At 37.7% G+C, this 72,089-nt stretch overlaps 1 protein-coding gene and 1 long non-coding RNA gene across 5 annotated transcripts; both read left to right on the top strand.

The window, feature by feature from the left end:
* The first annotated feature begins 18,318 nt into the window (after nt 1-18,318).
* Nucleotides 18,319-55,916, top strand: RIMKLB (ribosomal modification protein rimK like family member B). Of its 4 annotated transcripts, XM_054591452.1 has the most exons (9): nt 18,319-18,716; nt 20,206-20,350; nt 20,558-20,778; nt 20,936-21,037; nt 33,820-34,047; nt 45,834-46,064; nt 47,943-48,029; nt 49,489-49,692; nt 52,738-55,916. In XM_054591452.1, the coding sequence occupies exons 5-9, from the start codon at nt 33,873-33,875 to the stop codon at nt 53,199-53,201; spliced, it is 1,161 nt and encodes a 386-aa protein (XP_054447427.1). In that variant the 5' UTR covers nt 18,319-18,716; nt 20,206-20,350; nt 20,558-20,778; nt 20,936-21,037; nt 33,820-33,872; the 3' UTR covers nt 53,202-55,916. The 4 variants fall into 4 exon arrangements, with proteins under 4 accessions (XP_054447427.1, XP_054447429.1, XP_054447425.1 ...); XM_054591454.1 differs by lacking the exon at nt 20,936-21,037; XM_054591450.1 differs by lacking the exons at nt 20,206-20,350; nt 20,558-20,778; nt 20,936-21,037.
* Nucleotides 55,917-59,265: 3,349 nt separating this feature from the next.
* LOC129085035 (uncharacterized) lies at nt 59,266-60,574 on the top strand. Its single transcript, XR_008530641.1, has 3 exons — nt 59,266-59,538; nt 59,992-60,148; nt 60,390-60,574. It is a non-coding gene; the product is annotated as an uncharacterized LOC129085035 (long non-coding RNA).
* The last annotated feature ends 11,515 nt before the right edge of the window (nt 60,575-72,089 follow it).

Below are 72,089 nucleotides of genomic sequence, written 5' to 3'. Positions count from 1 at the left end.
GGTAGGTTTATGGGGCTATAGCCCCCATCATAACTTGAGGAGCATCTGCGCTCAAGTAAGTTTCTGAATTCTGGAGGGATGAGGTGGCAAAAAAAGTAAATGTTTCAATTTTGCTTACAAAAATATACATTAAAAACTTAGTGTATGTCACAGAGAGGTTAAGAGGGAAAAAAGAGTTTCCTTAAATTTGGAAGATGAATATTAAGGAACTAGGAATATTTCCAAGAAAAAATTATAAAAATAATAATCTTCTCCATTAGTTCATTCAACCCTATGTTATTAATTCAGGTTCCTCTTGAACTCATTTTTTTCATTTGTTCTAGAAATTCTTACCCAGTTTAGTGGTATGGACCCAGTGGTATGATCTTAAAGTTATCAGAAATTTGTATTCTAGAGTACTTGTCAGAGTCCTTTCCATGAATCTCTGAATATAAAGCTCTATTTGCAAAAACATCAGAGTAAAAAATAACTGTAAGTGACAAAAAGACAGACAACAACAAAAGGCCATGGTTAAAGATCTGTGGAAAGCTCATTTGATAAGGAAAGGTAGTTATTTCTGTGGCATATAACAATTTAAGATAATATAATTGGACAGTGATCATTGACAAATTTTTATGAATTTCAAACAATTTCTGGAATACCTATATTAGTAATGTATACCCATACACATATAAACTAAGAAGGTTCACCATCACATATTTGATAATACTTTCCACTTAATTTATATACCAAATAAACCTAGTTAGTTTAACATCTCTCTTGTACAAAGTAAGAAACAAATCCTTTGAGATATTCCAGGTGGACTTTGTATTATTTCTAGAACTGCATCTCTGTTCATGTAAAATTTTGATTTATAAGGCAAGCACAATTGTTTTTGATCCCTGCAAGAATTGGCTGCAACCTAAATGATATAGAGAGTCTGACTCACCCATCCAACTACATTATTTTCAATTTGCTTCTCTATATCAGGGACATTTCCAACTAAGATAGAAGTCAAGAGTTTTATGTCCTAGATTTAGAGCTGTGTGTTTTTGGAATGTTTTTTTATAAATACTTCCACAGTGGCTTCAGAATGTTTTTCTTTCCCTCTGGGTACATAGTTTCATTTTAGCTTAGGCAGGGGAGAGGTCCTAAAAAAAGTTTCTATCAGGCTCTGAATAGCAGCTTCCATTGGGGACAACTTCTGATGGAGCTACCTTAAAAATTTATTTAAAAAAATATCTTGTTACTTTTAAACTAGTACCAACAGTTAATATTCATTGGCAATATTGAACAACCCCATGGACACAAGAAGAGTCTCCCAGAGGGTGGAAAAGGTACTGTGGTACACAGTTAGACAGGCAGGAGCAGAGAAAGGCCTTGGACCAGGTACAGAAGGTCACCAGGGCGGAGAGCCTAGCAACAAGCAAAACTGGGAAAACAAAGATCTTGCCCCCAAGTGACCTTTCCTCCCCTAGCACATGGCTGGTTGTGCAGCTTAAACCCCCTAACCTTTTATATTGCTGGTTGTGCAGTTCGGATCCTCTCTCAACCTTTCAAATTGCTGGTCATGTGGCTTTGACCCTCTCCTGACCTTTCTTCCCCTGGCATGTCACTAGTCATGCGGTAGGTCCCCTTGGAGGGGAATAAAGGGGCCAAAGAGGGCCTCATGTGACTCCATGTGTGCCCCTGCATTTCCACCCCCTTAAGCATTAATCCCTAGGGATGATATCGAGGCCTCAGGGTGTATCCGCCCCAGGTCAAGGTAAAAAAGCAAAACCAGAGAAGCAATGCCATGGTTGACATCAGGACCAGTTGCATTGGGGCCAACCAATAGATGGAGACCACAACCCTGAAAGGGTGCACTTGGGAAGTTGATGAATATTCTATTGAGATCCTCCCCTGGGACGGCCCCTAAAATCCCCACACTTAAAAGCCCTTAGGACAGAGGACCCAGCGCAGCTTTCTCCCTCTAGAACGCTTGCACCTTTCCCCTCCCCCTTCCTCCAGGCATGTTTTCTTGCCTTTCTTTTTGCGAAGCTCCAAGGACCCTACTTTTGCTTCTTTAGCTTGTTTCCTAAGCCCATTTCTTCTGCAGCTCACTTCCACCTCTGTGACTTTCTTAATAAATTTTCTGTTATAGTTCAAGTCTTAGCTCTGAGTTTTTTTCTTAGCCAGAACTCAAATACCAAGGTTGCTGATCCAAGGTCCTGTCTGACACCACCAGCCTAACACCTGGTGCCTTTTCACTGTCACTAATACTACTCTCCCAAGGTCCAGAGCCCCACTCCCAAAGACAGACAAAAGAGAGACAGACAATTCCCTCAAGAGCTGGCAAGTGGAGTGCACCTCACATTTTGTCCAGCCACATCTAGTTGCAAATGTGGCACAACTCACACCTCTGTCCAATTCAGACTCTTGTGAATTTGGTTTTGGAGTACCCACTGATTACCGATTCTTTCTCTCTCAGGGACAGCTATTGTCTTCTTATTTTTCTTATTTTGTGTCCTGAGAACTTGACTTGGCTTTCTGCACCTGCTTGGGGCATGCAAGTTATCAATTCTTGTGTGTACAAGCGACTCAACTGTCAGGTTGGTTGCTCCCAAAATATGACCAGAGATTTGGATGGAGGAAACTTTCCTCTATCATTCCAGGTTCTTTTAGCTGACCTAATAATTAAATCTTCATGTGACAAATGAAAAGGAACATAACCGTCTATGGCCATACCCCCCTGAATGTGCCTGATCTCGTCTGACATCAGGAACTAAGGAGGGTTGGGCCTGGTTAGTACTCGGACAGGAATAACAAAATTTAATTACATACGTATGTGTGGAAACCCCACAGAGAGACTCACAGAATCCCCCTTCCCCATACATGAGAGGTTCAGGGACAGAAAGTTAAAATGAGGAATAAATGGCACTTTGAGTAAAGGATGAAGTGAGATGCCTTGGGGCTTCAGAGGGCTTGGGGTTTCTGCAGAAGGTCACTGCAGAAAGAGTAGATGTTCATTTTCCCTGCCCTGGAGGTGTCAAAAAGGTTATCTCTTATCATCTCTTCTGTATTAGGCCTCTTATTTAAATTTTTTTTAGGTAGTTAGGGGCAGGTAGGGGGTGGATGACAGAAGTTTCTCTTCAGCCTACATACCACAGAGACACATCTTGTAGCTTGTTATGAACACCTACAGAAGGGGCAACATGCAATTTTACCTTTCTCTCTCAACCAGGCACCACAGGTAAAGATCAGAGAGAGATGACTTTTCTCACTCTTTGTTGGCTTCTCACTCTTTGTTGGCTTCTGCCAATTTCCTCAGGGTCCCATCTGCAGGATCTGGAAAAAATGGGGTGACCCAGTGGATCCCATTCTGGTCACGAAACTGTAGAGAAGAAAAATAATTTCCCCTTTACTTTTCATAGTGAGTGCTTAGCCGAGACCCCATTTTCTTTAGGGCACCTCAAAAATGGATCCAGGTTAAAAGCTTCCTTTGAGGCAACTGTAATTCAAGATTATCTTTTGTAAGGTTAACCTAGTTGTTCAGCCTTAAAACAAAATTTTATTCACCTGAGGCCTCACACTGGACCCAATCTAGTTTAAGTCAGATCCAGCCTGACGCCCACCCTAGTTGGGGTTCTAAGATGGATGCTGTCCCAACTCTGGCTGGTTTCTGGACCCAGTCTTGAAAAAAATACTCAGATAAAGTCAGAGAGCTTGTAACACAAAAGCTAGGGAGCTAGAACCTGAGGGGAACTTACGACGGCCAAACAGCAAGAAAGCGGGGAGCTCAGTGGACTCAATGGGTGTCTACATCTGGTTGCTCATTGCTCCTGGGGGTCATTGGGGGTCTCCTTTCCTTACTTCTTCTGATACCAGAACTGTTGAAAAGTAAACTTTTCAAACATTTCAAAAAAGTAAACATTTTTAAGAATTTGAACAAAAATAGATTCGAATAGAGCAACACCAAACCGGAAGTGGTTAGGAGCACTCCGCATACAGGAGCTCTGAGAGTCTTGAGAAAAGGTGAAAGCAAGAAAATTATTGATTGGCCATAGCTTAAGCCAAGTTGGCTGATTGTGACTGGTTGTCCTTAGTTTTTGATTTCCTAAACTTGAGGCAATTATATGTTTCGATTTTGACTTGCTACAAAAATTACCATGGCATTAGAACCACCTCAGTCTAAGGCTCCCTGTTTAATTAATTTAACATTTTTTAAAATGCAGATTAAGGGAGGGTTTCATGGAAGAATTGTGAGGAAGTCAGAGAACCTCATGTTACCAGAGGGAGGCCAGGCCCAAAGCATGTTTCCCTCAGGCTGGCCTATAGTGTGTATATTCTTGACTTAGTGTAGGAAAGATGCCACAACACTAATCCAGGTGATTTTGAAAGCATGTTTATTAAAGCTGGGCATGGCGAAACAAAGGAAGGGCTTCGGGTAGAAGAAGAAACAGGAGAGAGCCTAGGTGGTGCTCTGCTTTGTCGCCCTAGAAACACTGTAGGAAAGAAGTGAGCCAAGGTGAGGCTGCTGTCAGCTCACTGGAAAGTCAGAGAAAAGGGGGCCTTGGGGACAGGTTTAGAGGGTAAGCCCAGGACGAGCTGCTGCGCTGCCCACTGCTCCCCTTGTTGCAAGTCTTGATGAGGACCCTCAGAGTTTAGGAGAAAGGAAATAAAAAATTCATGCCCAAGAAGGGACATGGGCAGGCTCCCAAGACACCTCACTGCTGGGTCTTTGTTTTGAGGGTATTTATCTTTCTTCTGCCTGCAAGAATTTTAGGGGAGGGTTTCAGTAGAATATCTATCAGCTTTTAAGGGGCATTTTAAATATGCTGATGTATCAAAATGAGTGTATAGGGGAGTTTGGGATTATTCTCTGGTCAGCTTTACTGCTTTACATTTATCTTGGGTCTGGCTGTCTCTAAGCGGGTTTTTGTTATTTGTTCCCTTGACTTCATCTGTCCTTGGGTTTGGCTGACACAAATGCATTAACTGGGTCTCTGACCAGGGTGATTTAAACTATGTGTTCTCTGGTGTAAATTGTTTGCTCTCAAATGTCCTTGGTTAAGGAAGAAAAGGTCCTGAGATTCACTAGCTGGTGGCTCTAAGTCATTCAAATTGTTTGGCCTTGTTTAATTATCTTGTCTCTTTTCCCATTCCACTTGCCTAGGAATTTTCCTAGCTTCTTGCTATGCTGCCTCAATCAAAATCATCCAATGTACATCAGATGATGACTCTTGAGCTCCTTCTTTGGGGATTTCAATTTGGTATGTCTATGGGGGGATTAAGAATCTCTACTTTGCAACCACCTCCAAGTAGTCTTACTGAATGTGGACTTTCTTAATTTATACCAATATTTCTCAAACTTAAGCTTGTGTCAGAATCCCCTGAGGACATGTTTGGCCAGATAAAATACAGAATGGTCAAATAACTTTAAATTTTAGGTAAATAACAGATAAATTTTTAGTATAGGTATATTTCAAATACTGCAATATTTGAGACAAATCATCTGTCACTCTAACTAAAAGTCAGATATATGATCTCTCCAAGCATCATGAAATACAAATTAGTAGTATAAATCTTCCTTGTGGCAAAAAAACAAACAAACAAACAAGCAAACAAAATAACAAAAAACCTTCCCTTTGGCAGATATTTGATATAGTTGTCTATTTTATCTTTTTAGGAAATTTCAAAATATGCAATCTATCAGAAGAATATTCTCTTCATCACTGAATCTCCTATTAACCTTCTCTAAGATTCTGTCCTACATCTAGGATCACCTCAATAACTTATTGGATAACAAAAGGTCAAGACACTGTTTTAACTGACTTTTCGTACTTTTGTTTCTTTGTTTCTCCTTTTACTTTAACACATACTGCTTTATTTTCTCTCTCTGTTCTCCACTATTTCCTTCTAAAGTTTGTTTCTCTGCTTTTGATCAAATTGTCATCTTTGAAATTTCTAGCAGGGTTTTGTCTCTTCCCCTTTCTTTCTTTTGTTTTTCTCTTCCTTTCTCCTTCATCCCTGCCTTCTCCCCAAGCCTTACATGTCAAAATTATAATCTGTAGAATTAAGTTAGGGTACTAGGGAACAGCCTACTAAAGAATGTCCTTGTGTTCCAGAAGGAGATTCTGTTCTGACAGTCCTTTGGCTAGAGCAAGTTCCCAGTCGCTGGGGCGGGGCGGCGGGGGGGAGGGGGCGGGGGGGGGCGGATGGCGGGGAGAGCTTCAAGAAACAATTGCTTTGCCTGAGGATCTGTTGGGAGGGTGATGGATGGCACTGCAGTTCCTTCAAGAATTGCAGGAAAAGGAGGGGAGTCACTGAGGGGCGGAGGTCGCTGGGAGAAAGAGCCAGTCAGGAAGAGTTTATGAAATGGGTGGAGAGTACAGTCTGTGTATGCTGCTTGCAAGAGCTTTCTGCAGATACTGTGTTTTTGTGAGCTGACTGCAGGGGCCATGTGCATGCAGAATGTACACGAATGTGTGTGTTGCTGACTTCAGATCATGGATCTGTGTGAACTGCTGACTGCAAGAAACGGGAATGTATTGTTGAAATGATTTTGCAGTCAGAGTACTTGTTTGTGGTTGTGTGGTATGTGTGATTGACTTTTTGCCAAATGCACTGTTCTGATTCCAGCTCTGAAAGTTTAGTAGAAGTCTGGCTGACTAAGTCAAGACACAACAAAGTCAGGGGGAAAAAAAGAGAAGCCATTGCAGCAAGAGAGAAGAAAAAGGAAGCTTGGAGAGGGGGTTACAGAAAACAGAAGATAAACAATAGAAATTCCTTCCTTAGAAAATGAACAAATTTGAGAGAAGAGAAAAAACAACCCTCTTCCAGAGATACTCACTATATGACCTAATTCTTCTGATATCTTGAGATGAGATAGTTCTTAGCTTTCCTGTCTTATTTCCTTATAGACATGGTTTATCTTGACACATATATTACAGGTATATTTTGGTTACACCAGAGATATTTAAAAACTTAACAATTATCCAAAAAGGAGCATTAGCAGTACTTATATGAGAAAAAAACTTTTTTGTTGTTGCCATTGTTAAACAGGAGAGCTATTGGACATCATGGGAAGACATTCAGTTTTTTTGGTTGTTTTTTAAATATTTTATTTATTTATTTTTAGACAAAAGGGAAGGGAGGGAGAAAGAAAGGGAGAGAAACATCAATGTGTGGTGAAAGACATTCAGTTTTGATCAGAGATTAACTGAACAGAATTTCAGAATTCTTTTTTGGTGATTAAAATAACATGTGAGGTACATGGTGTATTTCAAAAGCAGGGGTGTTGAAATACACTCTATCTTCATCCATACTGCAAGGATGGTTATTTTTATTACAATGATTATTAACAAAATTTTACAGGGACCATCTATACCTGGAATAAACATTTAACTTAGTGGGACTTCTAGTCAAGATGGCAGTGTAGGTGAATGGAGCACTTGCCTCCTCCCACAAGCACATCAAAATTACAACTAACCTGCAGAACAACCATTAATCAGAACCACCTGAAATCTGGCTGAATGGAAGTCCTATGGCTAAGGAATTAAAGAAGCCACATGAAGACTGGTAGGAGGGGCAGAGATGCAGAATGGACTGGTTCGACACGCACGTATGACAGATTAAAGTTGGGAGGGATATTTTGGCTGCCAAAGTACCTCCTGAGAAGTGAGAGGTCCCAGCCCCACACCAGGCCCCCCCAGCCCAGGATTCCAGGGTGCCAGAAAGAGAAGCCCCATAATGTCTGGCGGTAAAAGTCAGCAGGGATTGAGGCTGAGGGAGACAGAAAGCTGTTGAAGTCCCAAGCAGTTCTCCTTAACGGGCCCATGAGCAGGCATACTTAGACTCAGTCTCTCTGAGCTCTTGCACTGGGGCAGCAGCTTGACAGGCACCGGAGACATATGGAGAAGAACTGAATTGTCTGATATTAGGGCAAGAGCTGAGGGGGCAACTTTCTCCTAGACAGAGAGCTAGTAGAGGCCATTGTTCCTTTTCTGAGCCCTTCCCACAAAGGGCCTGCAAATGGTCAGCATATCTGAGACTCCATCAGCATGACTCACACTATTTGCACCACCTTGGTGTTTCCCTGAGGCCCTACTTCACCCAGATTGTGGACCAGTCTTGACTTATGCTTTCAATTTTCCTAAAACTGGCCTCAGCATGGCCTCAGTGTTCCCCATACCTCTTGCTAAGTGGCAACAGGCCTGGCACAAGCAGTGGCCAGCCTTGATTTGCAGCTTGGCCTTGCCTGGGTACCTCTAAGCCCAGCGCAAGTAGCAGCTATCTACAGATCACCCCGTAGCTCATGCCAGGTGGCCTATGAGAGAACACAGGTGGTGACTGATCTTGGCCTACACCTCCTGGGAGGCCCCAGAGTCAGCAAACCCAGTTGACAGCTTCAGACGACATTGTTGAACTCATTTGAAGAACTACCACCCAATCACCTCCACAAGTGACACACTCAAAGGGTGGACTCAAGTGGGCACCAGAGCCTCACTGGAGCAAGTCCTGCTCTGTGGAGTGGGCTCCTGCACAGCTGACCCTCCACAGTGGTCAGAGGTGAGTGGTTGCAGCCAGTCCTAGAAGTTGATCAGCCTGGGGGTAAATCTCTCCCAGTAATGTGCCAACAGCAATCAAGGTTCAACCACAAGAGGAAAGTATACATAGCACACTCAGGGTGCACACCTTGAGTGCCCAGCTTGTGTGATTGGGAAAGCTGCATCACTGGACCCTACAGAATACCCACTACATTAGGTAACTTTACCAAGCCTGGGAGACATGGCAGCTCTACCTAATACATAGGAAAAAACACAGGGAGGCTGCCAAAATGAGGAGACAAAGAATCATGTCCCAAATGAAAGAACAGACCAAAACTCCAGAAAAAAGAACTAAGCAAAATGGAGACAAGTAATCTACTAGATGGCAGAGTTCAAAACACTAGTTATAAGGCTGCTCAATGAAATTAGTGAGAACTTCAACAGCATTTTAAAAAATGGCAGAAAACAAGTACACATTAACTGAAATGGAGAATAATTTACAGGGAATCAAAAGTAGAGTAGATGAAGTCAAAAATCAAATCAGTGATTTGGAATATAAGGAAGCAAAAAACACACAATCAGAACAGCAAAAAGAAAAAGAATCCAAAAAAAAAAAAGCCAAAGATGGTATAAGGAGCCTCTGGTACAACTTCAAGTGTACTAACATTTGCATCATGAGGGTGCCAAAAGGAGATGAGAGAAAGCAATAAATCGAAAACCTATTTGAGAAAAACAAGTGAACAAACAAAAACGACAGACAAGATCCCTAACTTGGTGAAGGAAATAGACATGCAAGTCTAGGAAGTGCAGAGAATCCCACACAAGATGAATCCAATGAGGCCCACACCAAGATACATTGTAATTAAAATGCCAGAGGTTAAACACAAACAGAGAATCTTAAAAACAGCAAGAGAAAAGCAGTTAGTTACCTGCAAGGGAGTTCCCATACGATTATCAGATGATTTCTGAACTTAATATTTGTAGGCCAGAAGAGATTGACAAGAAACATTCAAAGTAATGAAATGCAAAAACCTACAACCAAGATTTCTCTACCTGGCAAAGCTCTCATTTAGAACTGAAGAACAGATAAAGAGCTCCCCAGACAAGAAAAACCTAAAGGAGTTCATTACCACCAAACCAGTATTGTATAAAATGTTAAAAGGTCTTCTTTAAGAAGAAGTGAAAAAAAGATTAAAAATATGAACAATAAAATGGCAATAAATACATATCTATCAAGAACTTAATCTAAAAGACAAAGTAAACTAACAAGCAGAATAGAAACAAACTCATAGATACAGAGAACATTTTGTTGTTTGCCAGATGAGAGGAGGGTTTGAGGGATGGGTAAAAAAGATGAAGTGATTAAGAAGTACAAATTGGGTGTTACAGAATAGTCATGGAGTTGTAAAGTACAGCATAGGGATTATAGTCAATAATATTTTAATAACTGTATGGTGTTACATGAGTGGGAGATTTATTGAGATCATCACTTAGTAAGTCTTGTAATGTCTAATCACTGGGGTGTACACCTGAAACTAATATAATAATGCATGTCAACTGTAATTGAAAAATAAAAAATGATTAAAAAGAAAAAAGAAAAGAAAGAGTTGCAGTGTTTCTATTCCAAATTCCACTGCCAGCCCACTTCCCATTTGAAGGCCATACAGCTCTGAAGAGCCTCACCTCACCCAGCTCTAGAATTCCATTATCCCCTGATACTACCTTGAATACTTGATATCTTTGTTAGGATGAGCCCCTCAGGCTGCTGGCTATTATGGGCAGTTCAAACACACTTTGTTATAGATCTTGGAACACATTTCATATTTAGCGCAAGAAAATCCACATGAGAACTATGTTCATATTGACATAGGTTCATTTAGTATTTTTTTGGTTTATTAAGTACTTTAGTCTCATTTTGATCCTCATTTTAGGTACCTCAGGGGCATAGGCAAGGCAGTATTTTTAAGCACTTTTTTAAAAATTGTATTTTTTTCCATTACCATTTATCCCCTTTATACCTCCTTTCCCACCACAATCACCACACTGTTGTCCATGTCCAAGGCAGAGAGGAAAGTGAGGCTCAGAGGGATAGAGTTTCCATAATAAAGATGAAGTCACATCTGGAATGCAGGTCTCCTGATTCCAGGGCTCAATTCTTTGCCCCACAACCACTTTGTAGAGAAAGAGGAATATTTTGTAAACCCCTGGGAAGAGCTGTCTCTGAATTTACCTCCTTGCACTACTCGCTCATTCTTTAGAAAAGGTAGGATAGAACAGAGGGAGGAAATGGTCTCCTGACCAAAGACTCCCACCAACAAACTACTCAACATTTCAAGATGATGCAAAATGCTTCAGAAAAAGTGAACATCCTGCCTCCTTCCAGCTACCAGCTGAAAAGTATAATGAAAGAGTGAGAAGCGCTGACATTATTAGTGCCATGGACTTACCCTGGTTCCCTAAATATTGTAACATGAAAGGATTTGGACTTTGACAAGTATAATATTATCAACAGCTCTTTTGGGAAATGATACTAATCACTGCTCCCTTAAAGTAAGCCCAGAATGACAGGCATGGAGCTAAAATCTCTTTAATCTCTGTGTGAGTAAAACAGAATTTTAAAGCTAAAAAGAGACTGAAAGAGAGAGAGAGAGAAAGAGATTCAACTTAATTATGGGAACTTCTTCTAGAGCTAGATAGATAAACACAGAGACAGCATAACTTTGACCTTGGTTGTGGGCTGGGATGGGAAGCCTTAGCTGGGCACATCCTAGTTTTGCCTTGTTGCCATAACATTACGTATTTTTTATTATTTCAAATTGCAACCCCTAAGATGTCTTTCTTAACTCTGCTCACTTCATTTTTTCAAACCCAAGTAATTGGAAATTACTAAAATGATGTTTCCAATACTCCTTTGGCTCCATTCATGAATATCTTTTGTTTTATTTAGCCATCTTTGCCTCCCTTTCTTCCTATAGGTTTTTTAAGAGAATTTATTGGAGTGACACTGTTTAATAAAATTATAGGTTTCAGGTGTAAAATTCTATAATACATCATCTGTGTAATGTATTGTGTGTTCACCATCCCAGTGTTTTTGTTTTTTTTTTATTGATTTTAGAGAGAGGAAGGGGCAAGAGGGAAGAGGGGGAAGTGGGGGAAGAGAGAGAGACAGAGAGAGAGAGAGAGAGAGAGAGACATATGTTTGTTGTTCCACTTATTTATGCATTCGTTGGTTGATTCTCGTATGTACTCTGACCTGACCAGGATCAAACCCGCAACCTTAGTATGTCCAGAGGACTGTCTAACCAACAGAGCTACCCGGCCAGGACTAAGTTCTTTCTCCCATTTTTTGTTTGTTTGTTTTGTTTTTGTTTTTGTGGTCTACCTTCCTTGTTTGTTATTTCTTCCCTGTCATGATTCCCGGATTTGATTAAAATTCTCTCTTCAATTCTTTCTTCACAACTCTCTCTGTTATTGAAATAATTATTTTTCAGGCTTGTTTTTCTCATCCCTTCTAGGGTGTCTTTGTCTCCAGCAGAGGGGATCTGATGGTGATACAGAAGTAGGGAAGGAGGCCTGGAAGAAAGCAGGCCAGGAGTAGGGAAGAGAAAGTGGTGCTTCAGCTGTTTCTGTAATCAACCTATAAAAGGCTGACTTAAGTCTGCCTCTGTAAATTCCTGCTCTTTTTGTCTTTAATTCCCCACCTTAAATTCCACTTCCCCTGCTCCCCACCCCATTTCTCAATGACATCACTCTCTACCAGCTGTGACTGCCAGGGGACACTGACCTATTTTTGCCCTCTCTATTAGGTGCCCAATCTTGTTTTCTCTGCCAAACCTTTTTGTCCAACATGTCAGTAGATCCTTTTTTAAATCTCATTACTTTTCACAGTCTCCCACAAGGTAGTAGTTGTATTGCTAGTACCTGAACTATGAGAAAAAGCAAAATGATTTTTAAAAAAGTTTCTTTGACTTTAGCAAATTCCTTTATGATTTAACTGGATTTGTTCTTTGTTAATCAAAATAGAATTTGTATATATTTGAAGAACACATATATTAGTAATAATTTTTTGTTAAATCTTTATAGGTATGCTTGGTTAATGAGCTCTGAGATCCTTTGTGACAAATTCTAACATGTATGTACCATTATTTTTCAAATGTTTTTATACGATACTGGAGACATAAGCAAAAATAGTAGGCATTGATATCTAAAGAAAACATACTAAGTAGGGGAAAACTGCAGATAAGATAAAATTTATAGTCTTTAGAGGAATTGTAAGAAGTTGATAGGAGCATGTACTTTGATGCTCGGATTCAGATCATGGTTTTGCACTTGCTAGCCTGAGTTTGGATAAATTACTCAGCCTCTAAATGCCTCAGTTTGTTCATTTGTAAATAGAAGATACTAAACCCAGTAGGGTTATTAGGAGTATTAAACTATTTAATATATGCAAAAACTCTGAGAACATTCCCTGTTCTAAGACATATTAGTTCTAAGACTGGAGATAGATACATAATTATGTGGTTTTCAAATATTTCTGTGGCAATTTCTTCTTTTCACCATTTATTTATTAAGTATGCCAGGATTACAGATCCTCTATCTTGGTCTAAGTTGTCCAGAAAAGTTCTAGGAAACAGCCAAGATGGATTGAAACAAATGTATTAGAGATTTGCCTAGTAATTCTATTATGTCAATCAACATAGATTTATTTTGTCATCTTTTTCTTTCTTTCTCTTTACTGCCTTCTTTGATTTTATGTCATGCTGTTAGGATGAAACCCAAACTGAAAGGCACCGAGGGAGAGAAGAAAAACCAAGGAAAGAATTTGGTGATTCAGGTGGAGCTGATGGAAGAAAGGTTAAATAGGAAAAGCAAGGAAGATTATAAAAACAATTCTAGCTCAATGACCAATATGAGTTTGAAAACCCACAGAGCAAAAATGATTTGAAAACAAAGTAAAACAGGAGGGAATATAATTGGACAGCATAGATATACATTGCACTGTTTTTGTTTTTTTTTGCACTGAAGATAACTAAATGAACTTGAACTAATGGACAGGGCTCCCCAGTCTAACTTCTCAACATGCAAAAGACAGCAAATACAACTAGGATAGTCATAGTGGTGCAGGTCATTAGGATGCTTCCAGAATTCTCATTAATTCAGTCTGTAAATGTTGTTAATCATTCAGCATGCTACTGATGACACAGATGTGTGACAGATCTGCACAGCTCTTGTGTGGTTTAAATATCATTTCTGTGGTTGACATGTCTACTGATTCAGTTATATTTCCCTGCACTGAGTAGGGTTTTTTCCCCCCCCTTATTACTTGATAATTCCTCTAATCTTTAGAGAGAACACACTACTTTTCCACATTTACTTATTCCATTCTCTCTTCTTCCAATCTCCCCAGATTGATATACTTTTAAGGTATTACAGTGGACTGGGAATCAGGACTAGGAAATCACCATCAATGATTTTACTTCATAGCCTTAATTTTCTCTTCTATTAGAGGGGACTAACAATATTTGCTCAACCTTACAAGGTTGCTTAAGGCTAAAATGAGTTTATAAATTATGAGTTAAGTCAAGAACATTTTACAAATGGTTGTCTCTTTAAGACAATATTTTTACAGCATACGGGATATAGTCAATAACATTGTCATAATTATGTATGGTGCCAGGTGGGTACTAGGCTTATTGGTGGATCACTGCAAGTTATATAAATGTCTAACCTCTATGCTGTACACCTGAAACTAACATAGCAACTGTAATTAAGAATCAAAAAATTTAAAAAGACACTATAAACTTTCATGTATTAAGAATCACTTGGTATGTTTATTAAAAATGCAGACTTATAGCTTGTTCCGTAGGCTTTGAGTTTGACTCAAAAATGCAATACACAGGCTAATTCAGAAGATCAGGAAGGAGGGCCAAGGAATCCACGATTTTCAAGTAGCATCCCAGGTTATTTGTATGTAGTAGAGAAAAAGAGGTATTACTAACAACTAAGTACAATTAAAGAAGGGGAAGGTAAACCTACATCACTCCTCTTTCTTATTCTTTTGTTTCTTTCACATCCTTTCCTTCTCTGATTCAGCCAACATACGGTCTTTCCTCCCTTTCCTCACTTCATCCTCCTTTGTGTCTGACATTGGCATTTTCTTAGCACAATTAGACAGGCGGTCGGTTTAATGTGCAGAAATGGAGTGGAGGAAAAGGAGGAGGGATGTGGGTGGAGAAAGGCTAGATCAGTGTTTAGCTATTCTGTGAAGACTGTTGTTGTCGGGCTGGTTCTAGCCGGCTGGCTCCGGGAGAGGAAGCAGTGGGGTGAGCTAGATCTACTGCAGCTGCCCATACTGTCTCTTATTAGCTAGTGTAGTATCTGATGTAAGACACCCTCTACCTTTTCTCTAACCACTTTATTTTTTACAGTAATCACATATGAACATTATTTTAGGTACTGATAACAATCCTGGATTCCTTCTTGTTTCCTACTTCTCTTCTTCTCTTTACTACTTCTTCTCTTTACTACTTTTAGTTTTGATCAATTCCCAGCTTGTTTTCTTGTCTTTAAACTCAGGAGAAAAAGATTTGTGCCAGGTGGTGTCTATGGGGTACTTAGAGATTTTTGCTTGACATGCAATCTAGATAATAGGTAAGTTATGCTTTTCTGGGTGATGTAGATATACACCGATGCAGCACAAATAGAATCAGAGACACAGGGTTGGTTGGAACTGGGCAGTTTACTAGGGGAGATTTTGTTTTCATCAAACCTTTGTTTTTCCCTTAGTATGTTCATATTGTCTACCATTAAATTTTAAAAATGCTTCTTGCTGCAAGTCTAGCTATCATAGTCTTACAAGGTGATCTGATTGGTTAAGTAAAATGTCTAGATCACAGTACATTTCAATACAGTCATATATAGTTAATTCTAATAGCTTTTGTCTAAACCTTCATCTTCATTAGAATTCTTTGGAGTGCTTTAAACAATATTGGTGCCTAGATCCCAATTCCAGATATTCTGCTTTAATCAGTTTTAAAAGCTCTCCCTTGACTCTAATGTGTCTAGGCATAAGAGCAAAAATCTGGATGTGTTCTGGTTTAGGCAAAGGATGCACTTCAATTTCATCTCAGATATTACTCACCAGAGGATTGGTCTAACACTCACAGGGACATGCAATAAGTATTTATAACTGTTTGTAAATTTTACCACATACATCTAAACATTGATGTTCGACTAGTTTGGTATCAAGTCTTATATTATAATAGCCAATGCTTATTGAGGGCTTATTATGTAGTGAATTATATATGAGTTACCTCATTAATCCTTATAACTTAATAAAATAATCTCCATTTTGTTGATGAGAACACTGAGGCTTATAGAGGTTAAGCAACAATCCCAAGGTACTAGAAATTAAAGCGGTGATTTCAAATAAGATTCATCTGACTCCAGAGATGCTAGGTTACTTATGCCTTCTCAGGATATTCAACTGATCCCAAAGCCTCCTGAAAATTTTTAATTTACTGGGTAAAAATGAGTGGTGCATGATTAAAACAAAACAAGCTCCTTAAAATACTTTTGAGTACACATTGCTATCCAAAGGCAATGTGTGCCCATACCTGTCTAAACATATGAAAGCACAAAGATTATGATTAAATTTAAGAAACTACCTTTTGAAGCTTGCTTTCCCATTATGGAAATGCTAAAAATAATTTCTGCTTCCTCACTACTTCATACAAAAATATAAAGTATAAATTTGATCATTATTCATGCATTATCTTATATAATCTGTTTAAGCTATATCATTGGCTTTGTTTTTTAAAATATAATTTTTTTTCTGAAAAGCTGTGTTGTTTATAAATTATGAATTTTTTTAGGATATGTCTGGCACATAGTGCCAAAACATTGAACTGAATGATAGCATTTTTTAAAAGGCAAGTGGCCAGTGAGTTAATAGTTTAACATTTTCTATCCACAGTTTCACCAGTATAACCTGCTTTTTCTGATGCATGGTTACCATGAATTGGGATCCAATTCATGTGAGTGGAATTGAAGGATAGATTAGGAGGTATTATCGATCCTCTGCTGGCTGGGGCCATATAACCTCTCCCTGTGTCAATTGCCTTATGTATCTTTTGTCAGATTATAGTAGAGTTAGTATCTTTGTGAGCAAGCTTCCCTTGATCATAAAATGCTTTTCTTTTGGTCTTTAGTCTGGATATATTGTACTTTATGTTCCAGGAGACTGAACATCAGAGTGTAAGTAAATAGCAACATTTTAGTTCTATATACTTTCCCCCCTTTCCTCTGAAGATAGTATATCCTATACTACCTTTATTTGTTCCTCTAAATGTGTCCTTTGTGAAAATAATTCATTATTTTAGGTTGCTCATAGTGGAATAACGTAACAGCAGTGAACACATAATAGTACTTACTTTGTGCCAGGTGTGAAATCTTATATACTCTAACTCATTCACCCCTTATAACTACTCAATGAAGTAGGTAATCATTTTTATAGTTTTTATAAAATATTTTTATAGTTAACTTTTATGGTTGAGCAGATAAAGATACAGAGAAGTTACTTCAGAAGGTCACATAGGTTAAGTGAAACTTGACATCTGATCCAGTCCAGAAGTTTTGCTTTAGGTTCCCGGAAGGAAATCAGTAGCAAAAGCAGACCCAAAAGACTACGAAAGGAGCGCTGAGAATTCATTGGCTGAGGTGACTGAGAAGGGAGATGTGGCCTGCAAGAGGGCAAACTGGTTAGGGAATTATTTTATCTCATATCCAGGATCTCTGGCGGTAACAAATGACAGGTTATTTGGAAATGAATCTTCCATATGAAGTAGTACGGTCCCCCGTTGCCTTTGGTTTTATTCTTTATGATCTAGAAAAATTTAACAGAGTAGTAACGTATTTGAACATACTCATATTCTTTGCCTCCTTTTGTTTTTATGTAGAGAATTTACAAAATGCTCTTAAATATATAATTTCATTTTATTCTCACAGCAACCTTGGAATATACTCATATCTTGTCCAGGCTCTGAGGAAGTTAACTGATTTGCCCAAGGCTTCTACTGGTTTTTAAGCTGGCTGTACCACACTACCCTGCCTTTATCTTTAAAACGTGTATCGTGAAAGCTCCAAGGATATATAATATAGTTTAGAAATTTGCCTCACAATATACCAAGGCATTGTTTTTACTCCGTACAAGCAAAAGGACCGTAGGGATATTAATGATCTTTGTCACCAACCAAATCGTTGTTGCCTCCCGGATTCCAAGCGGAGGCCGTCAGAAAGGCGCGCGGGAGGCAGAAGCGTGGACACTGCGTCCAAGAGGCTTGGTGAGCCCGTTCAGAGTGCGGATGAATGCGGTCGAAAAGGGAATGTGAAAGCCCGGAGGGTGTACAACGGACAGGATTAATCTCGCGGTTTCGAGTCGGGAGCAAACCTCGCTCCCCAAGCCGTTTTCCCTTCCTTAGTGAGGACGGTTTGGAGGCGGGTGGGGAGAGCGCGTCCTCGACACGCTCTCGCGCTCCCGTTTCCCTCGCAGCGCGCGCGCTCCATCGTCACTCCGCCGCCCGAGAGGCCTGCAATGGCCGCCGGGGGGGGACCGGGGGCCTGGAGGGCAAGTCTCAGCACAGGTGTTAGACCCGCCGGCCGGATTCAGCCTGCTGGTCCAGCCCCTCGCCCTGCCGGCCACCGCCCCCTGCCTGTCGCCGCGCCGCCGCGCCGCCGCGCCGCCGCGCCGGGAGGGCGGAGCCGGGGAGCGCGCGCGGGGTCTGCACGCGGCTCTTCGGTCTAGGGCAGCGCAGGGCAGCCGCCGCCGGCGTCGTGCGAGCTGTGTAAGAGGGGTCGCGCGCGCGCGCGCGCGCGCACGCCAGGCGAGCGAGGGAGCGAGGAGTGGCTGGGTGTGAGGGTGTGAGTGTGTGAGTGTGTGTGTGGGAACGAGTGTGTGTGGGAACGAGTGTGTGTGGGAGTTGGGGTGAGGGCGACCCAGAGCGACCGCGACGCAGTGAGAAAGTGGGCGAGGGTGTGAGGGCCCCGGCCTGGCTCCGGGAGTTGCGGTGGCGGAGAAAAGAGGCGGCTCCCGGCATCCCGACCCCATCCCCCTTCTCCTCGGACCTTCAGCCCGCCCAGCAGCCCGCGCTTCCCTCGGAGGCCCCAACCCGGCTCCCTTGCCGAGATCGAGGGAGTAACCGTCCGAGCCAGGTGAGCGGTCCCAGCGCTTCCCTCCGCTGGTGCCGGGGATGAGGCGGAGGCGCGCCCCCCCCTCGGCCCCCCGCCCCGCGTCCTTTCCTCTGTGGGCAAGTTCTGCCGAATGGATTCGGTGACGAGCGAGGGGCGGGGGGCTCAGCGCGGGGAGGGAGCAGAGCTGTGCGCGCCCTCCCGGGGCTGGGGGCTGGTGAAGGCCGGGGGTCGCTTCAGAGTCTGGGGTGGTGGGGAGCGAGGCAGAACCTGGGCTTGGGTGTGCTGGGAGGGGGTCCGTGAGGCTGTGTGCGTGTGACTGGGAGGACAGCGTTGGAGGACAGCGACCTCGGGCGTGAAGTATGGTTTCCCTGTCGTGAGGGGGTGTGGTAACCCTGGGAATGCGCTGTGCTAACCTGTCCCCCAGTGTGGTATTCTCTGCTGCCCCTACTTCCATCAGACAAATTCCTGTGGTGTGACCGAAGGAGGAGGATGTGGTGTTCCTCCTGCAGTCCTGATGTTTTTAATTCCATGTTTTCTTCGTTACGTGTAAATTTTAGAGAGTGTGACTGTCATTCCTCTTTTTCTTTGATGGCCCTCTGAATAAGAATGGGGTCACGAAATAAGTGTTTGTTTTAGCTGATTTTCTTTTTTAAGCATTTGACCATCATGCGATCCTTATCTCCCCATGCTCCCCTTTAAAAAAATCCAAACTAGTTAGGGGATCATTTCAGATTTACATTCCTATGCCTGACAGCAGATTTGTAATCCAAGTATGTTATCCCATTTGTGTTTATGAATAGGAATGGGGCATTAATCATATTCTGTGAGTGGGGTTATTATATTAACCATGTTGAAAGTAACTTCGATGTAAATTCATTCAGTGTGCTGTTATTTTCCCATTCATTACGAAATTGTTTCCATATCTTTGTGGAGTTGGGTTAAACTCTAAATCTGTATGAAAAGTATATGGGCATCTTAGTATGGAAGACATTCCTTTTTTTGTGGGCGTGACATGAGGGTTATATTTATGGGTATTTGTTTTAATGGATGTAATCATTAAAATTTAAATGTTATTTAATCTCATTTTAATTCTTTCACAACATTGAGTAGTTGAAAGGTCATTTTTTTCTTTTCTTTCTTTTTTTTTTTTAAAGAACAGTTCATTGTCAAAATAAAGATATGCTAAGATATTTACTTGGAATAAAACACTCTCTGAAATTCCAGCCATGGAGATTTAAGATTTATTTCCTAACTTGCAGAATGAAAACCTCTAATTAAAAAAATGAACAGTCATGGTTACTGTGTGTTACTTGGTTAGTGTATCAAAGGGGAGGAAGCCTATTTTGTGTTGAGATAATCTTTTGTTTATTGCTTCCTATCTTGGTTAGTCCTCTTAATTTTCTTTTTTCATGTAATAGATTTAGTTGTTAGTTTGGCAACATGGCTGTTGATGTTTTTATCTTTTTCTGTCTCCCTTTTTTTCTCTCTTGTTTTCTCTTACCCCCACCAGGTGCTGGAGTCTGCTTGTCAGGGAGGGGGGCAGTCTGTGATTCTGAGAACAGAGAGCCAAGAAGGGGAACAGCAAATTCAGTCACATACCATCCTCCACTCAGTCAAGAGCCACTTTTTTCTTCCCGCCTTTCCCCCTGCAGGGGGTAAGGAGCTGCATCTCTATCTAACTTGTAGACTTGACGACCAGCTAAAATTCCACTTATCATAGTTTCTATGGGGATAGCTTTAAAAAATTTTCTCATGTTTCATAGAGTCCCGATTGATAGCATCTAGGGGTGTAGGGGAGAGTGAAATCTGGACTATCCTTTTTTTCCTTTTCCCTTCTCATTCAGTTCCTTTTTCCTCTCCAGAGGGAAATTATCAGCAACATCTTACGGTAAATCCTCTTATCCCTTCTCAGCAAAATTGTGAAGAAACACACTAAAGTGGACATTCTTTTTTCCTCTGACCAATGAACACCAACCAAGCTTCAGGCATTAGTTTGTTGGGGCACAGGATGAATCAAATCGTTTAAAATACCTCCCAATTCTTCCTTTGCCCAATTTGTATCCACCTGGGATTTGCTACTGGGGTAAGTCACTAGACTGATTTTTCAAAACTTCTCCCCTCCCTGTGAGCTGAAAGACTGAGCATCATGAACCCTGGAAGGGATTGGGGAAGGGGACCCACCAGAGTGAGTTGTTCCACACTTTGGGAAGTAGCTTTTATTATCTTCCCTTGGGGAGCAGGTATTAGAGACCTAAACTGAGTGAAAATGGGTGGAGGAAGAACTTCTATACCCACGAACAACATGTGAAGAGTGAGAGAAAACCAAACATAAAGTAAGGAGGGTGAGTTTTATTGTATGTTGCTTGCTGGCAAATGTTTTGCGGGGGGTACTTCAGTGGTAAGGATTTGTGGAGAACTTACAGCAGGTTAGTTTAAAAAGTATTCTCTGCAAGTGGGATGAAGTTATAAGCATATGGGAAAAGGGCCTTTAGAAACTGTGATACTGACTTTAAAATTTGAGGTAGTAGACTGTGATAGGAACAATGAAAGAAGTATTTTTAAATGTTAACTTTACTGACATGTGCAGTTGTTTTAAGAGGTTGAATAGGGGAGATTAGGTACAGATGTTGGGGAAATTGTCTTTCATTACTTAGGAACTGTCCTGCTTGTCATATTAAGGGTTGTTAAATAATATAGTACCTCCAAAAATATCTGTACATAATGTATTTTAGATTCATGTGCCATATGTATCTGTGTACATGTTAAGTTTGCAAAAAAGGATTGGCTTTGGCTTCATAGTAACTAATGCCATGGTGTTATTTTCAGTGTTTTCTTTTCCTTTTAAAATTGGCTTGGAGGACAAAAGCCACAGAGCTCTCCAGCTTTACTCCCTTAGATTCTGGATCTGCATGGAACCCATCTGCTTATATCATTTTTTCCTCCTCTTACTGAAACTGGTCTCCTCCCTCCCCAACTTTAATTGTTAACAAAGCCAATTATTTCAGAATCAGTCGTATAATAATGATGGAAAGTAGCATTAGGCTTGGGTTGTTTTGTTTTGAGAAATACCAATTTTTGACAGCTATGTTTAGATGGTATGGGGTATACACTTTGCCTGGTATTTAATATTGTAAACACCTATGGTTTTTTGATACCCTTTATGATTCAGTATAGCAAACTCCTTTCAAGTAACTCCTGACCTTTTACTTTTGCCTATCATATGAGATTCTCTGCTGCCCACTGGGGATAACAGCAGAGAATAAAACAGGGATTCTTTCTTTATGGAGCTTACAGTCCAGTTTCATTGATCTCTGTCATTCAGTTCCTCCAGCAATGTCTGGAGGAGCCTACTGCATTCTTATATAAAATGTGTACCAATTTGTGAATTGATGACTTAGCAAAACAAATTTGTATAAACATTGATAAGCCCCATTCATTTTTACTACCTTTCTTTCGAAAGTGGCAGCACATTACCAAGTTGTGACAAAAAAAAAAAAAACTCAAACCTACACCTTACTTAAATGGTTTAATCTATTCAGTCCCTTATGTATTCCATTCTTCTCCTTCTTTTCCCTTCCGATATTAGTTCTTGACTTCATGTTCTTCGTAATAAGGTCTCCAAAATAGAATGTGAATTTGCTATATAAGATGAAACCAGTTCTGTCAGTGTTCTGCTGTTCCATGCTTGATAGCATTTTAAACTTCGATACAATACATCTTGAAAACTACATCTTGAAAATTCATGCACGTTTGCCCAACTAATGATTTTGGAATTTCCTGATGCTTTGGAGTAATGTTAAGCATATTTATAAAACCTTCAGTTTGAGTACATTAATAGCTTTCAACTCATTTTTGAAAGTAATGTCCGAATGATCAAAGAAAATTTGGCCCAACATCTAACATGTCAAATGTAATGAACTTGGAGCTATACTGTGCATTGTGTCTCAGGGACAATTTTCAAATCTCATGCTATGTTCCAGAGATATTTTGATATAACATTCCTTTGTTAAGTGAAATCATTAGAAAGTTTATTTGCATTCCAGAGAAAACTATTTTTTTAAATTTGATAGGTTTTATATACCACAGACTTATCTTGGGAATTTTAGTAACTAAGCTACAGGTAATTTAAGCAACATTTTCCTCTATAGTTGAAAATGTGTAAAAATTTGCTTGTTAATTTGCTTATGACATTTTTATTCCCTTTTCCAATTTTTCCTATATTATGGTAAAATACACATAAGATAAAATTTACCATCTTAATCATTTTTAAGTACACAGGTTAGTGGTTAAGTACATTTGTATTGTGTAACCATAACCAGCTCTATCTCTGGAACTCTTTCATCTTGCAAAACTGAAACTCCATACCCAAAAAACATAACTTCCCATTCCCTCAATCCCCCAGCCCCTGGCAACCATCATTCTACTTTTTGTTTCTGAACTTGACTACTTTAGATACCAGAGCATAATGTCCTCAGGGTTCATCATGTTGTAGCATGTATCAGAATTTAATTTCTTTTTAAGGCATATTATGTGCATACTTCATTTAGCTTATTTATTTGTCTGACGATGGACACTTGGGCTGATTCCCACTTTTAGCTGTTGTGAATAATGCTGCTATGAACATGTGTGTACACATACCTCTTTGAGACTCTGTCTTCAGTTCTTTTGGGTATATATCTAAAACTGGTCTTGTTGGATCATACGGTAATTCCATTTTTAATATTTTGAGAAACAGCAATACTGTTCTCTGTAGCAGCTGCACCATTTTATTACATCCCCACCAACAGTTTGCAAGGCTTCCAGTTTCTCCACACCCTTCCCAACACTTATTTTCTGTTTTTTGTTTCTGTTTTTGTTTTTTTGGTAATATCCATCCTACTCTTGTGAAGTAGTTTCATGGTTTTGATTTGCGTTTTCCTCATGTTTAGTGACATTGAGCATCTTTTCTTACTCATGACATTTTTAAAATTTTTTTATTTTTAATTTCTTCTAATTTTTTTATTTTTAATTTCTTCTAATTTTTTTATTTTTAAGTCATGTTTATTCTATTACAGTTGTCTTAGTTTTTCCCCTTTTGCCCTCCCCACCCATCCCCTCACAGTCAATTCCCACTCTGTTGTCCATGATGTTCATGGGTCATTCATACATGTTCTTTGTTTAGTCCCTTCTCCTTTTTTCCACCAACATCCTCCTTACCCTTCCCGTCTGGTCACTTTCTATCTGATCCATGTTTCCATGCCACTGGTTTCTTTTGTTTGTTAGTTCGTTTTGTTGAATAGATTCCACTTATAGGTGAGATCATATGGTATTTGTCTTTCACAGACTGGTTATTTCACTTAACATAATATTCTCTAGTTCCAACCATGTTGTTACAAAAGTTAGGAGTTCGTTCTTTCTTCTTCTTTTATTTTTTAATGCAGATTGATTTTATATATTTATTTTTTTAATGTCAAGATCCATTATAAAATATTAATTTAAATCTGTTATAAAGTCTCAGCAATTAAAACAACATGACACCAGCACAGAAATAATCAGGTAGATCAGTGAACTAAAATGAGCATTGTAGAAACAAATGTATATATCTAACAATGTAATGTATGATTAAATTGATATTTCAAATCAATGGGGAAAATAAGGCTTATTCAACACAAAAGATGCATGGACCACTATTACTTGAAATAAAACAAATACAGAGCCCCATTTCACACATTATACAAAAAATATTCAGGTAAGTTAAAAATCAGTATGTAAAACCTAAGGAGTTTTAGGAGGAAATATAAAATGATATTTTCCTTACCCTGAAGTAACATATTCAAACTCTGAAGCTATATAGATATTGACAGTATGGCCATATTAAACATTTAAGGCTATACATTAATATACCTATAAAAGTTAAAGGACAAATAATAGAATAGGAAAGTATTTGCAACACATCTAAAAAAGGCTTAATAGGTTTTTTGGGGGGGGTTGTTTTGTTTTTTGGTTTAGGGAAAAAAATTCTTCAAACCTTTAATCAAAAAATGGATAAAGAATACCAAAAAGTCATTTAAAGCTTTTAAAAAACAATAGAAATAGGCAAGAAATCTATAAAAACAGGTCTAGTTTCAACAAATGATAAAGTAACAAAATAACACATCATTGTCACAATCAGATTAATAAGTATTAAAAATATTGGTAATATCAAGTATTGGTGACTGTGAAAGGAACTGGGTATTCATAGACACTTCCTTCATCTTCTTAAAGCAGTCCCTTTAGTATATTTTGCAATGCTGGTTTGGGGGAAGTGTATTCTTTTAGCCTTCTTTTGTCTGGGAAACTCCTTATTTTGCCTTCCATTTTAATTGAGAGCTTTTCTGGGAGAGCAGTCTTGGTTGAGTCCTTTGCTTTTCATTACTTGAAATATTTGTTGCCATTCTCTTCTGGCTTGTAGTGTTTCTGTTGAAAAGTCAGCTGCTAGCCCTATGGGGGCTCCCTTATACGTTACTATCTCTTTCTCCCTTGCTTCCTTTAGGATTCTCTGTTTGTCTTTGATATTTGCCATTTTAATGATGATGTGTCTTGGAGTGGGCCTCATTGGGTTCCTCTTGAATGGGACCCTCTGTGCTTCCTGGACTTGTGTGACTTTTTCCCTTCAATTAGGGAAGTTTTCCATCATGACTTTTTCAAAAAGGTTCTCTCCCTTCTTCCTCTTCTTCTCCTTCTGGTATCCCCTTATATGGCTATTACTATGTTTCAGGTTGTCCTGCATTTCCTTAAACACCTCTTCATTCTTTCTGAGTCTTTTTTCATTTTCTTGCTCTTTCTGGGAGCTTTTTTCTACCTTATCATCCAGCTCACTGATTTGATCCTCTGCTTCATATAGCCTGCTTTTGATTCCTTCTGCTGTGTTCTTCAATTCAGAAATTGTATTCTTCATTTCCTCTTGTCTCTTGTTGATAGTTTCTATGTCCTTTTTCATGCTGATATAGTTTGCAGTAATTTCCTTGTGGTTTCCCTGAAGTTTTTGGTAATTATTTATGAGCTCACTGAGCTCATTGAGCTTCCTTAGAACCATTGTTCTGAACTCAATATCTGATAGTTTACTTGCCTTTATTTCATTTAGTTCTCTTTCTGGGGAGTCCTCCTTTCCCTTCAACTGGAGGGTGTTTCTTTGTCTTCCCATTATTTGTGAGACTCTTTTTTGCTTCTGCTTTTTCAATTGATCTTTCTTGATTTCCTGACTTTGTGGTGTGAACTTCTGTTGGAGGAGACTGCTGTTTTTTCTTTCTGGATCTGCCTCTGATGATGTCAGATGTTGACCCTGTCTGACCTTAGGCAGTCTGTTCTTATTCATGACATTTTAACATCAGATTATTTTTAGCTCTTTGAGGGCTGGGACTGTGTCTTTTGTTTACCATGGTATTTTTAGGTAGAGTACATTGCAGGCACTCACATATTAATTGATTGCCTAGTTTTGTGTGTTTACAGCTGCTTTTTGACTTTGAACATTTTCGGTTTTTTGGGGGGGTAGTATACAGAAATACTTCTCAGGGATCTTGTGACAAGGAATATAAAAGTAAAACTATCAAATGTAAAATGATTTTATTATTGTAAAAAGGAAGTTCCACTTAAAAACAGTACCGTTGATTGCTGATACATGCAAACCTTGATGGCAAGGGAATAATATTCTTTTACCTTTTGAGCAAGGTATGATAGACTGTATTTGTGAAGGTAAGGTTCATTGGCTTATAATAAAGAATCCCGAAATATCACTGACACAAACAGGATAGCAGTTAATTTCTTTCTTATATAAAAGAGGAAGTAGGCAGTCCAAGGCCATGACACTGCAGAATTGTTAGGGATTCAGGTTCTAACACATGGTTGTGCTTTTCCTAAAGTTGATTCCTGTCCTCATATTCCAGATGGTTGTTAGAGCTGTAGCCATAACATCCACATTCCAGGTTCTGGTTGTTTTGTGTTTTTAAATTGGTTGTTTCCTTGTCTTGGATATGCGATGAGGTGACACGTATCTACCTACACCTCCATCTTGGCCAGAACTCTAAACATTGACATTATTTTATAATAAGTGGCATCTTAGTTAAAGGATATGATTATATAGGAAATACTTAGTTTCAGAGGGACATTCTTTGATGATCATGTATTGATAAACGTTACCAGTGGGTAATGGGATAACTGGACTAACACTATTGGGTGTTTCTGAGGCTCTTCTGAGCTTTTCATCTTATCATTTACTTATATCCTGTACCTTTAATATCTACAAAAATCAGCCCTGGCCAACGTAGCTCAGCTGGTTGGAGCATCATCTTATAGTCTGAAAGGTCATGGGCTCAATTCCTGGTCATGTCACATACTGAGGTTGTGGGTTTGATCTCTAGTAGGGGCACATATGAGAAAGCAACCAATCGATGTTTCTCTTTCTAGTTGATGTTTCTCTCTCCTTCCTCTTTCTAGAGGCAATGAAAAACTGTCCTTGAGTGAGGATTTTAAAAAAATACTACAAAAATCACCCTCCCCCAAACAGGGTGTTTTCCCTTTCCCCCTATCTTTCTTCTTAATGCTTTTGTGTCTCTACCACTTATTCACATTCTTTCTCATTTCTAAGAGCAATTTAGATCTACTTCCGATGGACTTTTGGATAAATGAAAAGAGGATAAAATTATTTATTTCTATGTCTGTATCTATATATTATAGATAGATAGATATAGATATCCTAAATTGTGTTTTGTTTCATTTGGGGTGGATTGAAAAGAATTGGAGACATTAGAGTTCAATGAGAGTAAAATCCTTGGTTAAAACCTGAGGCATTACAAAGTTGGCATTAAAAGGTACAGTTTTATTAAGTTGCATGATGCGCGCGCGCGCACACACACACACACACACACACACACACAGAGGGAGAAGGAGATAAATTTTAAGGAATTGGCCGTTGTCTCCTGTGATTGTGGTACTGGCAAATTCACAATATGTGGGGCTGGCCAGTAGGCTGGAAACTCAGGATTTCTGCTGTTGTAGTCTTGATGAAGAGTTTCTCTGGGAAAACTGTTGTAGTCTTTAGTCCTTCAATTGATTGGATAAGGCCTATCCATATTATAGAGGGTAATCTCCTTTACTTAAAGTCAACTGATTGTGTGCCAGTACCAGGCTATTTTGATTACTATTGCCTTGTAATATAGTTTGATAAATAGGTAGCGTGATTCCTCCAATTTTGTTTTTATTTCTCAGGATCGCTGTTGCTGTGCAGGGGCCTTTTGTCGTTCCATGTAAATTTTTGAAATATTTGTTCTGTGAAATATGTCTTTGGAATCCTGATAGGAGTTGCATTGAATCTATAGATTGCTTTGGGTAGTATGGACATTTTAATGATGTTAATTCTTCCTAGCCATGGAAACACAGCATGTGCTCCCACTTATTTGTATCATCTTCAGTTTCTTTCTTCAGTGTCTTATAATTTTCTGTATACAGGTCTTTTACATCCTTGGTTAGGTTTATTTCTAGATATTTTATTCTTTTTGAAGCAGTCATGAATGGGATTGTTTTCTTAATTTTCCTTTCTGTTCATTATTGGCATATAAAAATGCAACATTTCTGGATAATAAACCTACATCTTTATAGTCAATATTTGACAGAGGAAGCAAGCACATACAATGGGCTAAAGATAGTTTATTCAATAAATGGTGTTGGGAATATTGGACAGATACGTGCAGGAAAATGAAACCAAACCACCTTCTTCTATCACACACAAGAATAAATTCAAAGTGGATCAAAGACTTAAATGTTAGACCTGAACCATAAAAATCCTAGAAGAAAACATAGGCAGCAAAATCTCGGATATTGCTCATAGAACATTTTTATCAAATATATCTCCTCAGGCAAGGGAAACAAAAGTAGGGGGAAAAAACCAAATGGGACTACATCAAACTAAAAAGTTTTTGCCCAAGAAGGGAAAACATCAACAAAATGAAAAGACAGTCCACAGAATCGGAGGACATATTCGCTGTATATCTGATAGTGGGTTAATATCCAAAATTTATAAAGTACTTACAAAACTCAACACCAAAAAAACAAACAACCCAATTAAAAATGGACAAACAACCTGAATAGACACTTCTCCAAAGAGGATGTACAGAAGGCCAATAGACGTAGGAAAAGATGCTCAACGTCACTAATCATCAGAGAAATGCAAATTAAAACCACAACGATGTAACATCTCATACCTGTTAGAATGGCTATCGTCAATGAATCAACAAACAACAGTGCTGGCAAGGATGTGGAGAAAGGGGAGTCATTCCTTTTGCAGTGTTGGTGGGAATGCAGGCTGGTGCAGCCACTGTGGAAAGCAGTATAGAGATACCTCCAAAAAATTAAAAATGGATCTGCCTTTTGACCCAGCAGTCCCACTTCCGGGAATATATCCCAAGGGACCCAAAACACTAATTCAGAAGAACATAAGCACCCCTATGTTAATTGCATCATTGTTTACAGTCACTAAGATAGGAAAGCAGTCCAAATGTCCATCCATAAATGAGTGGATTAAACAGCTATGGGACATTTACAGAATGGAATTCTACTGAGCCATAAAAAAGAAGAAAATTTTACCCTTTGCAACAGTATGGATGGACCTGGAGAACATTGTGTAAAGTGAAATAAACCAGTCAAAGAAAGGATACTGTATGTTTTCACTCATATGTGGAATGTAATGAACAAACTCAGCTAACAAGCAAATCAGAGACAGACTCATAGAGGGAGAACAGATGAGAACTAGTCGGGCGGTAGTTAGGGGGCGGAGGGATTGAGCAAAAAGGAAAAAGGAGTCACGGATGTAGATAACAGTGTGGTGATTGCTGTGGGGGAGGGAGGTATAAGGGGACTAAATGGTAATGGAAAAAAATATGCTAAAGTTTAAACTTCAACAACAACAACAAAGTCAACTGATTGTAGATGTTAATCACATTTACAATGCAAAATACCTCAACAGCAACATGTAGACTAGTGTATGACCAAACAAATGGGCACCATTGCATGGTTGGAGAGAGAGATTTAGTAGGTCATGATATATTCAGGTTTCAATGGTAACAGTAGAAACCCAACTGAGGATGACATTTCTGGGGAAAGGAGAGAAGGGTCTGAGAATGAAGTCTGAGGGTTATATATAGGAGAGCTGTTAGGAAAAAGTCACAGAAAAGGAGACTATGAAAGAGTGCCTATAACTCAAGATACACATTTATTATTTTTCTCTACAAACCTGATGGAATTTCATATCCAAGACAGAATGATACCATTGAAAACACATCTGTAGAAATTGCCAAATGGAATAAGTTTTAGTTTATATATTAGTTATTAGTATTCATTTTTTTCTCCTAACTTTATTCTTTTTTAGGCTTTTGATTCTGGGTTCATATGCTGTGTTTTTATCTAGAATAAAATGACTTTTCCTAATAGTAGTAAGGTGTGCCTTGGTGTCTTCATGGTAGATTGTGATTTTGCTTTTTTCCTACCAGAATAATTACCATTGGGAAAGGGGCCTCACAAGAAAAATAAATGAATCACTTTATGATTCCCATTTAATTAGCTTTGCCTAGGCTATTTGAAGATGACAGTGATTTTTTATTCATATTTTTTTAAAGTTTTTATTTATTTATTTTTAGAGGGGAAGGGAGGGAGAAAGAGAACAAGAAAACATCAATGTGAGAAACATCAACCAGTTGCTTCTCTCATGCCCTCAACTGGGGACTTGGCCTGCAACCAAGGCATGTGCCCTGGTCAGCAATTGAATTGGCGTCCTTTTGGTTCACAGGCCACCGCTCAGTTCACTGAGCCACATCAGCCAGGGTGACAGTGATTTTTTTAAAATGGTGTGCCTATCCAGAAGTTTGCACGGGAAAACTATCTCTAATATAAAAGGAAATTCTCTTTGAATTTCTTTTTATTTCAAAACTGCTTTAGCAGTTAATCAGCATTTATTTGATAGCTGATATATACATGTACATTGTTTTTCTTGATACTCGGGAAATAAAGAAATATAGGGTGGAAATTAGTTGATCTGAGTTTATATTCTAAGAGGAGAGATATTTTTGTGTATATTTGGACAGCATTTGCAATTGCTATATTTAGGTTACACGGTTGGAGAATAAACTCTTTTCTCACAGATATATTACTGGGTAACCAAACCTACTTTTTCAAATGCCAGAGGGGAAAGAACAGTTTTTAGAGACTCTTTTCTGTATTTTAAAGTAGTAAATGTAAAATTTGAACTTTTTTGGTAAGACTCAGAGCTGTCATTTGCCTGTGTGTACTCTTGGGCTCCTGTACTGTGTAAATTTATGTTTTTGACTTCTTACAAGCTTTTTTGTTTTTTCTTTTTTCTTGATGTTAATGGGTGGAAAAATAGATGTTTTTAAATAATAGGGGGAGGCGGAGGCCATCGGAGAGGGTGTCAACTTGCTGGTCCCTTTCTGGTGCACAGGAAGGCATTGGTGGGTAGGCCACATGGGTGGGGATGGTGATAGGGATGATGAGCCTCTGCCTTCGGGGTTGGAGAGTCTTCACCTGGCCATTTCTTGGGTATGGTTAGATGTGAATCTCAGTGGACAACCTTAAAAAGGCAAGCAGCCTCTGCAGCAGCAGCTGTGGGCACTGAGGATGGCCAGCCACTCATCTTGTGGAAATAGGAATGGGCCAGTGGGCAGGGGAGAGGTTGTGCCCTTTTATTCCCTGGCCATAAGCTGGTCTCTGAAGATCACTAAAATTTTAGTGGATAAAAAGTCTGAGCAGGTGTCACTTGATATCAGCACCAGTGGAACCTTAATTAACAAGCTGCAAGTTGTTAAGAAGTAGATGTTCCCTTTACTAACTGGGAATGTCATCTATGGGGGGTACAGGAATGAGTTGGAACACAACATGGCATACTTCTATGAATCTTTCCGTGAAAAGCAAGATAACACAAGAACCTTTTGAAGCATATAAAGAAAATGAATTCCACGTGAAAAAGGTAGCTCAGTTCCAAGTGCGGTGATGACCCTGTCATGTTGTATGCCACTTAACAGTCTTTGAGAAATGAAAGCCATTGGAACTTATGTTGGACCTCTTCAACACAGCCTCCACCTCTTTCATAGTCATCTTTTGTAGGTCGAGAACATTCTTTCAGTTCCACATTTTGGGTGCAGGCATCCCTTCTGAAGGGATGTTGTCCAGTTGTGGCAAATGTTATCTTCAGTTTTGCTTCAACTGTCTCAGAGAGGGAACATCATTTTCTTCGTTAGAACCCCAGGATTAAGAGAATTTGAGCCCATTAAAAAGAAAATAAGTGGAGATGAGGAACCTAATCTGAAGCTGCAGTTGTTTGTTGCATGCCAGTATGGAAACACCTGAAATTTATGATGCTGTGAAGCCAAATGACATGGGATGCTCTTGTGCTTCATCTGTCCAGAGTTGCTGCAGAACTGTGTGAGATTGCAGTCCTGGAATGCTTTTTATTGCCTGACTATAGAATCACTGAAAACACCACGTTACAGCCTGGGCATTTTTTGAGAGATGACATGCCAGTATTGGCAGAATGTTCCTGCTTTCCAGTGCCCATGGCTCTAACATCTCATCCTGGTTTCTCTTGGGGCCACAATTTCCGTGTAGTTTTATACAATGAAATTCAGCCATATTGGTGAAAAGACAACAATGTTCAAGAACTAAATGTTAGGGGAGGCACAGAGATGGCTTTGGAGTTTTGGAGGTCAAGGGCATGGTGTTTCAGTAACTACCCAATATAAATGTACAAGGGCATTTTTATGGTTAGTCTCTCAAATGAACCTGGGATCTCTATAGTAAGTACTCTGGTTTGACTTTTGTGGAGTCTTTCAGAGTAAGACCCTTCCTAGTGCCTGGGAGGCTTTGTAAGGCCACATCCTGTCTTCCTAGTGTGTAAGATGAGTTATTACCATATCTTACCTAGGGTTCGAGTGGATATGTTCTTGATCACAGCTATGGAACAATGGCACAGAGAGCAGGAGGCTCAGCATGAGGCACCCCCTTTGTGGGTTACTTGGGTCTTGGACTGATGCTTCACAGCAGCTGAGAGCCCAGTCCTCCCTTGCTTTTCCACAGCTACCAGCCCCTCTCTCCTGCGTATCTCCCGTGTTATTTTATTCCTTCCCTACTTTCCAATGAGTGATACCTTTGAGGTTGTGGGGGTAGACATGGCAGGCCGCCAAGGTTTGGCGTGTGTGTGTGTGTGTGTGTGTGTGTGTGTGCATCTGTTCTGTGCTGTGCTTCTGTGGAGCAGACCCTTGTGGCTGAGACCCTGGAGAGCATGTGAATAGTGCATGAGGGACCAGTTCTAGCTGCTGGTATGCTGGAAGCCATCTATCTGTATGGTCATTGCTTCCTCTAGTCCTTGCCCTTGTTCTTTCCTTCTCTGCCAGGTTTGCCATGTCATCTGGAATAATACGAGAAATTTTAGTTTTGAAAAGATTTCTTCTGTTGAAATCACCTGTTATATTTTTCAGTAAAACTTACAATTTTTCATTTCTCAAGAAAATGATTTCAACTGTTGTCTTGCTCATGATGGTAAACTCTGAGAAGCAAAATTCTGTTTATAGGAGAAAGTCCTTTTTCACATGCTAGTAAACAAGCTGTTTATTTTTTAAAATTCTATTTAAAGAAAAGAAAAACACCAAGTAAGAGCATACTGTTCTGATTGAAATAAACACATTTTAGTGAATGGACTTGAGTTTGTAGTTGTAGGAGAGCTATGGGAGTATGTTATTGATGATCACAGTCACTATTTTATATCAAGATAGGATTTGCATTTTGCGGGGGGGAATAAACCTGTACCTAGACAATATATAATATAGGGGATGACATTGAAAGTGTGTGATAAGTGACCTGCTGTAATTGTTGAAACTGCAGTGCTTGCTTCCCCAGTGAAAAATGGAGAAATCTTATTTAAGAGCAGGTTGTCAATTTCCATATTTCTAGTGGCATAAAAATTTTTAATTTGAATGAAAGGGGAAAAGTCATAATATTACCGTTATCCTATTTGTATAGTTAGTATGTAAATGCAGCATTTATTTGTGTGAAAGCCGGAAATTAAGTCGATTTCTTGATTTGTATGTGTATTTTCTCTCCCATCCAGAAAAAGTTTGCCTTCAGGAGGAAATAATCAGAAAAAGGAAGAATAAGATCAAGATGTGTAGCTCTGTGGCTGCCAAATTGTGGTTTTTGACAGATCGACGAATCAGGGAAGACTATCCCCAAAAAGAGATTTTACGAGCACTAAAGGCCAAGTGTTGTGAGGAGGAACTGGACTTTAGGGCTGTGGTGATGGATGAGGTTGTGCTGACAATTGAGCAAGGAAACTTGGGTAAGTCTGTAGTAAGTAATTTTTTGGATTAAAAAATTAGTATATGGTGACTCTGCATGTTTCAGGGGTAATTAGGACAAAGGCATCAATAATAGCCTTAGCATACTAAGTATTAGCGAGTCTTAAAATCTAGTATATTTTCTGAAAGAAATGAAAGCATTGGTATTAAACCCCTTATCAGTTAGGAAATAATTGGGAGGGAAATTAAAGATAACCTACAGGTTGTCTTCATTATTACTATCTTTAGTTTTAAAATATCTTGTAATTCATGGGGTGGGATCCTTTTAGCAAATGAATCAAAATCCATGTGTGATTCTTTCTTTTTTCTTTTCTTTTTTTTGGGTTTTATTTATTTATTTTTTAGAGAGAGGGGAAGGGAGGGAGAAAGAGAGGGAGAGAAACATCAGTTGGTTTCCTCTCGCACGACCTGGCCCACAACCCAGGCATGTGCCCTGGTGGGGCATTGAACTAGCACCCTTTTGGTTCACAGGCCGGCACTCAGTCCACTGAGCCACACCAGCCGGGGCTATTTATTTATTTTAGAGTGGAGGGAAGGGAGGGAGAAAGAGAATGAAAGAAACATTGGTGTGAGACAGAAACATCTGTTGGTTGCCTCTTGTACATACCCCAAGTAGGGACTGAACCTGAAACCCAGACATGTGCCCTGACCAAGAATTGATTTGGCAACCATTCAGGCATTAACTCTTTAAATATTTGGTGGCTTTAACCAGTGAAGCCATTAGGTCTGCTGGTCTTGATTCATTGGGCTAATTCTGGCTCCTTGACACTTTTTCATTATTCCATTAATAGATAAACCTATCCCCAAATAACACAGTTATTTCATATAATTAAAACATTTTAATATATTCTGAACATTTTTTCTTAAATATTCCTCTGGAAGTTTGCTCTTAGTTAACAGTTTGAAAGACCTAATATATACAAATCATAGCACTAGGAACCCTAGGTCTATGTCTTTTTTTTCTCTTTTAAAAATTTTGTTTGTTTATTTTTTTAGAGTAGTGGAAAAGGAGGACAAGGAGAGGGAGAGAAACATCAATGTGTGGTTGCCCCTTAAATGGGACCTGGCCCATTACCCAGGCATGTGTCCTGACTGGGAATGGAACCAGTGACCCTTTGGTTCACAGGCCGGCACTTAATCCAGTGAGCCACACCAGCCAGTGCTCTTTTTATTTTTATAAAATACTGATAGCTTTATATAGTTTTAATTATACAAAAGAGAAAAAGTATCCAATGTAAAGAGTAAATCAAATATCTGAAATTTTGCTGTTCATATATTGATCACACATACACATATTTATAACATACATACTGTTCTTTAAATGTTTTTCACTTGTCAAGTGAGTGTAATCTGTGTGCCAAGATACTGTACTAGGTACTGGGAGATGTAGAGTTTAGCAAAATATAATAGTCTGTTGGTAAATGGGAGACATGGACATTATGCAAAAGCCAAGGAAATAGTTACACACTAAGTGTTATAAAAGGAAAGTACAGTGTGATGTGAGAGAATACACCAGTAAATCTCATTAGATTGGGGGAGTCAGAGAAGGTCTCATTAAGGAAGTAACACTAAAACCTGAAGGATGAGTAGCTGTTATCCAAGGGTAGAGTGAGAGGAACAGTATATGCAGGCTTTAAGTAGGATTCCTTTGCTGTAAATTCCTGGAGGAGGAATTACTGTTCATTGCCAAAGTGTTCCAGAAAGGTAATATTAATGCATACTTTTCCAATAGTCTTTCCAGTGTGGGGGTTTTCATTTTAAACAATTTAGGGTTAGGGTTAACTAGACAAGGAATGGCCGTATTCTGAACAAGGATTCTGTATGGTATCCTATACAGATAATCATATATGAAAGTGACAGTTTTCTGGTTTCTATGTTTTTAATTTACTTTTCTTATTTTATTAAATTAAATAGTGCCTCCAGTGTAATGTTGACTAAAAATGATGATAGTGAACATGCTTGTCTAATGCCTGATCTTAGAGAGCTGCAGTTTTGTTCCGATAAATAAACCTGATACTTAATGTTCTTCCCTGCCTCCCTCTCTGTCTTGTCTTCTCTTCTTTTCTTTCTCTTTCTTCTTTTCTTTCAAATAACCTTTACCAGGTTAAAGTCCCTTCTCTTACTACTGTGTTTCTTTTTTTTTTAAGCCACATACTCAAAGTTAATGGTCTTTGCTTTTAGCTATTCTAGTGGGTGTGAAATGGTATCTTAATTGTTTTCATATCCCCACTCAGTAATGAGGTTGAGTATCTGTGTGTATTTGTTTAGGTATACAATGTTTAGGTGTCCTCACCTATAAAATGCCTGTGCAAGTCTCTCATCCATTTTGCTATTGGACTGATTATTTTATTGTACTGTTGTAAATGTTTCATTTGTGGCTTGCCTTTTAACTTTCTTTTTTTGTAATTGTAAAAAAATTTTTTTATTACTGTTTAACATTTAATATTAATTTGTATTAGTTTCAGGTGTACAGCATAGACAAGCATGGTTATACTTTCCCTGCTATTTGTAGTATCCAGCTAACACCATGCATAGTTTTTACAATGTTATTGACTATATTTTCTGTGTTGTACTTTACATCCCCATAACTGTTTTGTAGCTAACAATGTGCACTTCTTAATCCCTTCGCCTTCGCAACCAGCCCCAAACCTCCTGCTTCTTTAGCAACCATCAGTCGGCTCTCTGTATCTATGAGTCTGTTTCTGTTTTGTTTGTTCATTTATATTCTTTAGATTCCACATATAAGTGAAATCATATGGCATTTATATTTCTCTGACTGACTTATTTAACTTAGCATTAATACCCTCTGTTACAAATGGTAGGATTTTATTGTTAAGATTGTGTAATATTCCATTGTATATGTACCAAAGCTTTTTTATCCACTTATTTATTGATGGGCACTTGGGTTGCTTCCATAGCTTTTGTCTTTTACACATTCTTAAAATTTTAAGATTTTATTTATTTATTTTTAGACAGAGAGGAAGGGAAGGAGAAAGAGGGGCAGAAACATCAATGTGTGGTTGCCTCTCATGCGTCCCTGGCTGGGGTCCTGGCCTGCAACCCAAGCGTGTGCCTTGACTGGGAATTGAACTGGTGACCCTTTGGTTCACAAGCCAGCACTCAGTCTACGGAGCCACACCAGCCAGGGCTGTCTTTCAACATTATTAATAGTGTCTTGGTAAATAGAAGAATTCACTTTTAATGTAGTCTAACATCTTATTGTTTACAGTTGATTCTTTTTGTTCCTTGTGCTAAAAAGTCTTTCCCTACCCTGAGGCCATGAAGATACCCCTTTGCCCGCTTTTAGAGAGTATATATTTTTGACATTCACATGCATATTTATAATCTACCTGAAATCCATTTTTGTGTATGATGATAGGTAATGGTAAAGTTTCATTTTCTTTTCATTTGAATATTTGATTGTCCCAGTACCTTTTACTGAGGAGACTGACCTTTCTCTCTTGGTCTTCTGTGTTTCCTTTGTAGTAAGTGAAGTTATTTGTATATATAGTAGATGGGTTTATTCTGTTCCTTTGTGCTAATTGTGCCTCTTTTCACCAATACCACACTGACTTAATTACTATAGTGTTAGGATATCCAGTAGAGTAAGTGTTCTCTCACATCTTTAAGAATATCTAGCAAGTCATGTTCTGTTGCATTTATATATAAATTTTAGAATTAGCTTGTCATGTTCCACAAAAATACCATCTGAAATTTTGATTGGAATTGTATTGAATTTATAGATCAATTTGGGAAGAAATGACACATACTGTTGAACCTTCCAACATGTGAATGTGTGCATGGTCAGTCTTTGTCTCTGTCTCTGTCTCTCCCTCTCCCCTACCCCCACCCCTCCTTCCTTGTATTTAATGCCTGTAATGTTTTATAGTTTCACCCACAGAAGTCTTGCACATCTTTTTAAGTGCATCTCATTCCTGTGAATTTTATATTTTTTCTGCTATTTTAAATGGTACAATTAAAATTCTTTTACTTCTAACTCATTGTTGCTGTTTGAGTTTTATATAATATATTGACAGTAGCTCACTTATTTCAATAGTTTGTGATAGATTCTTTTGGATTGCACGTGCTTTCAAAACAAGTGTCATCGGCAGGTAATCAAGAGTTTTAGATTTCCTTTCCAATCTTTACATCTCACTTTCTTTTCTTGACTAATTGCACCAAATAGAACCTCTGGGACAATGTTGGATGAAATAGTTATAGTGGACATCCTAGTCTCATTTCTGGGTTCAGAGGAAAGCTTTTAGCATTAAACCATTAAGCATGATATGACCTGGAGGATTTTTCAAGTTATCCTTTTTCATATTAAGGAAATTTCTTTCTACTCGAAATATGCTAAAGAGTCTTTAAAATCCTGAATACTTGAATTTTATCAAATAGTATTTATACATCTATTGAATGGTCATGTTTCGTTTTTATTGCAAATTACATGATTGGTATTTACAAGTTAAAGCAACTTTTAAATTTTTGGAATAAATTCAACTTGCTTAAGATTGTTATATGCTGCGTTTAATTTAATATTTTGTTGGAGATTTCTATATTTATGTTCATGAGTGAAATTGGCTTGTATCTTTCCTTTCTTGAAATGTCATTGTCGGTTTCTGCTAAGTTATGTTGTCCTGTTTTATAACAGGTTGGGGAGTGGCTTTTATTTTTGTTCCTCTCCGTTTTCTGGAAAGATTGTGTTACGTTGGTTTTATTTCTTCCTTAAATGAATGATGGAATTTACTTTAAAAAGCCGTTTGTGTCTAGACATTTCTTTGTGGAAATGTTTTAATTAATGGTTAATTTTCTTTAGTGATTGTGGAGTTTACTCAGATTATGGTTTCTTTTTTTTAATCCTCACCCAATTAAACCCAATTAAGTTTTTACTTAATTAATTAATTTTTTTAATTTATGTTAGAGAAGAAGAGGGAGGGAGGGAGAGAGGGTGGAAGGTATGGAGGAAGAGAGAGATCAGAGAGAAACATTAATATGTGCCCAAACCAGGGATCTATCCTGCAGCCTTTTGGTATATGGATGATGGTCGACATCACCCAGCCAGGACCAGATTATATATTTCTTGTGGCAGTTTTGATAAATTGTATTTTTCTAGGAAGTTTTGTACATTTTATCTAAGTTTATTTGTTCCTCCCCCCCCCCATCAATTTTATTAGAGACCTACAAATTTATGTTTTCTAGGAACCAGCTTTTGGCTTGGCTGATATTTTCTATTGATTCTTGCTTTCTATTCCATGAATTTCTCCTCTTTTAAATTTTCTTCCTTCTACTTTGGGTTTTTAGATGTTAATGTAATTTGACTTATCATTGGTGTTTTGAGTTTGAGTTAACTAGTTTTTCTGCAGAATTTATAGGGACAATCTTGTTTTAGGCCATATAGTTTCAGAGTCAGGCCAGGGTTTAAAGACCTTCTCTGCTTCTTAAAAATTGTTAGACAAGTTCATATTTCATAACCGAGCACCTACTATGTGCCAGATGGTGCTGAGGATATAGCAGTGAACAAGATGGTCAGATTTTTAATTTCATGGTACTCACTTTCTAGTTTCTCTAATCTCGGTTTCCCATTTGCAAAAGCGGATGAGGGATGACAATGATGATTAAGAGTTATTATGTGCCAGGCACTTCTTCACTAATGTTAACTTAGTTAATCCTCACCTCAACTCTATAAAGGAACTACTGTTACTATACCTATTTGACAGATGAGGAACCTGAGGCACAAAGAGGTTACGGAACTTGCCGGAGGTTATACAGTGGATAAATGGCAGAGTTAGGATTTGTGTCATTGTTACATGCCAGAAAGTATCTTGTAAAGATCTGCTCACATTGTGTTTTGACCTTTGCTACCTCATCATCATTATTGCTTGCTATTTGGGTTCTAAATGAAACATTTGAGGGAAAAAATCTGAATCTCCTACTTTCCCAATAGTTTTCTTCATAATGTTCAGTATTCAAGGAGTTTAATGTAGTCCCCCACTTTGTTATTTATTACTCTATAGCTTTTCGTTTATGTTGATTAATATTTATAGTATATTTATTTAAAATTATATGGTAATATAAATATCTTTACATTTACTTATATATTTTTATTCATACTTACAGCTATTCAGAAAATTTTGATATATCATGCAGTTGTGATGGCTAAAAGTTGGGTAGAACAGATTGGTACAAATATTTATCTTTACCCTGGAGCCACTGGTAAAAGTAAGTTTATCCTTTTTCAAAAAGGACTGAGGGGCTCAACATTTAAAAGCAGCTTTGCCTGTATTACCAAGATGTTTTGCTTCTTTTCTTCCCTCTTCTACAGTACGCTCTTGCCAGAAGGTTACAATAAGTGTTTATGGCTGGCTTCATTACCAGTGACTGTATAATTACATATTTCCCCATTTATCTTCTATGTAGCTTTTCTTTACCATTTCAGTAAAAATTGCTATTTATGGGTAAAGAATATATAATAGGTTGGATGTAGTATTTCAGCTTTTAATTTTCAAATCACATTAGGATAATTGTAAGAAAAAAGCTTTATAAAAACAAGTTTTTATGCTGCATTAGGAAAATAGCAGTGAGTTCTTAGGCATCAAATTAAATAAACCAGATATGTTTGATTGGGGGTTGAGGACAAAAGGGTTCTCTCAGGTTATATTGCTAGAAACTAACAGATATTATTTGCCAGCAACCTACCCCACTCACCATTGTAAACTTGAGTAATGGAAAGCCACTAATAATTATTAAGGACTTAGCATGTATCAGTCATTTATTATTAAGTGCTTTACAGCATATTCCTCCTTCCATTCTCCTCAAAACCCCTCAAGTGGGGCTAGGATTTTATCCCAGGTTTCAGAGTATCTTAAGGTAGGTGCTCAGCAAATATTTTTGAATGAATGAGTAAATGGATGAGTCCCTTGAGGGTATTTTGTCTTTTTGTTTTTCTGTTTCATGAAGTATTTCTCTTGAACAAATTTCTTTTATTACTATCTTAGAAAAGCTGTAAAGAATGTACTCAAACATGTAGAGCTTGAATGTTAGTCAGCATTTGTGAAATCTAAGGAGGTGAATTATAGCTAGTGTCATTAGCATTCTCTAAATTGGATATATCTTAACTTCCTTTTGCTCATTCTTGTGATAGAGTTGGTTATCTTCTCAGATTCTATATTGTTTGAAGACAAAAAATGCTTTAAAAATGGACAGCTAATGATTGCTTTGCTTGTTTGCTTGCTTCCTATCTCCCTGTTTTCTTTCTCCTTTCTTTTCTCTTTTATTTTTTTCAAATAAGTTATATTCAATTTATTTTAATTAAAAAACAGTTCACCCATTTGCTGTCTTTTTTTAAAACACGTGACTGCTGCCGTGAGGCAATCCTCAATGATAATGAGGCCCGTAGTTATAGATAGTAGTCTTCCTTTTGTTTCTTTCTGTACCACTGATGAGAGTCAGGGAAAAGAATTTTATTGGTTCTTCATCATTCCCAAAAGAACTTACCTTTTAAGAAAAAAAAAATCTATTTTAGGATTAATAGCTAGATAAGACTTGGAAACAAATGAGAAGGAAACAGGATTACTGACGATGTTAAAGAAGGATATTTTGATAGGACACACAGGTACTAAAGCCATATACTTTTAAGAATGGATTCTTAAACAGTGGCATTTGCTACTAGTACCTAAGAGATGTCACTTTGCCTATTTTGGCTCATGCTCATCTGTCCATACCTGCTCTTCTTTCCAGCCTTTGATCACCTTCTGCTGGCCTAGAATAACAAAGTGTGTCTTTCTGTTACTGGAGACATTGGATTTCTTTCCAGCCTCAATAGTACCCACATAAGTATACTATGCAGATCTGACTGCACTTCATATAAAGTACTCCCATATTCCCGTCTCTGATATAAAGTATTCCTATCTCCCGTCTCAGGAGATAGGTGGTTCTTACTGGTTGTATGGCCTAAGCGTGAAATAGTTGCATTGCTTTTTTTTTTTATCCCATTGCTTAAAAAGAGCAAAAACTGTCTCCTATTAGGAAAATGAGAAAGTAATGTAATAGTTGAAATTTGTTCCTGACAGTTGATAGTGTCTCTTTTCCTGATCATTCAAGCCTTTCTCAAAACTCAACTTTTTGTTACCTCTGTTTTATTTAATGAGTTTGATCATTCTTCCTGATAATGGTGACTTCTCTTATCTTTCACAGTAGTACTTAGCACTAGATTTTCCTAGTTTTTTGAGTGCTTTTTTTCCCCCCAGGCTTTTGCTTCATTAATGAGATTCACTAAATCTTGGTTCTAGATTTTTCTGTTATTTCCTTTTGTTTTTCAGCCTGTATATTCTGATTTCTTTAGTTATATATCTTGGGCTGATTCCCACAACTAAACAAACACACTCCATACTACCAATATGAATTATATGTACATATGTGTAATAGTTCTACTTTGATGTTCTTGAGTTATCACCAGAATCTTTTATATCTAGATCCAAAGTCAGCATCTTTGTCCTAAACTGGCTTCCTTTTTTAGCTTTCCCATTCTTTATATCTTAGTCTCAAACTTTTTACAATTTTAATCTGCTCAGTAGTTTTTTTTCCTATTTAAAAAAAATACTCTTTAGATTTTATTTTTTGAGTGACTGTTGAGACAATTTAGTGCTGAAGCCTAAGAAATGAGAAAAAAGTGTAGGATTGCAGAAATCTGCTGCTGCTGCTGATCTTAAGATGCCTATAGCAGCAGCACAGTGAATGATTGTGAGAACCCTGCAGCCACTGGTAGAACCTCACATCTGCTCATGACCAAGTACCTATCCACAGCTGCTTCTGGGGAAGAGTGACTTCTAGATCTCTTTCACCTTTCAAATTTTATATAATTATCTCTTGTTGATGGATTTTCAACATGGAATCCTTCTGGCAAAGGAGCATGGGAAATGTTCCTAATCCCTGTCATACAGAGGGGGAGGGCAGTGTAAAGTATCAGCAGACAATATTCAGCACACACCCTCAGTTATCTTAATCAAGGCAGTTATATAAACTCTTCAGCTCAGAGTTTGTGGATCTAGCAACTGCACTTTGAGTGTTTAACTGAAGGAAATGAAATCACTATCTTGATATATCTGCACCCCCATTGCAGCATTATTTACAATAGCTAAAAATTGGAAATAAACTAAGTTTAAATGGATGGATGGGTAAAGAACATGTGGTGTGTGTATATAATGGAATATTATCTAGCCATAGAAAAGAAGGAAATCCTGTCATTTGTGACACCATAGATGGACTTTGAGGGAATTATGGTAAGTGAAATAAGTCACACAGAGAAAGACAAGTACTGTATGATCTCACTAATATGCAGAACCAAAGTCCTTGATACAGATAATAGTTTGGTGGTGGCCAGAGGCAGGTGAAGGAGGGATGGGATTGGGACGCTGAGGGGGCAATGGGCGAAGGTGGTTAAAAGGTACGAACTTCTAGTTAGAAGATAAATAGGTCCTGTGGATGTAATGTATAGCATGGTGACTGTAGTTCACAATAGTGTGTTGTATATTTAAAAGTTGTCAAGAGAGTAAAACTTAAAAGTTCCCATCAAAAGAAAAAAGTTGTTAACTATGTGAGGTGCCAGATGTCAACTAAATTTATTGTGGTGTTAATTTCACAATATATACAAATGTTGATTCATTATGTTATATACCTGAAACCAATACAGTGTATGTCAGTTATATCTTAAGAGTTTCCAGCTTTGCATATTTGACAACTTCACCGTAACATGACCAACCTTATGTTTTACATATTACATGAATACAAGTTAAAATTGAGGCACTTTCTTACTGCTCTTTTTGCCCTATGACTTCTGCTGCGCCCTTACTTCTGAAGTGTCATTTCTTTTTGCTTTAAACAAACACTTCTCAAGGCTTATTCTCTAACTCGGATGTTACCTCTCACCAATTTCTCCTGTATTAGAATTTCTACCATGTTTAAAAGCCAGTACCATAAAAACTAATACATAGAGTTTCTCCCACTAGAATGAAAGCTTCTTGAGTGCCACTACCTGTTAACACAAAAATTCCCAGGACCTAGCTACTGAAGAAAGAGGCCGACAACTCTAGTATTACATTGAGTTTATTAAGGGAACTTGCCTATATGAAACATGTCATAGCAGGCACTATAGGGTTATATAGGACAGGGCAGGATGAATAGGGGTACTGGGATGTGACCTGCCCCAGATAATGGGAAATTCCTTATATGCCTGACCTGGGGAGGGCAAGGGCCTGTTCCAGGAACCAGCATGCCTGGGGCATAGGGGAAGAGTTGGACAATCTGTGTGGGGATGTATGGGAAGCAATTGTTGTTCTTGGTTGGATATAGCTCGATCTTCTGGATCCTAGCACAAGGTTCTGACAGACAGCTGTCATGTTATAGAACAGTCTCTCTTCCACAGTACAGTAAATACCTTGTCTGCCTTATTTACCTATCTGTTCCCAATTTTTAAAGATTTCTTTATTTATTTTTAGAGAGAGGAAAGGGAGGGATAAAGAGAGAAACATGGATATGTGAGAGATACATTGATTGGCTGACTCTTGCTCACCCCCAAGTGGGGACCTGGCCCGTAACCCAGGCATGTGCCATGACCAGGAATCGAGCTAGTGACCTTTTGGTTCACAGGTTCACAGGCCGGTGCTCAATCTACTGAGCCACACCAACCACGACTCTATTCCCAACTTTTAGAAAATCATCTGATGCATAGTAATTGCTTCATATCTATTGGATGGATCATATGGCATATTTATAAAATATAATTCCATTCAGCCTCCTAAAAAAGGAAATAGAGCTATAATATATGCACTGACATAGAAAGATGTGGTGTAATTTTAAGTAGTGAAAGTGACAAAGTAATATAAACACTTTATCCTAAAGATTATATATTATTCTATGCTAAGATTAACAGTGGGAAAAATACATACTATAAACACTAAGTACCAATGATCTTGGATGGAAAGTGAATATATTAGATACAGGGGTGGGCAAAAGTAGGTTTAGAGTTGTTTGGAAAATAATACAATAGTTAATAAATAATACAAGGATAAACTTTTTTGTGTACTCACAACTGTAAACTTACTTTTGCCCACTCCTGTATTCTTGTGTATGAACAGTATAAACAAGTAAATGAACTATTTTTAAATGAAAAGTTTGTTTTTTTTTAATCTGGGACTTCTTTAAATAGAATGATATTGGCTAAAATTCAAGAAACTTCTATTTTTAAAATATTTCATTATAAAAATATATGTCCTCACTTTAAAAAGAACATAAATAATATAGAGAATTACATGGAGCACAGTGTTAAAGCTCCTTATTCTATCTTCTGCTTCCTGCCTTGCCATTCACTTATACTCAGAGAAAGACATTTACATCATTTATCCTTTTATACATTTTTTATGCATATGCAAACAGATAAAATTATTCCCAGAGTTGCCTTTTTTTTTTTTAAACAAAAATGTTCAACATCTGAACATTTTTCCATTTCAGGTTATGACATTCATTTTAATGGCTATGTTGTATTCCTTTATGTTGACATACACAATTATTTAACCATTACAGAAGTTTTTCTCATTAAGTTTTCCTCTTTTTGCAAAGAAATACAATTTAAGGAGGGATATCTTTTTGTCTCAATGAAACGTTAATAACATAGTACATTTAATTTTGTGACCCAAGTTGTGGTATATTTCTGTTCCTTCTTTTATTGTATATCTCATTTTAATGGTTTTGGGGTTGTGTGTGTGTATTTCAGGTCTTCGGATCAATGGAGAACTAATTACTGCCTACCCCCAGGTGGTGGTAGTGAGAGTACCAACCCCTTGGGTACAAAGTGACAGTGACATCACTGTTTTGCGCCACCTGGAGAAGATGGGATGCCGGTTGATGAACCGACCTCAAGCCATCCTGAACTGTGTTAATAAGTTCTGGACATTTCAAGAGTTGGCTGGCCATGGTGTTCCTCTGCCAGATACTTTCTCTTATGGTTTGTTCACTAATAAGAATTTATAGTCTTAAGTGTTAGAGAACTGATAGTTTTGAGAGTCATACCAAGCTAATAGAGTTATGTGATATAAGGAAATTTGTGAATATGAAAGAACTTATAGAAGTAACTTTGGGTTTTAACAAACTGGGCAGGAGAATTATGAGTCATGTCTTAAGATTAGTTCCTTGATATGGGTAGAACAAACTTAGCAAACTTTTCCAGTAAAGGGCCAAATAGTCAAATTTTGGGCTTTCTAGGTTATACATTCTCTCTTGTGACTCTCAGTAATGCTGTTATAGTGTGAAAACTGCTATAGAAGATGCTTAAACAAATGAGTATAGCTGGGTTCCAGTAAAACTTTATTACAAAAAAAGGCAGTGGGCCAAAGCTGTCCCGCAGGCTTTAGTTTGCCAGCCCCTGTGGTAAAAGATAATAGAATTTGATGACATCTCTTTTTATTTCTGTTAATATTTATTACCATTTTCATAATAATTCTTTATAATTTTTTTTATTAAGAAAATGATAGTATACTAGGTATGCTTTATCTGTGGTAAAGGATTTTTTTTTTTTTTTCAAAGACTGGTCTGCTTTGTATGAATATTCTTATAAAGTACAATGAAAATATTACAGCAATGCCAAATTGCTGTAAAAGCTTCTAGTGCTTACTCTTTTTATATTTATCTGGTCAACGATCAAAAGCAAGGAAGTCAGAAATGGGCACAGGTTACTAGACCGCACTGTGAGTAGCACTGCTATTATACAGTGTTTTTAATATATTTTCTGTCTTTTCAGGTTTTCTAGTTTGGAAAGGATAAGATTTACTATATAAATCAGTGTAGTTTTTCATGAAGATATTTCTCCAAATAAATGTCCAGTTGAATGCTTGGAGGGTTACTGAGGCTTTAAAAAGAAATTCCTGTCTTATTTTTAATATTTTAAAGAAGGGAAGTCTTCAAGTCTGTATATGTGAAACAGCTGCTGTTTTTAGCAATTGCACAAGAAGAGACAGTATGAGTAGTTTCAGAATTCTGTCTTTCTGATGCTTATATCATAGCTCTGTACTTCTGGTTTTAAGAAGATGGAAAGGAGGAAAGGGTTAAACAAATTAAATATTACCTATGGTCTGATACTGAAGTTTTAAAATTTGGGGAGTGATCATCTTAATTTCTCTAAGCTGCAAATTTATGACATTGCACCTAATGAACTTTCTTCAGGTTTTGTTTTTCTATATCATTGTGTTAATACTCTTTTTTTACAACTATAGTCCATTTTTTTGCACTAATCTTGCTACTGTATCATGTGTTCCTAGGCAATAAAAACAGTAAGAACCAAGACTTAGCACACTGGTACTGAGTAGCCCAGTGTAGAAGGAACTCTGATTAATAATAGAGATAAGAAAAATTAATTTATGTGTTTGAGAGAGAGAGTGTGTGTATATATACACATGCAGTATCTTCAGCCTTGGATGAGCCTTCTCAACTAACTCATTATTTTGTTTCTTAACCCAAACAGGGAGTTGAATGTACTAAAATAGGTCTTGAGTCATCTAATATTTTTAGAGTGGAAAAATAAGGGATAAAAATATGAAAAATGGTTTAGAGTTAGGAAACATTGTTTTAGCTGAAGCACACTTTTTTTCTTTAGGTTGGGTATTAGAATATTTATAGTTTAAGATTGCTTTTTTCCATTTTAAAAGGGGTGGTTGTTTTAAACTGATACTTAACTGTTTTTTCAACTTTTATTTATTACTTTCTCCAAGAAAAACAAAATTTAGTCATCGGGTTCTTAACCTCCTACCTCTCTTTTTTTTGCTGACTTTAGTGTAGATAAAATCTGTCACAAATCACCTTTATTGCCCCTGTATTTTGCTCAAACCAGGTGGTCATGAAAATTTTTCTAAAATGATTGATGAAGCAGAAGTACTGGAGTTCCCAATGGTAGTGAAGAATACACGAGGTCATAGAGGTATGTATGAGTCGTTGTTATGGTACATAATATTGAAATTTACTGTTGAGAATTAATAAGGGTGATTATACAATATAGACTTTTTAAAAATTAGATCAGAGCAATTACTGCTTTGAATTTGTTCATGGTTATTGATTAAACAGTAGTCTTGTCGATTGAAATTTATAGGTTTTGAAGCAGGGCTTCTGAAGAAAAATTAGAGGGAAGTTGATACATGGTACCAAACTTACAGAAGGCTTCTGTGAGTTCTTCAGTTTGGCTAGAAGCTATTTCTTCCGTTTATTGATTATAGTAGAAGTTTTAAGGTACATACTTAATTTAGACTGAGTCCCAAGTTAATACCATTATCTTCTTTTTCAACAACACAAGGACCTTATATCACTGACTTCAGTCATTCCTCTCCCAATTTATATAGTTTGAAAAATAAATGTATAAAGCAAAAATGTACAGCTTTAGAAGACAATTTATAAAAGCTTTTAAATGACTTCAGATTAAGGAAAGATTTTTTAATTCATAAAATGCTTCATAAATCCAAGTACTTAACAAAATTTAGTGCCTTGACAAGGATAGTGTATCAGGGGTCAGCTGGGACTCTTGACTGCATTGTTTATATTTGGCTTCACCACTGTGGCAGCCAAGGAGTCTCAGTGCACTAGAGTGAATGCTCCAATGACCGAAGAAGTGGCATGAGCTTTTGTGACCTAGCCTCGAAAGTCACATAGAATCACTTCTGCTGTATTCTCTAGGTTCAGGCAATAACAAGTCCTCCTAAATTCAAAGGCACGGGACCTAGATTCCCCCTCTTCCTGCTGGGAAGACCGTCAAAGGAAATATAACTGCTTTAAAAACAGCCACTTCCATTGGTGTAAAAATTTACAAACAGAGCAATGGAACAGACTAAAGAATTCAGAAATAAAGCTTAAGTATGTGGTGACGTACTACTATTTTTACTATACAGGGTGGGCAAAATTAGGTTTACAGTTGTAAGTATGTGAAACACAAGTTAATAAAACTATTGTGATAATCATGACCTGAATGTCTTTTTCCATACAAATAACTAAACCTACTTTTGCCCATCCCTCCATACAAATGAAATATATTAATGTATTGTTCAAATTAATGACATGTTTTAACTTAGAGGGGAATGTTTGCTAATAAATGAATCTGGCATTACTGGCTAACCTGGAGGAATACAAATCTTAGATCCCTACCTCACAACATAAACTGAAATTAATTCTTGATTACTGTACGAGTTTGGAGATTGAGAGACTCAATGATGGCAATTATTAACTTTATGTACAGTTTTTGCACTCTTACTAATTATAACTATATTACTTTGGTTAAAAAGTAATTGATTCTGAGAGAACAGATTGGGACACAAGAAGATGGAGGCAATAGATAGCAGTTTACCCACAGATTGATGACTTGCACATATTTTTTTATTCTTTTTCATTCACAGGCAAGGCTGTTTTCTTGGCTCGAGATAAGCACCATTTGGCTGATCTAAGCCATCTTATTCGCCATGAAGCTCCATACCTGTTCCAGAAGTATGTTAAAGAGTCTCATGGACGGGATGTACGTGTCATTGTTGTGGGAGGCCGTGTGGTTGGCACCATGTTACGCTGTTCAACAGACGGGAGGATGCAAAGCAACTGCTCACTAGGTAAAAATGATGCAGGTGTCTTTCTAGTATATTAAATAATATTACAGCTTGTCCAATGAGTATTTATATATAACTACAGATTTTTATTCAATAAGTTGAAAAAAAAATCTTTCACATGTAAATATGATAGACTTATCAATGTAATAAATATACTTTTGAGGGTTGTTATTTTTTTAGTAATAAAATTGGATTTCTCCGAATTACGAATTTACTTTTACCCAAGCTGAATTCAAACGTGTATGGAATGTCTGACTAAAGATTCCCTCTTTGTTAATATACTAATTTTGTGTATAATTGGGGTTCATTTAAGGTAGATGTATCTTAACTCATTATTGGTCCAAACAGGATTGCTGATTTTGTTTTTTCTAAATGTGTGTTTTCTGAGATCTCTTATTGTTACAGTGCTTCAGAGCTTAGCCTGAGTTTTTTCTTCTCTGTTTATTTCACTTTCTTAGTAATTTTACCTAGCTCATGGCTTTAAATACCATCTATATGTTGTTATTTTCAAATGTATATATCCAATTTAGGCTTTCTCCCTGAACTCCAGGCAAATATAACTGCCCACTCAATTATCTCCATGTCAATATCTAATAGACATTTTAATTTTAACATGTCCAAAACTGAACTGCTAATGTAACTTTCCCTCCTAGTGTGTTCCACACCAACAGTTTTCTTCTTATCATTTAATGGTAATTCTACCTTTCCAGCTTAGACCAACATCCTTAGGGTCATCTTGCCCTCTGTATTCCCTTTTTCTCTTTTCCAAATGAGTAATTGGTTGTCCCAGCACTCTTTATTAAATACTCTGTTTAATACAGATTTGTAATGCCGCCTTTTTTTTAATGACATTTCTACTTTTATTGTGAAGCCATCTTTTTAATGTATTGAATTTTCACATATGCATTGGTTTGTTTAAGGGCCCTCTCATCTGTTGTACTAATTTTTCACTGTGTGACTATCAGTCTTAGTTCCTCTGGCATTATGCCTCGATGTTTGATAGAGCAAGAGCCCCTTTATCTTGTTTTTCAGAATTGAGTGGCCTCATTACTCCATCCCCTGAGAGGCCTTTTATGATAAATATTCACCCATACACAGTATTAAGTGCTGTAACAGTATTTTGTTATATAGTAGTGAACAAAACAGACAAAAATCCCTGCTTAAAATTCCAGTGTTTTGCAGAATCATTTCGTAATTTCAGTCCAAATCTATATTAGAATTTCTCTTATGTTTCAGGAATTGCTTATATAGCACTCACATGATCTATTCCAAGGTAGTCTTTTTAAATCCATTTAGAGTTCATTATGCCTATATGGCAAGAATCATTACTCCCCACTATTTACTCCTCATCTTAATCTTCCCATATCTTGAGGTCCGTCGTCTTAGTCATTTGCTGTTTTGTTAGTATTTTTTTCTTGATCATTTTCCCAAGATGGGGGTGTGAGAGGGACAGATATCCTTATACATTTTTCTTTCTGAATGGAGAATAATGTATTGGCCAAGATCTGATTTTCACATTTTAAGAGTCAAGCTTCAATTCTGCCTTATAGGTTACATTGTTGGTTCAATGTCCAAATCTACTTTTTATTTATTTAGGTATTTATTTCGGTCGGTGATTTATTCTTTGTAAGTCTTGCCCTTTTTTTTTTTTTAACTCAGATTTTTTTCAGGATATTTTTAGGTATGTGTCTTTTCTCAATCAGTCCAGCATGGATCTGAGTAAACTGTTTTCGTCAGCCAACTCAGTTTTATTAGTTTCAAGGCAAATTTCTTTTTTAATTATTAACTCTCTTTCATTTGGTTTCTCTCCTTCTGGAGTAGTTTTTTCCAAGTCAGTCCTCCGTACTTATCTTGGTTTTGTAATTTTACTTCAGGTTTTTTGTATGCGCTTCAAAATATTTCTTACACTTGTGTTCCAAGTTGACTTCGAAAAGTGACTAAACTTTCCTTCAATTCTATAAAAAGTTTTCATTTAGGTAATTGTGTTTTTGTTTTAGCTTTGGAAAGTCTTTTTTTGTGCTGAACTTGAATCTCCTTAAAGTGCTCTTATTTCTTTCTAGTCATAGGTGGCTTGCTACCTCTGTGTTGTTGTCACATTATGGCTCTGCTCTGGTTATTTGGAACATGCCAGATGGCATCAGTCCTACAGATGCTAAGAAATAGAGTCATTAATTCATGGGCTAGTGTGCCAGACTCCTACTGAGTTACCTTAAAAGAAGCTTTCCTGTTTTCTGGACTCCTCCTCTATTCTTCCAGCTTCAGTGGTAGGGAGGCCTCAGCTTACCTATGCAGTTCCTTGTTGGTCTCTTTGGAATCAAAGACATTAGTTGTATTCACATAATTCTGATACCAGTTTTCCTTCTGTGGATACACAGAGCTCTCTAACTCAAGCTCTTCTCAAAATTCTTTGCTTTCTCGTCCTTTTCTTAGAACTTCCTGAAGCTGGTTTTCAAATGAGAAAATCTAGTTCTAATTCTTTTCCCTCAGATACCAGCAAATCTCAAGATTTCACCTACAGTCAGTCAGCTCCCTTAAACCCCAGAATCCTTTTGGCTGAGGAATCGCAGATAGATGGGAGTGCGGACCATAGGGGAAGAGAGACATGCCCAGGTCCCCTTGTTCCCAGAGTCTGTCTTACCCTTTGTCCATATTATATGTCTCTATTATTTTTGTCATACTTGCATATATGCAGAAGTTCCTTCTACCTGGTCTGTGTTACTGCAAGTAAGATAGGCTTCAGTGAAAATGTAATGTTTTCTTCAGGATAAAATAGCCTATTGAAAAAGTACAAGGTCATGAATTCTGTGAGAGAGACTGGATTGGAAGGGGATTTCCTAATGAAGGAAACTTAGACTTCAAAGTCCCAAATTTAGCATGGGTGGGTCAATGGTAGAATTCTCGCCTGCCAAAGTCCCAGTTTCACACTAGAATGGCACCTTTGTCTTCACTATTTATTTATAAGAAAGGGTTAGCCTTAGAGGCCAGCTTTAGTTTTACTCTAGAAATTTATCACTTTGGTAACTTCTTATTTTGTTTCTTTTTTGCCAGGTGGTGTGGGGATGATGTGCTCATTGAGTGAACAAGGGAAGCAGCTAGCTATCCAGGTGTCTAATATCCTGGGGATGGATGTGTGTGGCATTGACCTGTTGATGAAAGATGACGGCTCCTTCTGTGTCTGCGAGGCCAATGCAAATGTAGGTTTCATCGCCTTTGATAAGGCTTGTAATCTAGATGTAGCTGGTATCATAGCGGACTATGCCGCCTCCCTTCTGCCCTCTGGCCGGCTCACCCGGCGTATGTCCCTGCTCTCCGTGGTGTCCACGGCCAGTGAGACTAGTGAGCCGGAGCTGGGTCCCCCAGCCACCACTGCTGTCGACAACATGAGCGCAAGTTCCAGCTCTGTTGACAGCGACCCTGAAAGCACGGAGCGAGAACTGCTCACCAAGCTCCCAGGGGGCCTATTCAACATGAACCAGCTGCTAGCCAATGAAATTGAACTCCTGGTGGAGTGACTCCACTGGTAAATAATTAACCAACAAAACCCTTGTAAAACTTTCTTTTTCTTTTTTTTTTCCTTTATTATTTTTAACCAACTTGCAATGCTGTTCATGGAATATGCTCAGGAAAATGAGACAAAAATGAGTACGATTAGTTAGAAGAGAAGAAGAGGGAGGTAGACAAGACCTCTGCTATTAAGATGTTACTGACTTTCATTTACACATTACACATATAGGCTAGGCACCAGAGGTGAGATTCAGAGAAATGTCAGGTTCTTGTAGTCACCCTTTTAATTATTCAAAAATGTGTGTGCTCTCAGTCCATAAAGAACATACAGAATTTTTTCATGGTTCCTTGCTTTTGTTTTTGTCCAGTTGGTACCAGTTTCAGAGTAGCAAACTTTACATTGTGTGGCAAAGATTTATAATAGGTGAGGGAAACATCTATTTAAATTACAGACATTTTTTTATACAAATCTGAAAATTCTGCCTTTAACGTATTAACTACCAGCTGTATATTCATAGTTTATGAAGTCTTAATGGGCTCATCCTGGGATTTATTATTTCTGTTTTTAGTTTTTCCTTTAATTTGGGTGGGAGGGCATTGTGAATATGACCCAATAAAGGTTTTTTTTGTTTCTTTTTTAATGACAAAATTGGCATGTTTGCATGATAAAAGGGAAATGAACAGTATTGCAATGTCTGGTACACAAAATAACATTTACTCCAATGTAGATAAAATTACACTAGTTTAAAATATGTGCATTGACTTGTATTTGTTAGTGTTTTGGTCTTTTTTGAAAAGATAATATGCTCTGTTAATGTTGCATTTTTTTTTAAACATGCTAGTCTAACATTCCCTGATCTATGCCTGCATCTTAAACAATGGCCAAAGTGAAGAAAATGCTACCCTTTTTTGTTAACAAGAAACTGACTTGAAATGTGCAAAGCCTTTTTTTTTCCCTTCCCCATTTTTCTTTTGGTAGTTGGGCATTTAGAGAATAAGGACAAGGGAAAATATTCTTCAGGGGCAAATCAATGACCTATAAGTTCTTAAACATAAGCTGAAGTGATTTCTAACCCCAGCATTATATATTTGCATTTTTCACATTTTAAGAGGGAGTATATATATATGTGTGTGTGTGCACGCAAGCATGTGTATGTGTTTTGCTTTTTGTTTACACCAACCAGTCAAAAAGGATAGATTCTAGAAAATGGAGCATGATGGGATATACTTTTTTTTACTTCAAAGTGATTAGTTGCTTTCATAACTACACTCCATTGGGATAGAGATACTCACCTGAAGACATAAGGAAAATAGATGCTTCTTAGGCTTTTTTGTGTATATGTTGTTTGGGTTTTTTTCTGTGTCGAGACTGTTCAGTGTATGATTTATTCAAGCCTTCATGCTTTTCTTCAATGCTTCTGATGGTGCATTTCCAACTATTACACGTAGGTTTTAGGGTGGGATAGACTGGGCGTTTTTGTTTGGGGACTTAGCAATACTGAGTCTCTTACAGCCCTACTCTGAAGCTTTCAGTGCTCTCCACCATTTATATTCCTTTACTTTCTGGATTTATAAAAGCCCAAAAACTGCATATAAGATGAGCCTTTACAGCATGGTTATAACTATCCCAGTGATGGTTTGGAAGGTGTATTAAGAAATGGAGATGCTCCAGAGCTCAACGTAATATTTTTTTTTTTTAAACAGCAAGTTCCATCTCCCTACAATCCTCTGAAGCTTTTACCCAAGCCCTTTCTTGCCTCTCCAGTGCTTTTTTTCCTTCAGATGGACCTTAAACTTAATTTCTTGGACACTACTAGAGAGACTTCGAGGCAATAATAAAGCTCAGTATTAACCAGCTCTAACAGAGGTTTGATCATGCTTACTTGTACAGTTTTCCCCCTGTTTTAAAGGAATGTAATAAAATTTGTTTTTTCCCCATAGAATTAAATAATATTAAATTGAGTGCAAGGTTCATTGTTGACAAATAGAGTAGTACTTCTAATCTGTGCAGTGTTTCATTTCACCTGAGAAAAAGATACGTAAGAGGAGTTTCTAATTTAGGATATTTGAATCTCATTTAAAAGAATTTGACTTGCACAGGGTTATTGTGGGATTTACATACGTAAGTACCGCTGACTCATTAATAGAAAGATTTGGTACTTCTCTCATTGAATGACCATACTGTGGAGGGTGTATAGTATTTGGGATAGAGAAATAAATAAGGGAGAAAGAACTGCCTAACTAAATCATCATTCATATGTTTCTGTAGAGACCACCTGGTTGCTACCTAAATTATGTTACATATACTCTGAATAGTTGTATTTAGATTAATGAATTTGGAAACACAAATAGAATACCTCCTCTATTTGATGAAGAACTCAAGGTTTGTGTTGGGTGGGATAGGCACCAGGAAGAATGTAGGTAACCTTTTAAAAATTTTTACCAAATTAACCAGTTATAAGAAATATCAGATTATTTCACCTTTAGTTTTATTCACTATGCATCATTTGTATGTTCACATTATATTAAAACATAGCTTTGCCAACCTATTTCTGGATCACACAATCAAACGTTAGAGTGAAAAGGAAGATATGGTCATCTTAGACTTTAAAAACATGAATATCTGCTTGAATTCCTTTAAAAATTAAGGTAAAGAATATGAACAAATTGTTCTGAAAGAACTCAAATAAAACAGTCCAGATATTGAAGTGAAAGTTAAATATATTTTCGTATTGTTCAATAACTTGTTTAATCTTTATTGCTATTATGAGAGGTAAAAATGTATTAAATATATAATCATTATCATGCCAAAATTTGAGTTATTGTAAAATTATTGTGTATTGTTAAAATTGTAATTCTGAATTGTATTTTAAAAATAATTCTTTCCAATATTGTTTTTATGTCACCCATGATGAAAACTGGACTATATTTATATTTATACACACACACACACATAAATATGAACTGTTCCATTTAAAATTTTTAATAGTTTCTTTTTTATGGTGCCTATAATTGATTGGTCATTTCTGCTGGCTTTTACTCCACCGAACTTTAAAATCTTTCTGTATATGCTATCAATAAGAAAATATCCTGGAACATTATAAAAATCATCAAGAGACTTGCTTTCATCAAGCACTTTATCAGACTTCTGAGAAGTTATGGAAGGCATTGAAAGATAATTGACTTGCAAAATCATCTCTTTTTCTCAAGAAGAAAATGGAAAAACAAATTCTCTTCGTTCAGTGAATCCCCAGTTTGGGCCCTGGGGAGCCTAGAGACCTTGTGAAATCAAATCTTGTGTTATTTTCTCCTGGCTCACTCTTTTTGAGAAGGTTAATGGGCTATATGGCTGGTGAGACACGATCCCCTCCTAAGAAAATGTAGGTGCTCAGACAGGTAACCTCTGCTGCTACTGTTTTTATTTGTTTGTTTGTTTGTTTAATTTCATTTAAAATTTGTTTTGTTGTAATAGGATATTTTTTAATGTAATATATTGCAGGATTTATAATCAGGTTTATTGCTTTTTTTCTTAAAAAAACAAAGTTTTATTTAAGATACATTTAGGCGCCTTTGAACCTTGGAATTTGGAATGTTTCAGTAGTGGACAGAAATCTGCTGTTGGAATCTTCTAGTCTAACAGGTTTAATTTGAAGTTTTTAGTTTTGTTTTGAATTTTTGTGTGGTATTTTATTTCCTTTATACCAGTGCCCTTTTGCCATGATGTTTTGGGGTGGCTGCCTAACTCTAGTGAAAATTTCTTTCTATATTAACGAAAGTTTGGTGTTTTAATTCCTTAATGTTTTGCATTTTTTAAATTGTTTTTAGAGATATATTCTAACTGCTTTTACTGTTACTGTTCTTTGCCAGCCTTTTCAGGAGCCAAAAAAACAAAAACAAACAAACAAACAAATACCCAGAGAAAACACTTTCCTTCTTCCCCCTTCCTGATGATGAGTGAGAAGTATTGAGAACTTTTGGGGTCAGTGCCCTTCTAAACTCCCCTTCCCCCAATAATGCAGCTGTATAATGAATGGTAAATGCATCGGTTTGGATTCAGGCACAGACCCAGCCTGTTTGCAGGTAATTTGACTCTTTATCCTTTCCTTCCATCACAAGGCTAACTTTATTTTCCTTTATAAAAAATTTCTTTACATACTTTAAAGGTAACCATGGGTTTGTAATAACACTCATTTTAAAAAATAATGCATAACTATATCTATAACTTGATTAAAGAAGAACATTTGGGGATAAAGTTTGAATTGGTTGGGATGAACTCAGGACTCATCGGGTATGTGCTTAAACCATATAGATAACTCCATTCCTTGCATATATGTCTATAATTAAGTATTTCAGAGTGTGACTTTTTGGTTTTGTTTTTGTTTTGGGTTTGTTTGTTTTTTCCATTGTGCTACTCTGGCTTAAGTTTTTTCAGGGGTTGGTGTTCCGAGTACACAGTGAGCTCACAGTATAAAGACATCAATTAGGAGTTGACAGGTATGGAAAACTAGAGTTTTAAAAAGGTAAAATTAGGTTCTAGGTTATATATATATGGTAACTCACAATAGCATTTAGTTGACTTGAGTCTGTCTCTTTTTGTGACATCATAAAAGTGGAAGGGAAAGATTAGACAAAAATAGAAGAAAGTATTTTGGTTATTTCAAAAGCAGCATGATTTCAGAACTAATTATTTTAACATTTGAGACACTAGTGTAACAGAGATAGATGTGAATAGTTTGAGATTATCAAAAAATAATAGTTCAAACATTAAAAAAATACAGGTTTGAACAGATTAGAAGGCATTCCTGAAGCACAAGACTGTTAAGGAGATTAACAAAGGCCATAAAGTTAATGGCAGGAATAGGAATACAGTTTGTCCGTTTTAATAGCCTTCCTGTTTGTTAATATACTATCCCTTCCTCTGTGTACTCCAATCCAGATACCCTTTCCTCCTTTTTCCTGTCCTTCCTAAAGTTTTAGCTCTGATATGAGTTATCATTTTGGAAGATAATCCTCTTTCTAATAGGATTTTAGTGGCAACGGTCAGGACCTTTTCAGGATATACTTCTGCATAATTTTATCCCGTGACTTTAGATGTCCTATCCAAAGAGACTAAGTCCAGTAAATCACTAGTTAGTAGGAAATCCTGGCTTACAATGCTATTTCTACATCAGAAGGCACAAAATAAACCGTTAACCTGTTTTGTGCTTTATTTCACTCCTATAAGATAGGAACAGAAACTTCCCTGAGCGTTTTAAGACAAACATAATTTATCTGTTGAACAGAAATATACTAACAAAGGAATCCCAGCTGCATTCTTGTTGGAATTTAGATGTATACTAAAAAAAGGCTTGTACAGGAGAACCTTATTCTCTTGTTGATAAGAATGGCCAGCTTTAGGATGTGTAGACTGTATGACTGCATGGGACACACAGAATTTAGCAACCTCCATTCTGCTGCTCCCATGGAGATCACTGACTTGATAAGAATGATCTTGATTGTAGATTTTATCATAATCACTTAGTAGGTGGGCCTTATACAGCATATATACCTGGCTGCTATTGTGGGGTTTGGGAACATGAGGGGTGGGGTGAATTGTTGTTGTTTTAGGTTTCAGTCAGACAGACATCCCTGTGCCCCAGTTCCCAGAAGCACAGCAGGCCTCTAGGATCATCCGTGGGAACGGCGCAGTCCTGACATCACCAACTCTCCTGCTCAGGCTCATCCCATATACAGAGGTCAAAGGGTGGGGTTTGAGATGGGGGAAGGAATTAAGAAAGTAGAAGCAATGTCACTGCAGTGCCACTGTTGACTAACCTTTGGTGCTTATATTAGTGTTTGTTTTATTTTTTAAGTTGGCAAAACTGTACATATTTTTATTCTGGAGTAAAGGTAGTGGGAGGGTGGAACCAAAACAAGCCTTTACTATTTTTACTAGTTCAATATTGGTTACTGTTCTTTAGTAATTAATACAGAATAAATTTGAAACCTAGACCCCCAGTGACGAAGAGCATGGGAATAGAAATGAATTTCAGGATTTTAACAAATAAAACATTAATGTGGTGTTCATTTCTAGTTCTACAACTGCTATTGCATTTGTCATTATGTTATGCTTTTTTGCCCTAATTCTTTTATGTATGTACACAGTTTGAGGAAATGTGCATTTATGGTCAGTTCTTTTAAAAGGATTTAATGAATTTATTACTATTTTGCAAAAAATATACCCAATGCTTATATGGGCATACAAATGCTACCCTATTTTAAATGTAGGTGGCGTATGTGTTCGTGTTTTAATGTATTCAGAGCCATTGGGCAATAAGCAGTCCAGAACATTGAAAACTCAAGCAGGTAAAGCATCTACCCTTAGTTTCTAGAATTACTTTTAAAAACTCCTTTATTGCTACATCTTCCACAATTCTTTTGTTAGTCTCTGAACGTAAAATTTGCAGGAATTAAAAAATTGCCTAGTTAAAATTTAAGTTATGCATTTATTCATAAGATTATAGGGATAAGCGAAGAAGGGAAGCATAATAGAAAAGAAACGGCTCCTTGAGATAACAACTGTTAAGTGTCTAAATCTTTGCACCTTTTTTATTTTCCCAACTTAGCATGAACATTGTTCATACATCATTTGATTTTCATTAATTGGGATTTTTTTTGTCTTGGATTTGGGCACAGAGGCCTTGGGGAAACAGTGATAAAGGTTGTGTACATGTGAGAAATAAAATGTTAAATAAAGGAATTTTTCTATTTAATCTGAATAGTAAGCAGGAACTTTTTCTGTATACCCTTCTGCTGCAGCAGAGAAATAAACTGGTAGGTGGCAGCAGAAGAAGTTCTTCAGATTGATGACTACTGACAAAATCTGCACAAAAGAGATAGAGCATGTCATACCAAGTGAAGTAAAGGCAGCAGAAAGTGGAAAAAGGATTGAGATTTCTAGATTTGACTTTAAATGGTAAGTTATTTTCAATTAAGAATGTGTTTTCCGTACCAGTGTTCTATAAGTCGCTATGATGTGTAATCATAAATGCTAATAGGTCCTTGCCTTAGGATGAATTTCTTCTAACTATTGAACTTTGAAAAAAAATTAGCTATATGTAAAATTAGGGATTTATCTTCAGTAAATTGATATATGTGAATATATGAACCTTTTTTTCAGCTTCACCGAGTATTACTTACAGATACTCTCTTTTTAGAGGTAGGAGGAAGGAAGAAAGAGAAGGAGAGAAACATTGATCATATGCATCCTGACCAGACGACCAAACTTACAACCTGGGTCTGTGCCCTGACCGAGAATCAGACCTCTGACCTTTCTGTTTATGGGACATGGCTCCAACCAACTGAGCCACACTGGCCAGGGTGAGAAATTATTATTTAAATAAGAAGAGGAATCCTAACTCTCATTTATATCTGTAGTAACAGAAGGAGCTACTGGTCTATAAAAGCCTGCCATGAAAGTTTAGAATTTCTAAGCTAAAAAGCTCAAGAGTTTATATATTATAATGTTGACTTTTCTCTTAAGGAAACTGAAATTCAGAGAAGTTAGTAACTTACAGAGATTATAGACCAGGAGTAGGACCCACGTCTCCTAACTTCCAGTGCAGTTCTCATTGCATTCTATACTGTACATCCTTCAAAATTTGTAGTCACTGAACAAGTGCTCTGCAATTAGAGCTGTGAGGTCACAAAGAAAGTTGTCACTATCTGTGTGTGTGGTTCTCTAATAGAGGGTGAGGAGTCCTCAAATAAGTGATACTAAGGAAGGCTTTGGGTAGACATTGTAGAATTGTTAAAAGCCCTTGCCAGGTAGCTTAGTTGGTTAGAGTGTCCTAATATGCCAAGGTTGCAGGTTTGATTCCCAGTCTGGGCACATGCCTGGGTTGTGGGTTCAGTCCCAGTCAGGGAGCATGCCATAGGCCACCGACCAATGCTTCTCTCTTACATCAGTGTCTCTCTCCATCTCTTTCTCTCTCCTTTCCCCTCTCCCTAAAAATAAATAAATAAAATTTAAAAATAAAAAAAAAAAAGGAATTGTTAAAGGTTTTGCTTATCTTGTTTTAGTCATTAACTTAGAGCCAAAAAATCAAAAGAAGGCTGAAACTTGGAAGAGTGGCCATGGCAGAATTAAGAAAGATCACTAAGAGCAAAGTTGTGTTATTAGAAACCAAGGTTAAGATCATGTACACTCTCACATCCCCAGTTACCATGTACAGATGTTAGTTGGACAGTGAAGAAGGCTGGTAGAAAAAAAATTGACTCATTTGAAATAAAATGTCAAATGAGAGCTCAACAGATACTCCTAGACTGCCAGAGGGATAACCAGGTGAGTCCTAGAGCAAATTAAGCCTGAAGTACCATTGGAGGCAAAAATGACAAAACTGAAGCTGTCCTACTTCAGGCACATCCTGAGGAGGCAACGTTCTTTGGAAAAGAAAATAATGGCCTGCCCAGGATGGCTCAGTTGGTTGAGCATTGTCCCACAAAACAAAAGGTCTCTGGTTCAGTTCCCATTCAGGGCACATGCCTGGGTTACAGGTTAGGTCCCCAGTTGGGGTGCAAATGAGAGGCATCTAATCGATATTTCCCTCTCACATTGATGTTTCTCTCCCTCACTTCATCCCTCCCTTTCCCTCTCTCTAAAAATAAATAGAATCTTTAAAAAAAAAGAAAAAGAATGCTGGGAAAAATAGAAGGCAGCAGGAAAAGAGGAAGACCAAATATGAGCTGGATTAACTCCACTTAAAAAGCCATAGACGTGGGCCTGCAGGAGGTGAGCAGGGCTGTTGAGGACAGGACATTGTGGACATCCCTTACTCATAGGCTCGCTCAGAGTCAGAAGTGGCTCAATGGCATATGGCACACAGAGTTAATGAGTACACCATTTACAGGGTTTGATACTAAAAAGTACTCTTGTTAAAACAAGATACAGAGAAGCCTTCAGGTGCTCTCTGCAGTTTCTGGTCAAAGGAAAAAGAGGAATGGATTCCACCATTCATCCTCTATCTCTCCTCTTGCCTAACTTTTGTTTTCCTATTTTGGGAAATGAATCAATCTACAACAACATAAAACTTTATATTGTTCTGAAATTTCTTTTTTTCTTGCAGATTTTTATGCTAACAATGGGGGAATTGGATAGTTAAGTGGGTTGATTGTGTATACTGGAAATGATAGGATGAATAACAACATGAAGCTAGAATAACATCATTGTCTAAATACATGGTGAATTTTGAGTCTTATTTTTTAAATGCTAAAAAGAAGTTAAATTCTATTCAGAAAGCTTTTTTATCCTCCGTTAGTGACATATTAGCTGAAACATAAGAATACACAGTCTCAGCTAATACAGTTAGAATTTCTAAATTTTAAAAAACAGTTTTGTCTAAATTGTGAATTTTGGTTAGTATCTAGAGATGTCAGTGCTTTAGATCTGAAAGATGATCAGCATGAACCTTAATTTGAACCAAAATTTATTGCTCACTGTATTATTTATTGAAAATGTAGCCTAGAGCACTAGAGCATTTGTTATCATTGTGTTTGTGTAGGCATTTTGGTACTATATTATTTTATGTTTTACTTTATGTGATGTACAATAAATGTTCTTGCCCCAATTTTTTACTCTTGGTTTCTCTGACTAAAACAAAACACAGTTGTCTATAATATAGAATTGTAAAGGAGTAATACTACTGACATCTTTATATGATTGTATTTATTTTAATCCTTACCTGAGGATATATTTATTGATTTTAGGAAGCAAGGAAGAGAGAGAAAAAAAGAGAGGGAGAGAAACATCGATTGCGTCGTATACCTGCCTCAATGGGGATTGTTGAACCTACAGCTTAGGTGTATGTGCCCTAATAGGGAATTGAATCCAGATACGATGATACTCCAACCAACTTGGCAGCCCGGCCAGGGCTGATTGTATTTTTATTTGATAAAATTCTGTCTAAAATTGGATTGCTTTTTTATAAAATATAAATTGTCTCTGTAGTTCAGTCTTCCACTTCAGAATCAGAGTATACCTTAGTATATACCTTTTTTATCTAAGATCACCAAGGTAAAAATGTGGTAATAAAAAAAAACTGGTTGTGCCCTGGCTGGTGTGGCGCAGTAGATTGAGTGCCGGCCTGTGAACCAAAGGGTCACCGGTTCGATTTCCAGTCAGGGCACATACCTGGGTTGCAGGCCAGGTCCCCAGTGGTGGGGGGGCGCGAGAGGCAACCACACATTTTCTGCCCCTCTCTTTCTCCTTCCCTTCCCCTCTGTCTAAAAATAAACAAATAAAATATTTAAAAAAAAAAACTGGTTGTGATTTTGCGTGTGTGTGTGTGAGAGATCTAGATAATTTGTAATATTGTCACATTAATCTTTTATCTTTTTTCCTCATCCTAACTATAAAGACTGTTTAAATCTGATTTAAGTGAGCTGTATGTTTTTTTCCTCCCTAGGTTCTTTTGAAGTAAGCAGTGGTCATTTTTGCTTATTACTTCATTCACAGAATGGACGAAGATAGATTTTACTGCTTTTTCAAATGGAGGATATAAATACAAGAACAAGGAAGCAATAACTCTAACCTGTTGATTCATTGTGTCTTCTTAAATAAAACACCAGAACTGGAAATGAAATAGCATGGAGTATGATTCGGTTTTCTAGCAGCTATTTCTACCCACTTTATCTCATATGAATTTACTTCAGTCCATATGTCTACACTTGAAGTTTAACTCCATGTGTATCATTTTCTTTATCCTTGACTTCTTGCAAAATGAAACTCTATTGGTTTTTGATAGACTGATCTCTATAACATACTCTAAAACGATTACCCCTTCTTTTGGCACATAGATACGTAGTACATGGATTTTATCTTGCCTCTTTCATCACACTTTATCTGTTTATGCTGAATAATTGTTGCTTTAAAAAAAAAAATCTTTGAGGCAGGACAGGCTTTTTTCTGTTTCATTGTGACAAGGCTCTGGTACACACTTGTCACAGCACCACACACTATATTTTAATCTTTGTAAGTAGAGACCATGTCTGACCTAGTGTATTTGAAATGTTAGGGGATCAGATTCATACATGTGTATAAAGAGGCAGCCCTAGTACTTGGAATAAAGAATGAGCTTTGTAATCAAATACTGAAATAATTCTCATTCCATTGTGTACTGGTTATATGGTCTTTGGATAGTCACCCTCTTCAAGCCATTTGTAACAAATGGAAATAATTGTACCTACTTTCCTAGATTGACGTGTAAGAATAGCTATGCTGTAATACATGTTCAGTGCTGAGCACATAATTGACTACTTAATAAATACTAACTGTCCTTTAATTCTGTTAATTTTGGTATTGATATCCTATTTAAGAGCTACTGAATCTTTTAATTTCAGAATTGTAGTCTATAAGACTATCTTGATTTCCTTTCAGTTTTCCAAATTAAGCTACTTTCATGAGAGCTTGTGGTTGGAACATTGCATGTTTGGGGCCATTTGTCCTAATCTAGACTGATTCTTTATCTCCACACTTCATTGGCTAACTAAGAAATTTTATGTAAGAAAAGACCTGTATCTCATTTTTTCCTCCAGATTATTTTCCCTGTCAGCTCATAACAAATTTTTTTTTCTTGCTCCTAAACCAGGAGAATTTAGTAAGGAATGTGCATGTTATGCACCATAAGGAATAATTTAGGGTGGTATGACTTATTTTCCAAAAATTTAGTTCAGATGACTTAACAGATATGTTAAAATAAATGGAGAAGATTAAAATGAAGCCAAAATAGAGGAAGAAAAAAATAAGGTAAAACAGAGTTTTTAAATTAAGCAAATGCTTACTATTGGGTCCTGTACATTAGCTTAGAGATGGAACAAAATTGGCAAAGAGCAGAATAGGATAATTAGAAAATTCACGGTAACCTTTTCATAGAAAAAGTTTATTGCACAGGAAAAGCAGTATTTCTTGGTCCTGAGATGTCCCGCAATGGAGATCAGTATCATGACATGAAGATGCAGCCCCAATAAAGAGTACTCTTTTTAAAGTATATTTTATTGGCCGTGGCTGGTGTGGCTCCGTGGATTGAATGCTGGCCTGCAAATCAAAAGGGTTGCAGGTTTAATTCCCAGTCTAGGGCACATGCCTGGGTTGCAGGCCAGGTCCTCAGTGGGGGTCACATGAGAGGCAACCTCACACTGGTGTTTCTCTCCCTCTCTTCCTTATCCCTTCCCTTCTGGAAAACTTTTTAAAAGTATATTTTATTGACTATGTTAATACAGTTGTCCCTATTTTTTTCCTTCCCTTTATCCCCCTCCACCCTGCACCCCTCTCCCTCCAGTATCTCCCCCCAACCTTAGTTCCTGTCCATGGATTGTATATATAAGTTCTATGGCTTCTCCATTTCCTATATTAATCTTAACCTCCCCCTGTCTATTTTGTACCTACCATTTATGCTTATTCCCTGTACTTTTTCCCTCATTCTGCCCCCTACGCCTCCCCACTGATAACCCTCCATGTGATCTCCATTTCTGTGATTCTGTTCTAGTTTGCTTAATTTTTGTTTTGTTTTTAGGTTGAGTTGTTGGTAGTTGTGAGTTTGTTGTCATTTTACTGTTCCTAGTGTTGATCTTAGATAAGTCCCTCTAACATTTCATGTAATAAGGGCTTGGTAATGATGAACGCTAGCTTTACCTTGTCTGGGAAGCACTTTATCTCCCCTTCCATTCTAAATGAGAGCTTTGCTGGGTAGAGTAATCTTGGATGGAGGTACTTGCTTTTCATGACCTTGAATACTTCTTCCCAGCCCCTTCTTCCCTGTAACATTTCTTTTGAGAAATCAGCTGATAATTTTATGGGAACTCCTTTGTGGTTAATTCTTTTCTCTTGCTGCTTTTAAGATTCTCTCCTTGTCTTTAATCTTGTGTAATTTAGTTATGCTGTGTCTTGGTGTGTTTCTCCTTGGATCCAACTTGCTTGGGATTCTGAGCTTCCTGGCCTTGCATGTCTATTTCCTTTGCCTGATTAGGGATGTTTTCCTTCATTATTTTTTCAAATAAATTTTCAATTTCTTGCCTTTCCTCTCCTGGTTCCCTTATGATTAGAATGTTGGAACGTTAAAGTTGTCCCAGATGTTCCTAAGCCTCTCCTCATGTTTTTGAATTCTTGTTTGTTCATTCTGTTCTGGTTGAATGTTTATTCCTTTTGTTCCACATCGTTCATTTGAGTCCCAGTTTCTTCCCATCACTGTTGGTTCCCTGTCTGTTTTTCCTTATTTCACTTTGTATAGCCTTCACTTCTTCCTTTATTTTGCATCTATACTCAATCATTTCTGTGAGCATCCTGATTACGAGTGTTTTGAACTCTGCATATGATAGGTTGGCTATCTCTTCATCACTTAATTCTTTTTCTGGAGTTTTGATCTGTTCTTTCACTTGGGCCATATTTCTTTGTCTAGGTGCAGTGGTTACATTGTAAAGAGCAGAGCCTTAGGTATTCACTAGGGCAGGGCAACCCACTTCACTGTGTTGTGATGCTGTATGGGGGGGAGGATTTAGAGAACAATGCTGCTTGCTTGGCTCTTGCCCACTTTCAGTCACTTCCCTCACCTCCCACAAGTGGATTGTGCCCTTTCAGGTGCTGATTCCTGGGTGGGTGGGCTTGTGTATGTTCTAAGATCCTGGGGGCCCCTCCAAAAGGCTCTCCTGTGAGACAGAGTTTCTCCTGCCACTGCAACCCCCACAGGATTTTACATCCAAAGGTTTTGAGGCATTATTTCCCTGCACTGGAATCCTGGGTTGCACGGTCTGTCTTGCTCCCCAGTTGTTCCTCCCAGCTTATCTACACACAAATGTGGGACTGCCTGGTCCACCGGCCACCAGCTGCCATCTTATCTCGTGTCCTCTGCTCCATCTGTCCGTCTCCGCCCATCCTACAAGTCTGGATAAATGTTTCATTAACTCCTTGGTTGTTGAATTTATGTATAGTTCGATTTTCTGGCAGTTCTGGTTATTTTTTGTTTTTAAGTTGGCTGTCAGCCTTATTTTGGTTGTGTGAGGAAGTAAAGTGTATCTACCTATGCCTCCATTTTGACTGGAATGCAGAAGTACTCTTGATGACCTGAGCTGATCCAATGATAAAATTTAGAATTTTCTCAAAATGACCTAAACCACCCACATCATTATCACATAGATTGTTTATTTAAAATACAGACTCTCGGGCCCTAGACGTGAACTTCTGGGTTGCCAGGAATCTGAATTCTAAACTCCATAAGTAACTTATTAATACTAACATTTGAGAATTTGCCCTAAATCTTGTCATCACTGATCCCTAAGAGAAATACTGCTCTGGAGTAGGGATTGGCAAACTTCCTCTGTGAAAGAACAAATAGTAAATATTTTAGGCTTTGCCACTTACATATGTTTGGTGGTGGTATTTTTTATTTTGATTTTTTAGAAAACTTTAAAACTGTAAAAGCCATTCTTAGCTCAGAGGTTGTACATATCTGGCTGACCCTTAACTCTGGAGGAATGAGTGGATTGTGCCTTAGGCAATGATCTAAATTGAGGCTTTGTTAAAGTAGAATTTGAGGTAATTTGGTGTAGTACAATAGTGGATGTGTTGAAATTCTACATAGTGAACCAAGAATGATCCTTTTGTAGTCAAGGAAGGTGGAAGAGTTGACAGTTCTCATGAGAAGTTAGCCACACTAGAACTATCTGAACAGTTCCTAAAACTTGAAAGTTCAATAAGTGATGACTTCAGTATTACAAACAGATGGCCTTGTGGGTTATTTATTTTTTTCACGTTTCCCTGTACTTAGAAACTATACAGGAAGAATCCTTTCAAGATCATGGCTTTGTGAAGCAGGCTTTATAGGGGCCAGGACAGTACTCAGTGATTAACATCTGAAACTTAACATGGTATAAATTTGAGAGTGAGCATGGATTAGGGCAATGAAATCTGTTCTTGAAAGTTGTAGAGTCAGATGTGGATGGTTTTGGATAATTTTCTCCACTTGTAATCTTAAAATTTTGTTTTTTGGATCTTCCATCAGGCTGATACCAAGAAGGAGTCAGGAGATCTGTGAAGGATACAAAGGAGAGGGAGCAGTAGGGAGGGGAAGTCTTCAGACCACAATGTGAGTCTGACATGTGTGAGTTTAAGAGCATCAGGTCTAAGCTGCTCTGAGAAAGGCTCTGCCAGCTTAATAAAGAATCTCAGAGCAGATTACCCATTGTAGTAGTCCTGCATTGGTCAGAAATGGTCCGACCAGTATGCTGGGAGCAGCCTAGGGAGAAAGCATGGCTTCCATGTGAATCCTGCATGCTGCTCGCAGCAGGGTTTCTTTTTTCTATCCCCAGCTTTGAGATAAAATTAACATATAACATTGCATTAGTTTAAGCTATGTAACGATTTTGATATATGTATATACTGCAAATTTATTACAATTTTTTTGTGTGTGATGAGAACTTTGAGGATCTATCCACTTGGCAACCTTCAGATAATACAACACAGTATCGTTAACTGCAGTTACCACGCTGAACATTACATTTCCAGAACTTACTCATCTTATAACGAGGTTTGCCTCTTTGCCCACCTTTGCCCATCCCCCTTCCTCATCTCTGGCAACCACAAACCAAATCTCTTTCTATCAGTTTGTGGGGTTTTTTGTTTTATTGATAGATTATACACCATTCTAGTATTAGATTCCACACACGAGACCATCCAGTCCTCCTCTGTCTGACTTACTCCACTTAACATAATGCCTTCAAGGTCCATCTATGTTGTCTCAAATAGCAAGGTTTTCATCTTTTTATGGCTGAAGAATATTCCATTGTATCTATATATCACATTTTCTTTATCCATCAATAGACGCTTAGGTTGTTTCCATGATTTGGCTATTGTAATTAATGCTGCAGTGAACATGGGGTGCAGATATGTCTTTGAGATAGTGATTTTAATTTTCTTCAGAAATGTACCTAGAAGTGGAATCATGGTCACTTGGAAGTTCTTTATTTTTTGAGGGGACTTCATACTGTTTTCCTTTTAATTTTTTAAAGAGTATAAAAATAAGATTTCTATTTCTTTATAGAAAGAGGAAGAGAGACATTGATGCATGAGAGACACATCAGTCGGCTGCTTCTCATACACCCCCAGCGGGGGACCTGGCCTGCAACCCAGGCATGTGCCCTGGCGGAATTGAACCAGTGACCTTTCAGTTGGCAGGCTGGTGCTCAATCCACTGAGTCACACCTGCCAGGGGCTTTTTTTTTTTCTTTTTAAATTGTCACCCGAGGATATGTTTATTGGTTTTAGATAGAAAGGAAGGGTGGGGAGAGAGAGAGAAAGAAACATCGGTGTGAGAGAGAAACATCAATTGGTTGCCTCCTGTATGCCCTGATGGGATTGAACCTGCAACCTGATAGTGTATGGACAATGCTCCAACCAAATGAGGCACCCGACCAGGGCTCCGTACTGTTTTTTTATAGTAGGTATACCAATTTACATTCCTACCAACAAGGGTTCTCATTTCTCACATCCTCACCAGCATTTTTCTCTTGTCTTTTTAATGATGGCCAGTTTAACAGGTGATGTTGTGATTTTGATTTGCATTTCCCTGCTGATCAGTGATGTTTGCCTTTTTGTGTACCTGTTGGCCACTTGCAGGCCTTGTTTGGAAAAATAACTATTCCATTCTTCTGCCTCTTTTTTAATCACTTTTTTTTTTGCTATTGAGTTGTATCAGTTCTTTATATATTTTGACACTAACCCCCTGTCAGATATATGATTTGCAAATATTTTCTCTCACTCTATAGGTTGCATTTTTATTTTATTGTTGGTTTCCTTTGCTGTCAGAAGCTTTTTAGTTTGATGCAGGTCCAAGTTTTATTTTTGTTTGTTTTAGTGTCAAAAAAATCATTGCCAAGACTGATATCACTAAGCTTACCTTTTATGTCTTCTCTTATGGTTTCAATTCCTATGGTCAAGTCTTTTATCCATTTTTGAGTTGGTTCTTGTGTATGGTTTAGGTAGGGTTTCAGTTTCATTCTTTTGCATGTGGATGTCTAGTTTTTTCAGCACCATTTATTGAAGAGATTATCCTTTCCCCATTAAGTATGCTTAGTTCCTTCATGGTAAATAAATTGACCATATATGTGCGAGTTTATTTCTAGGCTCTCTATTCTGTTCCATTGATGTATGTGTCCTATGGCAATATCATACCATAGATTACTATAACTTTGTAATACAGTTGGAAATCAGGAAGTATGATGCCTTTCAGCTTTGTTTTTCACATCAGGTTTTCTGGAAGAGATGTGAGTGGTGCACCTCTATGTCAACCACATTCTACCTGTATGCTGCACAGAACCTCTTGTCTACATACTTTGGGGAAGCAGCTCCTCCACAGTTCCACGAGTCTCTGGCAAATGCTATATTTCATTTTTTTTCCTGCCAATGGCACCTGCAGTACTATCGGATCTGCCAGATTTTATGGCCCAAGTTGCAGGGCTATTTGTATTGCATCCTGAATCTTATACAGAGCGTTTTCTTTGTTCAGTATATGGGTTGGAACAGTGTTTTCTAGGTGGAATGTGTTGCCCCAGAATCTACAGTAATTCAGCAGGTATTGTGTTTCCTTATAGCAGGTGATGCAAATGAAGCAAGCTGTCTTTTACTTTGTGGGGGATTTCCCAGTGTGTCCCTTACCATGACAGGAATGGCAGAGCCACACCCTTTGGAACACATTATCTCAGCAAGATCTCTGGCATGCTAACCTATTCTTAGCTCATGTCCACTCAGCGTGGTGTCATTGATGTACAGGCATGTGTCACTTAACGATAGAGCTATCTTCGTTATGAGTAACATGTCTTTAGGCGATTTCGTCATTGTGTGAACATAGAGTGCACTGACACAATCCTAGATGGCACAGTACACACCTAGGCCATATGGTATAGCCTATAGTTCTTTGGCTACAAACCTGCACTATATGTTACTGTACTGAATACTTAGGCAATTGTAGCACAACAGTAAGTATGTATCAAAAACATCTAAACAGAAAAGGTACAGTAAAAATATAGTTTAAAAGACAAAAACTTATATAGGGCACTTAACCATGAATAGAGCTTGCAGGACTGAAAGTTGCTTTGGAATAGTGAGTGAGTGGTGGGTGAATATGAAGGTCTAGGACATTACACTGCTGTGGACATTGTAAACACTATACACTTAAGCTACACTAAATTTATAAGAAAAAAGTTATTAACCTCAGCTTACTGTTATTTTTTACTCTAGAAACTCATTTTTTTCAACTTTGCAACTGTATCTTAAAAAACATTGTATAGCTGTACAAAAATATATCCTTATTCTGTAAAATGTTTTCTATTTTTAATTTTTTTTTTACTTTTTAAACTTTTTTGCTAGAAACTAAGACACAAACACATTAAGGTAGGTCTACACAGGGTCAGGATCATCAATATAACTGTCTTCCACCTCCACATCTTGTTTTACCAGGTCTTCAGGGCAGTAACATGCATGCGATAACAATGCCTTCTTTTGAATACCTCCTGAAAGAATTGTTGAGGGTGTCACTCTTTTCAGAGGAGCGACCATGGGACTTTGCTTGATTTGTTTCTTTTTTCATCATAGATTTGCTTGAAACACATAATACACCGTGAACATTTCCATCTAGTAATGGAAACCTTTTGGTGTTGGGGTCCCTGTTTTCAAACTTTGTAAGGAGCTTGAGGTCTGCAAAAGCTTCTGCTACACCCTTTTTCTGTGTGAATTTTTGGGGGGCTTCTGCAGTTTCCTTTTCTCACCTGTTGGTCAGCAATGCATTCCTGCTCCAGTTCCAACAATTCATTAGAGAGTTTTTTGAAGAAACACCTCTGGAAGCTCCTCAGTGTTGTCCTCATTAAGTTGTTTG

Source organism: Pteronotus mesoamericanus, unplaced genomic scaffold (assembly GCF_021234165.1).
Source record: "Pteronotus mesoamericanus isolate MK-2021 breed Mesoamerican mustached bat unplaced genomic scaffold, CSHL_Meso_final scaffold_21, whole genome shotgun sequence".
Taxonomy (NCBI): Eukaryota; Metazoa; Chordata; class Mammalia; order Chiroptera; family Mormoopidae; genus Pteronotus; species Pteronotus mesoamericanus.
Note: the sequence above shows the minus strand (reverse complement) of the source record. Positions and strands in the feature narration are given on the sequence as shown.

Coding starts and splice junctions, on each gene's coding strand:
- RIMKLB (XM_054591450.1), top strand. CDS start 33,873: ATGTGTAGCTCTGTGGCTGCCAAATTGTGGTTTTTGACAGATCGACGA. Junction 34,048..45,833: donor AATTGAGCAAGGAAACTTGG/GTAAGTCTGTAG, acceptor TGTGTATTTCAG/GTCTTCGGATCAATGGAGAA. Junction 48,030..49,488: donor GAATACACGAGGTCATAGAG/GTATGTATGAGT, acceptor TTTCATTCACAG/GCAAGGCTGTTTTCTTGGCT.